This window comes from Amblyomma maculatum, chromosome 11 (genome assembly GCF_055883805.1).
Source record: "Amblyomma maculatum isolate TAMU_Amacu chromosome 11, ASM5588380v1, whole genome shotgun sequence".
Classification (NCBI taxonomy): Eukaryota; Metazoa; Arthropoda; class Arachnida; order Ixodida; family Ixodidae; genus Amblyomma; species Amblyomma maculatum.
In genome coordinates, this window is record NC_139354.1 from 48,683,226 (window position 1) to 48,755,314 (window position 72,089).

At 44.5% G+C, this 72,089-nt stretch overlaps 1 protein-coding gene and 1 long non-coding RNA gene across 2 annotated transcripts; both read right to left on the reverse strand.

The window, feature by feature from the left end:
* Positions 1-6,424: 6,424 nt before the first annotated feature.
* LOC146173771 (52 kDa repressor of the inhibitor of the protein kinase-like) lies at positions 6,425-9,853 on the reverse strand. The gene is made up of 3 exons (XM_084583468.1): positions 9,715-9,853; positions 7,573-8,658; positions 6,425-6,810 (listed from the first exon to the last, which is right to left on the reverse strand). The coding sequence occupies exons 2-3, from the start codon at positions 7,674-7,676 to the stop codon at positions 6,636-6,638; spliced, it is 279 nt and encodes a 92-aa protein (XP_084439594.1). The 5' UTR covers positions 7,677-8,658; positions 9,715-9,853; the 3' UTR covers positions 6,425-6,635.
* Positions 9,854-14,186: 4,333 nt separating this feature from the next.
* LOC146173772 (uncharacterized) lies at positions 14,187-28,204 on the reverse strand. The gene is made up of 4 exons (XR_014702327.1): positions 28,145-28,204; positions 27,874-27,949; positions 17,402-17,510; positions 14,187-14,356 (listed from the first exon to the last, which is right to left on the reverse strand). It is a non-coding gene; the product is annotated as an uncharacterized LOC146173772 (long non-coding RNA).
* Positions 28,205-72,089: the final 43,885 nt, after the last annotated feature.

The window sequence follows — 72,089 nt, forward strand, 5'->3', positions numbered from 1 at the left end:
AGCTACAAACATTGACTAAGCAGGTTTATGATGTAGAAAGACAACAAGCGAGAAAAATCGGTATGATGGCCAAAACATTCATTGACTCAGAAGTATAGCCGCCAATACAAAAAGTATCTTCTTGTTTGCGGGCTACATAAAACAATACCTAAGCGATTATTCTAGTTTAATTCATGTCTCCGAGCAGGTACCAGCCGAATTATGTGAAGAAATATGCGCAACGAAGTTTGAAATATGATTCCATATTATATCACTGTTTGCAAGCCAGAGACCACAAAGTTTAGTATGCAACAAAACACATTCTCGTTTTTTTTTCTATTGCAAATAAAAGAAAATAGGCATATATTATGGTTCAATAAAACAAAATAATTTAAGTCACTACAATTTAAAACCAAATCAGCTTGAAGATTGTATAAGAAACAGAGCGAGCACAAAATAGAAGTGGTATGTAACACAGCAAACATAAAATATAAGTGGTATAAACTAAGAAAATGAATTATTTTGAACATATAATTTATCACATTTTTGAAGAGGCATTTAAGTGAATAAAATACACCTTATGGAAGGGGAACTAATAAGCAGTAGAGAGAGAACACGGGTGCCTTCAAAGCATTCTGCAGTACACAACTAAAGGTAAAGGACCGTCATTCTAAGCATACTTTTAAACAGCATGGTTATAATGGATATATAGCAAGAAGCCTTCAGAGTGTGCAAACGCAAAAAAATTACAGTATAATTTCGGTTCAGTATATAACCAAATTACCCTCGCAAAAAGTCCATGGTAATAAGATGACACCTCGAAACGTTTCAACAAAGATACATAATGCGATGAAGAATAACTTGTCATTCCAACAGAATTGTAAAGTTGACTACATTTGCAGCTATACTTCAAGCAAACGGGCTGCGCATCAGCAAAAAAATGTTACTGAATTTAACTCAGCGAAATGTACATCAGCATCCTAGAAAGCGAACTATTTGAACAAAAGATTCATTTTTACTAAATCTCCATACATTTGTCTCTTTCAGGAGGATGACCAGGCTTTTCTATCGGCTGTAAGGAAATCTTCGAGGCAGCATTGTTCCCGACAGAGCAATCTTTTGCAGAATGTAGGAATATTGCCGGGGAAAATGCAGGTGGATACTTTATTTTCTTATGAAATATGCCAGCAGGCGCCATGTGAAGGCTCGCTCTAGACTGTCGCTGGTGAACCAGATCTTTCCGCATAAATAAAAGTACCTGCGACGGAGGTATATACATAGAGCGCCGCCCCTTGCATGAAAGCATTAAGCAACCTGTCATATACAATGCATAGCTGATATTCTTGATATTGTTACCAGAGTGACCTTTAATGGGAGAACAACGTAATTTTAATCTAAATTGAAAATAAACCTTCAGCCGTGAAAATCGCGGAAAGCTCGCCATATAGCGGGCCGACAATAGCTTTATACGTCGAAATGACGGGCACTCCAAAGACCTAAGGTTTGTTTGTTTTTTCTTTTCAACCTGAAAACTACGAGAATGCAACTGTTAAGCAAGCAACATAACAGTTATCCAAGTCTATGCACCGACAACTACTGCTGAAGAAGCTGACGTTGAGAGATTTTATGCGGACCTACAATGCCGGACCTACCCCATCATCAGACGTCGTTTTTCTAATAGGAGACTGGAATGCTAAGGTAGGGAGTGAAGAAATATCCGGAATTACAGGCAAGTTCGGTCTTGGCGAGCCAAATGAAGCTGGGCAGAGGCTAGTAGAGTTTTGTCAAGAAAACAACCTGACCATAGCGAATACTCATTTTCAACAGCACAAGAGGCGCCTGTGCACGTGGACTTCACCGGACGGTCTGTACAGGAATCAGATCGATTATATTCTTTGCCGGCAGAGATGGAGAAGCGCTATACAAGCAGTAAAAACAATGGCCTGGGACCGATTGTGGCACCGATCATCATCTTCATGTTGCCAAAATTAAGCTTCGATTGAGGAAAACGCAGAAACCTAGAAGGCCTTTCAGGTATGATCTGGATCAAATTCCATTAGAATATGCTTTGGAAGCGAGGAATCGATTTCAAGAATTAGATCTAGAACACAGAGAACCCGAAGAGATGTGGACTGATGTTCGTGATATAATACAAGTTGCTACTAAGGTAGTTCCAAAGCAAAATAAATGTAAGAAAGCAAACTGGTTATCTGAAGAGGCTTCGCAAATAGCTGAGGAAAGGAGGATGGCAAAATTTATGAGGGAAAGAGAAAGATACAAGGTTCTCAATGCGGATTTTCAGAAAATAGCAAGGAGAGATAAGGATGCCTTCCTGAACGTACAGTGCCAAGCAGTTGAGGACAACAGCCAATTAGGGACACAAGAGCTCTGTATAAGACAATCAAAGATATCAAAGGAAGCTTCTGTGCTAAGCTGGGCGTGATAAAGGACAAACGAGGCAAGGACCTCACTGAAGCCTCAGAGATAAAGAAAATGTGGCAGGAATACACAGAAGAGCTGTACAAGATGGACCCGAATGTGCAAACCCAACATAAGACGGTTGTGATTACTGATCTCGAGCCGGGCATCCTAAATAGTGAAGTTGAATAGGCCTTAGCCAGCCTTGCTAAGAACAAAGCTAGCGGAATTGATGGCATTCCAGCTGAGTTGTTCAAAACCTCAACCATGACGCCGTTAACATTCTGCATACATTATGTCAGAATATTTGGACAACCCTGCAGTGCCCACAGGATTGGAGGAGGTCAGTTTACATCCCCATTGCAAAGAAAGGGAGTGCCAAAGATTGTTCCAACTGCCGCACGATTGCGCTTATTTTGCATGCTAGCAAGGTGATGCTGAAAATCCTCCAAGATAGGCTGCAGTAGTATGTGGATCGCGAGCTTCCGGACGTGCAAGCTGGGTTTCGCAAGGGCAGAGGAACTAGAGAGCAAACTGCCAACCTTCGCTGGATCATAGAAAAAGCAAGAGTTCCAGAAACCCATCTACTTCTGCTTTATTGATTATGCAAAAGCGTTTGACTGTGTAGATCACTGCAGATTGTGGCAAGCTCTCCAAGAGATTGGAGTTCCAATTCACCTCGTCTGTCTCCTCAGGAACCTGCATGAAAGACAAGAGGGCAGAACTGGGCATGGTCTTACTGATTGGTTGCCGAATGAGAAAGGAGTGAGGCAAGACTGCATATTGTCGCCCTGCCTATTTAACCTATATGCAGAGTGCATAATGAGGAAGGCCGGTATGGACGAGTCTTCAGCTGGAGTGAAGGTTGCTGGAAAACGTATCAACAGCTTTAGATATGCGGATGATACCACTTTCATGGCAGAAAGTGAAGTGGAACTCAAGGGACTTCTGATGCGCGTACAAGAAGAAAGTGAGAAGTTTGGGCTTAAACTGAACATTAAAAGACAAGGATCATGGCGTCCTGCCCTATCAAATCCTGGAGCATCAAGGGACAAGAAGTGGAAGCTGTGACAGATTTTCTCTTCTTCGGCTGCAGCCATGAAATTAGGAGACGCCTTCTTCTGGGAAAGAGAGCAATGGTTAGCCTTGACCACCTAGTAAAGAGCAGAGACATTAGACTGCCAACCAAAATCCGTATAGCTCGTGCTACGGTCTTTCCAGTTGGGATGTATGGATGCGAGAGTTGGGATGTGAAGAGGGCTGACTGCCGAAGAATTGACGTGTTTGAATTGTGGTGCTGGCGGAGACTCTTGAGAGTTCCTTGGACTGCCAGAAGATCAAATCAGTCGATATTGTCGACCTTAAACCCTGACTGCTCATTGGAGGGTCAAATTCTAAAGTTAAAGCTCAACTACTTTGGTGATCTGACGAAAAGACAGGACTCGCTGGAGAAAGATTTGATGTTGAGAAAGGTTGAGGGTCGACGGAGAAGGAGTAGGCAGCGAACGCGATGGTTAGATGGCATCCTCGAGGCACAGCAGATGAAGTTATGGGATGTTAGGAAGATAGTGAGAGACCGGAAAGCATGGCGTGACATTTTCCATAGGGTCACGAAGAGTCGGACACGACTGCACGTCTGAACTGAACTGAAGCACAACAGCTTGTTGCACCATTTGAGGATGCTCGCCAAGATCGTGCATGAAGCTGTTCGGGCATCTGAAGCGTCAGATGTGAAAGACTCTGGTAGAAAGAGTAAGTCTCCAAGCAATAAAATGTTATAGCCACATCTCCCGAGGTTTTTACGAGGCTTCAAATTCCTGTTGTAGGCCGGTTACATGAAGCCGAACACCTGCGTAGCAACAAAGAACCAGCGAAGTGCTCTTGTATTTTATGCCACCTAATAAAGCCTGATCTTTCGACCACCTATAAGCATGCGCATCAGCCAAAAAAGACGACGATGTGCAGTGACGATTGTGTCTGTGTATTGCTTTTAGCTTTATAGCATTTGAATTGATGCTTTAGAAGTACAACAAACAGCGTTGAGTGAACGAAAGAGCATCTCCAGGCGCCTCAACGAGGCTTCAAATGTCTAGGGATGGCCGATAACGCGAAACCATACTGCAGAACAACTGCGGTAGAAATGAAAACAAAAATAATTTTAGGGGGAAATTGGATCACTAAACTGCGATAAGGCGAAAGCCTCTATCGCGCCGTAGTCTCAAGCCGTCCACTGCGACACCTTTCGCTCTGTTTTCACTCCCATCATCGCGATGACACGATAGCGTAAGCTACCAGCCGAAATCTGTATGAACCTGCCTGCTTAGCCCAGGGATAACGGGGAAGCAGAGATTTTGGAAGCTGATTGTAATATCACCCTCCCGTATGAAATCAGAGGGCCGAGGTGGCAGCTCCTGACAAACGTAATGTCAGGAAGCCCTACATCACGTTAGTGCTCGTCCATGTCAGCTGCCAGCTGCCACCAGCAGACTTTCTCTTCTTCTTTTAGCCTTGGGATGCTACGCACCGGCGGTCACCGCTGGTATGACGGTTAAAGGCTTGTGCTTTAAAAAATCAATAATCACTTCTGAGCATCAGTGATTGCGTGTGCTGATACCACTCAGCTTACAGAAAGCTTTCCATGCGTGGCGTCACTGTGATAATGACAGTGCAGGCACCCTGCATATACTGAGAACAACCAATGTTGAACAAGGAACAACGAAAAACTGGCATTGCCAGAGACCAGCATCAAGCTCAGAAGCATCAGAGAAAATCAAATTACCATACAAAATAGGCTAGGAAGAAACGACGGGCAGACATATAGAACAGCCTGTGGCTATGTTGCGTTAAGGCAGCCGCCCCTTTAATTATGATGCATTTTATGCTTTTATATGTTGTTTTTTTACGCCTTCTGAAGGGTTTAAAATATGTTTACATTTTCCACAAACAACATTTTCCTCCGCCTTATTTGCACACACTGTGATAACCTTTTATGAATTATTATTTTCGTATAAAGTTTTCTCCAACAGTTTCTTATAAACAGATGTTTGTGACGAACTTAGATAATTTAAGTATATTGAGTTGGTTCTATATACAAGTAATTTTTGAATAATACATGGTGATAAAGGATATTTTGTTGCTTCCTACAGCTTTTAAAATGTTACTTTCTGAATATTCAGTGAAATACATCCATCATAGTTCCTTGCACAGATCACTCATTGAGCCACATAAGTGTATAAGCAATCTTTAATTTATCATTCGACGAGTTATTTGTGATTGAGTTTCCCACTAGAAATTTTAAAGTATCGTTAAGAAAGCTAACTTCTAATATTCCGCCATAGTGTGGGCTACCATCCCTTATATTGTCACGTAGTAGTGACAAGGCAGTTGACACCAAAAGAAGCCACAAGCTCGATGGTACTGAAATTAACTCTTTATTGGGTTAACTTGCGTCGGCAAGAAAACTAAGCAACTCGGTGGCGGCGATAGCAACAACCGCGCTCGTCGATCGTCGAACAAAGAATGCCCAAAATACATATACAATGGTAGCGAATTAAGGCTCCATAGACGCCCATTGGTCCAAAAAATGGCGGCTCATGGGCACCGCCATATTGGGGGGCAATACGTATGAGTGACGTTGAATGACGTCACGAATACGTATGTTTTTAGCGCGAATTTTAAAGTGGTCTTTTTATAGAACCCGCATTTTCAAGCCGGTATCTCATGAAGGTTGCCTTTCAGTGCGCACCAACCTTTGCCAGTCAAATGTGCTCGAGTTCCTGCTAGCTATGGCCTTGTTAATGTGCAATTCGGCACCCAAGGAAAGTGACTGGCAAAGAAGGCAGCATAGAAAGGCAGCAACACTTTTGAGACGCTGGCTTAGCTTGGCTGGCTAAGCATGCAATCATGGATGATTGGTAGTGGAAACCTTGGTAGAAATGCTGGTGCTAGTACTGTTGAGTACAAGGTATGGTGCACAAAACACAGGTTCAAGTGCACAGTTTGCAATACAGTGTACGGCAAGTATGGTTTTCATATTCATGGTTTATTACAGCAACCAAACAAATACAGTGAAAAAGCACACCAACAAAAAATACGCGTCACAGGCAGCTCAAGCAGTAGTTTCTTTAAGCTGGCTATTCATCTCAATGGTCACAGTGCGGATAGAAAAAAGCCCTGCAGTTCCACGAACGTTGCCAGGTAGGAAATTGAAAAGCATAGAAGACAGTGCTAAGACAGATTCAATTGAGGCAAACATGATATGACATAAGTAGGCGCATCAACACGGGTCGCAGCCTTTGTGACGACAGATACGCAGACGGTTCGAAGTGCTTGGAACAAACCCGCAAGCCTCGCAGCTGCCATGGTGTCTTCTCCAGGCTGACGTTGTGGCAGAACTGCACCCACGCTCGGCACCTGGACGTGATGCAACGTGCACGTTATTCACAATTGCACCGTAAGGAATACTGCATACTCCAAACGCCAATGCGTCATCATTCCCGTCAATGCTAACTGCAGTACAATATACTTCCATTGTATATGAACTATGGTAGTAAATGCTCGCCCCAAGCTCTCAGCGCCCAAGACTGCGGTTACGTACGTTCGTCATCATGCCATGCGGGTAGCTATACGTTTCTATGGTTAAGATTGACGAGAATGAAGTGCGTTTCAAGTTACCCTAACGCGGTCATGCATATGCAGAATAGCAATAACAAGACAGGCAGTAACTCCTGCTGAGTGAATTCAGTTAAAGCACCCTCAAGGCCCCGCATATACACGTGGCTGAATTTCGATACCAGTTGCGAGGGTCAAATTGGATTCGCGGTGTTGGAAAACTAAACAGTGTTGTGCTCAGACTTGTCAGGCAGCACAATTGGTTTTAAATTGGCCTTCCGGTCAGTGGCATGCGCGTGGTTGCGCCTGAGAGCCCGGTATCAAGTTAACGCTGGTGATAGCCGGCGGCATGAAACACCATAAATCAGACAAATGGTGGGCCTCTTTCGCACAGCGCAGCACTAAAAATGTGTGCCCTGTAGTGTAGTACATAAATATCCCCGAAAAAATGAAGCCACGTGCGCACGAACTGGTTACAGAAACAGAAGCGAACAGCCCAACGAAAGCATTCGGAGCATACCTAGAACAGACGCCTTGTAGCAGACGACACTGACAAGAGCTCACCTGTGAAAGTCCAGTGGGAAGCGGTGTAGCTTGACACCGACGGTACTGTCCATGCTGTCGCAATGTGCCACGGAGCATTGTTTCTTCACACGCCGAAAGCTCATCTTGAAATAAAGCGCTAAGCGCTTCAAAAGAACAGCGCGAAGCGTGCAAAGATGGAAAAAGACTTTGCACTAGCCGCACGTCGAAGGAAACGACAAAACCGAGAAAACTGCCGCAGCGGTGCGGCGGGGTGCAAATTTTACAAAACGGTGACAGAGAAGCGACGCGCAAGGACGACGAAAACTTCGCAAAAGGGGCATTTCGAGACCGGTGAGCTAAATTTATAAGCTTTACCTGGCGCGCTATTGCAGACAACTGGAGATAAGAAACCGCTTCGTGAGCTCCCGCGACCACTGTGGCCGGGCAAAGAGAAAGATTGGTAAAGAGCGGACACTCCCATAGGGCCCAGCGGCCCATTTGACTGTAGTGGACCAAGCGGCCGGCGGCAACTACTTCCGGTCTTACTGAAAGGCGCGTGATTTGAATGCTAGCATGCGCTGCGCGCTTCCCTACCCTTTTGGCGCATTATTTTGGTTTTACACGGTTTTCTAGTGTTTCGATTTATGCTGAGCATGCATAACATGAAAAATAGATTTCCACTTCTCTAAACTGGCCATCAACACAGCTGCGCCACAGCCTTTGCAAAACAGTATTGCAGAAAAGACGCCAAGTGCTTTGTGAAATGAACATTTATTTTGCTGCATATAAAACACACAAGCGACGCAACAGATGTAGACGGATGCATTGACAAAACTTTGCACACATTAGGCGATGTGCAGAATACAAAAAATTAAAAATACACAAGGCGAGAAAGAGCACTTAGGTAGAGCAAAAATAGCATAACGTTGATTTCCGAATTATGGCAAACGATATGTAACAAAACAGGCATTATACATAAACTACACAGTCGAAGTCGCGGCTACCTCAGCAAGGGTAACTTGTATTGTTCAGGGCAGAGAGAAGTACTGACACTTGGGGGAAGGCCACACCGTTCACTCGTCGCATCTGCCGTGCTTCGGCTGCAGTCCGTGGGTCCATTCAGTGCTGTTGGAAAAGGAATGAACATGATGCAGAAGGTTGCAATGAAATGTATGGCCACTGCACCGCTGACACATCTGTGCACATGGGTGCGTACTGAAGACTGTGAGCAGCAAATATGGTCCAGAACAGAAAAGCTGTGATTCGTAAAATTGATGCGAAAGCTACTCTTGCAACGTAGAGGTCAGGAAATGCAGGCTAACCGAACCTATCTGAAAATGCATTTCTACACTGAGTGAAATAACAGCCACTAAACTAATATTATTCCTTAAGAGCACTGAACAACTGAAGCAATGAAACTTGCTGCATAATAAAAAATTTCTCACTTTAACGTTGTCCCATTAAATGCAACGCGACACCACGCAAAACTAGCCGTTCGCAAAACCGCGGCCGACGGGAACGCCATGTTGGCTTGCCCTTCATACGAGACTTTGTGAAGCGCAGAACACCGTGCTGAGCTAAACTGCCCGAAATGCCTCGCAGTTTGACAAAAATGAAACAGTTCACAACATGCGGTTGCCCTATTAAAAGCGACACCACGCAAAACTAGCCGTTCGCAAAATCGCCATGTCACGTCACCGCGGCGGTCAGCACGCCTTGTCATGCCTGTTAGCTTGCCGCAGTCGCCGTCGTACTGAGCTAAACTGCCTGAAAGACTGCACAGTTTGACAGGAAAGTCAAGAATGAAATGGTTCTCACTTTACCGTTGCTCTGCTAAACGCGACACTTAGCAAAACTAGCCGTTCGGCAAACTGCGTCAGCATGGCCGCACCGGCCGGCGAACACGCCATTTTGGCGAAACGGCGTGCCTTGGTGCCTTCACATGCCACTTTGTCAAGCGTGACAAGCTAAACTGTTCGAAATGAAGCTGCTTCCCGGGAACACAACATATTACACCTTGCCGTGGTTGGGAACCGCCAGAGTTACGGCGTAACGAAATGCGCCTGAACAGCCGGCGCGCCTGTTCACGAGCTGCGAAACTTATTGGCACCGGCCGGAATGGTCAGCGTAAACTGCTTTAAATGCAGCGTAGTTAAGCAAAAAAAAAAAAACGTTGCTCACCTTGCCGCTGTCGGTCCGCGCAGCAGCCCACGAGAGGTCTGTGCCGCACAAGCGCGGCGAGGCACGAGCACACAACCGCTCCTTTCGACAACTTCTTGTCTGCTCCGGCGGGCTACCGCTGCCTTGCCGCTGCAGCGAGTGCCGTCGCGCGCGCGTCCGCGCATGCGCACGTTACTGCCGCCATCCATCAATCGGCGGCAGCGCAAAAAGTGCGCGTCATTTCCTGGGGCCAGGTTTCGCCGAGTGACCGCTCTTTACCAATCTCTTTCTCTATGGGCCGGGTGCCGAAACAAGGCCTGCAAAGTCAAGCTATTGCCAAGCTGCAATGCACCGCACACTTATCAACAGGGGGCGTAACAAGAACGTTGCAAAAAATTAAAAATGCGGCGTAATGTTTTGCTAAAATAGTTTACCTATTTTATAAAACGTGGCATTAAATTATTTATTTCTTTACGTTGTTTTATAGCATTTTTATTTGTGCTTATGAATTTCATTATCTAAGTGTTTCGCCCCCCCCCCCCCCCCCAAAGTGGCTGTGCTGCTGTCGCGCTAGACCGTTTTTTGGCCCAGCCTTCACCACCATTGTACATCCGCCTCGGAAGGCCCGTCACACTCGTCAACGCTCAATTTAAAGCCTGCTCAGAACAATCTAGATAACGTCGCGAACTGCTACTAGCACAACCTGGAATATTAGAAAAACATACGCAAGTGATCGGAATCTTCGCGACAGATCTCGGCGCATCGTTCGTGACAAAGAAAATGATAACGCGTCGTATCGTGACAACGAGTATGAACAAACACGGGATGCAGAATTTATACGCTTGCCGGAATCACAGTGACAAGGCCGCATGCCGGCAGCTGTTAAAAAACAGCAAATAAAGTTTTGAAGGTTTCGCGGCAATATAAAGTATTCATGTAACCGAGGCGTACAAATGTGCCTTCTTGATGTAAGAGTAATATGATTGCAATAATCCTGGCAGGATAATTGTGACAATCCTCTCCCATATGAAAGAAGTGGCCTGAGTTGGCAGCTCCCGATACCAGCTATAGCGATCTACCGCCTGCAGTGCCATTCTTGTTATTGTTTGCTCACAAAGCCAACGCCGACGTATGCCCGACGACACCATATTTACTGTGAATGGCACATTTAACCTCTTCGCGTTGAAAAGTATATTGAGCCCAACTCCATAACCATATAGGTTGAATCAATATGCTTAATCGATAAGAGAGTGGTAGGCTCGGCTGCTGAAATAATTTTTCTGACGGTGGCCTCGAACCAAGCACAAAATCTGTGCGTACATGCCTGGCTAACTTGCCTGCATGGACTATGAGCAAGGCCTCTGACTCCAAATAAAGGCTGCTTATCAGTTCTGTTCACATAAAAAATGAGCAGATTACCCTATTGTGCAAGACTGATGACACAGCGATTCTGTCTGCGTTTGGTTCGACTAAGTTGTCTGTGATTATACTAAAGATTACAATTCATATCTATTGTCGCCAGCGGAAAAGTGTGACAGGTAGCGCGCTTTTAGGGCGAAAGACGTTGCATGCTCATGGAACGAAATTCCGTGTGCGAGAGTGGTATGCGAGGTGTGCATGGGCTCTGTGCACAGATGTATCACTTGCTAATCATCGTGGTGACGCCATTAGAGAATTAAAAATACTGAAAAGAAAACGTGTGGCCCTCAAATCAACAGACGAGCGCTACAACCAACTGAGCCACGTCCGGGATCATGAAAGGCATATTATAATTCTCAATGGCTACCATGAGGACGACAGTAGGTCTTACAATGACGCTACAATTACCAATGTAGCACAAACTTGTCTATGATGGGGTGGCCCGCGCTGGGATTATGGGGGCAGCCTATACGTGGCCCATGCGGGATTTTCAAATCGTGGCCAGAGGTGCCACGCGTGGTTGCCTCAATTGTGCATGATCGGTCCCAATTCGTACCGTGTGGGCAGGCCAACGAGGGCTGCCGGCATTCGACCCAGATATATGCAAATGTGGGAACCATACAAAATCACTACTCGGACCTACTTTTGCGCAGGCAGGTGCCACCCGATTGAACAACGACTTAATTAACATGTCGTTTGATCCCTCTAATGCCGGTACCAGCACGGGCATTACGGAGGCCAGCCTGTTTTTTTCTGACCCACCTGTTGCCCACACGGGTTGAGTCTGGCGTTTTCGGGCCTGCCCAAGTTTTTTTAACCATCAAGTGGGAAACATTGATCACTATTTTTGTACCTTGTATTCTTACTTAGCAACACAAGACAAAATTATTCCCAACGTTATAATAATATTTGCTGGCTCAGATTGCCCCCTCAGTGTTATACTAGAAATTCATTTCGGTGCTGTGTGTCAGATAATAATGACACAGAGAAGATTCATGGGTAGTTATTTAGGTACTCGTAAAGTGGAACTGCTACTGCTGCATATTGTGCTGCCAAAACTGCCTATTCAACATAGTGGCGGGAATAAAAAAGATAATCTTTAGTAATGACATGAATGTACTTACAAGAGGCATACGAAACCTCAAAAAGGCAGTTAGCGGCGCGATTAGAATGAGTTACATAAATAAAATGTCATTCTTAAAGTTAGGTTGCTGCAGTTTCAGAGTGGGAAGCCCACTAACAGCCAATTTGGGACTCACTGCGGCCTTCCATGGCCAAACCTAATTGGGCTCGTTTGATTTCTACCGCATAGAATACGAACATATGTTGCATTTGCCCACGAGCACCCCATAAAGGCTCGTCTGGGCATCCTAGGGGCATGCACACTTCTCAGTCCGGCCGCAACTCATGCGGGACCAATTCAGCTTTTTAGTGGTCAGTCCAACTGCCCTAAAGGGTCCCGAAGAGTACGATGAAGCAGACGTTGGTGTAAGCGCTTTCCGAAGTAGTCCCAGGCGATTCAGTAACTATCGAAATTCTTGATAGGCTGCCCACCAGAATCCTCGACAATTACCGCCAATTTGGGGCAGCCAAGGGGTTTCCTGCATGAATCCCACTGTTTTATCTGACCTTCCCTCGAGTACTCCTCAATTGTCCCACGTAGCCAACATGAAGGCAAGCCCGTTTTAGCCCCACTGCCGCCCAGCAACCTATCACGATTTTGAATGGGCAGCCCTATATAGGTTAGCACAGGCTTTTTCTACATAAAGCCCAGATTTCCTTTGCATCGTCCCTAAAATTCCTCAAGAGGAACCCTTAAGGGCCAATTGTGGGATTGTGTACTCAGTTAGACCTTGCCACGCCTAAATGATTGCGAAAGAAGAAAGCAAGGCCAAGACAATTTGGGATTGCCCTCTAGATAAAAAAAAAGAACCGTGTGCAGTAACAACGCTCCGGCTTTCGCATTTCCGCATTGTAGATTTTGCAGTGCTCTCGGAATTTCTTCTTTACTTTAAACCAAACCGAAATGCCGCTGATACCAGCATTACTGCGTGTGATTCTGCAAGCTTTGTGATGTCGCGTCCGAGGAAGCGCCAAATGAAGGCGTAGCACGGACACCTGGATCTGTCGCCCGGCGGGGTAAGCTTAGAATTAGCGTGAATCGTCAGGAGAAATTGTCGATCATCACCGGACGCGACGTCATGTCCGGATGTTACGTAATAATGACGCCTGTTCCGTTTATTTGCCATGCCACGATGTGACGTCATAATGTCACATCTGGTCATGACTTAATGTCCCCTCATGGTGTTGTCCTTAACACCAATGCATAAGGCTGCCTACGATAGAAGAAACATAAGTGATATGACTGTGACGTGATGTGATGTGACGTCTGTGATGAAATCGTACGGACTTCTCTCATCCCTCTTTTAACCACAACTTTTATGTCCACTCACCCCTTTCCTCCAGTGCAGGGCAGCAAACCGGTTTTTTTTTACAGGTTAACCTCTCTGCCTTTCCTCCTCATCTTTCTCCTCCTGCTCGGTCTCAAACAGCATAGCTTTTAAAAGTGCACATTTTGCAGCTAATGACATCTCTGCTGTAACACTGATCTTGTCAAAAAGCACAATAGGCTTGCAAATTATATCCAGACTATGTCTGACGCCAACTAGCAACTTCCAGAGGCATGTCTGTGAGGTAGACAGACAAAAATGAAATGCCAGCAAAGGCAAAAAAAAATGAGTAGATGTTCATATGCTAAGGAATCAAAACTATCCCCATCCACAAAGGGCCGTGTCAACCGTAAAAAGTGACCTTCAATGCCATGTACCAAGGGCTTCCAGCGACATAAAAGTGAATCAACTGGTGCGAAAGTGTTAAACACGGCACGGCAGTGGGGCACACGCATCTCTCAGAATAAAGCGTTATCTACGAAGAAGTGATTATAAAAACGCTCATCAAAAGCAACTATACCTAGCAGGAAGGAGTAGAAGTAATTTTAAAAAATTCTTTCGGCGTGCAGCTTGTATTTGCGAAATTAGGTGATGTGTTGGGCAAGTAGAGGAAAAGTTGACAGATTGTATTTAAATTTATTTTGCATACGACGGTCCAAGCACCTCAAAAGATCTTGTAAAATACATATTTCTTTTACCCGGTCGTGGAAGAGACAACCCAGCCTTGTGTCCCAGATGCAAATAATTAGCCAATTTGCCAGTATGTTTTATGAAGACACTGGCTATTCGCCATGCTGTGGAGAAAAATGTAAACAATGGGTTAAAAATTGGGGATGTACAATTGAAGTGATACCTTTTGATTCAGTATCTGAACGTCCCCTATGTGGAGTAAAATCTTATGCGTTCAAGCCACATAGTGCAGTGCAAACCTATAGGGTACCAGCTAAGAAGTTCCTTCTGATGAATTGCGTAATCAAGGTAATTTATACTACCTTCAGATCAGTATGATTGAGCCATGCAGTTACACGAGAAAAGGGGTGACGCAGCCGAGGGAGCTGCAGTTTCTCTTGCACTACATGTCTGACCGATATTTCTACGTTAAGATACCATTACTGCGAAATGTTTAGATGAGGGCTCGTCGACACAAATATTACTTGCAATAACAAGGTCAATGTAAGTTAGACGGTGGATGACTACTGCTCACTAATTCTGTTTGTTTACCTGCAGTAGAGTTCATTGATATGCTTTCGCGGCCACGTAACTAGTAAACTTTGAATTAACGACTCCTTAGGTTTGAAAATGTGGTTGTCGGTATGAGACATAATGCCACCCCAGCATTTGTGAAAAATGATTTTACGTGCCCTTTACGGAGTATCCTAAGATCATGAGAAATCAAGAATGAAGGAATAATGTGAGGGTACTTGTTAATTTAAAATCTTTATTCAGCTTGCGCTTTACGTGCAATTGTCTATACTCTACCGACGCCCACATTTTTTTTGACCCAGCGACGCAACCCTTATGCTGAATGAGCTACCTCAATTATCGTCTCTCTAAATTCTTCGAAATATATCGCCGAAGAGAAAACAGGCATATACTTCGGATTCTTAGGGACCTAGGTCATTGCGAAGTAAATATGCATGCCACAATGGCAAAAGAATGACCGCGACGAACAGAAGCGTCCTCTTTGGGAAATATGATGCAGAAATTTAGATCTTTGCTTGGCAACATTGGAAAAAGAATTGAGCACACAACAAGCATGTAGCACGTGACGTCATTATTAAGAGTTCTCAGCTGTGTAGTTTTCCATGGTACAGAATCCTATTCAGCTAATGACAAAGAAATATTTTAACGCATTCAGATAATTGGTTTGGGGAATCGTGGCATTGATTCATTGCGGCAACTGTCCTCTTTGAACATCTGAAAATAGTTCTATGACTGGGTCCAGGTTACAAAATTTACAATGAAAAGACTTTGCTGGTGTGAGGAATAAAGTCGCCGTATCGCAGCGTGCTACCATGCCTGCAACAAATAACAGGGAATATATTCTTTTATGCCTCACCATTTACTAAGCAGCAGTTCATCTGCAGAAAAACGCGCATACCTCTAGATGCGGTAATTTAACCATATTTGACTTCCACGCAACGCCAAGGGTTGAAAAATTATTGTGCGGAGAACAATTCTACTCATTACAAATATATAAACACCGAACGTGACTTTGCTTTCGCAGTCTTTCTTGGAGCTTCTCCAATCCAAACATTTCACGTTTCCTGTAAGGGAACATTACTTTCCCCTACAGAGATTAGCTTTTACTCTGTTTTAAACAATATATACTCAATAATCATATTCAACAATAGATTTGACACATTTGACCAATCATGTTTTTGGATTGCTTACATGACATTCAAAGCTTATCGGCTGAGCAGAATGTCGTGATCAAAATAAATATCTTTATGTCTGTGTATAGTTAAAAATCCAGGTGGCACTTGACGATTTAAAATGAGCAGAGGCGAAAACCCATTGCGCAATAGTGGCATCATTCCACCTGCGCAGTTGTGGTAGCTACTAGATGCCGATTGAGATTTGAGAATGAGGACACTGCGCATGCGCATTGCATGTGTTTAGGATGTGTTAATGCCTACTAATTAACCAATTACAAACCAATTATCTAATTGTCACTGACTACGCAAAATAATGCCTTCCATTTTTGTCTGAATTCTGTGAACTAGAAATCAAGCAGACTAATACACTTTCTTGTCATGTTCAACTTGAAGGTTTTTCTTCTCAACGTGCATTTTCTTTCTGCTGATCCTATGTACGATCCGTCAGTGTTTTGTTGCGGAAAAAACACTACGCTATTCTATGAGAGAATTTACGTAGCCACCAATGAGCCAAGCTACGAATGCGCGAGCAGCGAACGGCGTCACGCGCAGCACAGCTAGAAAGTCATGTCAGAGCCGCTGCCGGCTCCTCCGCTGCGCGGGTGACTACGAGGTGCCGCCGCACGCTGCGCATGCGCCAGGAGAGAGTGGTGCCACACGGTGCACAGCTGGCGCGCCGAGGCCACCGCCGACTCCTTAGCGGCTTCGGAGACTCAGAGGTGCCGCGGCCACCGCGTTCGCAACAAATATTGCTTCCGTAGTTCTACACGGGTGGCCATTGATCAAACCACAGCGAAGTTTTCATTTTACATTCTTCTGCATTATATTATCTGAATTTTAGTCTTTCTAAACCTCATAATGCACGATGTATCTAGCTATTCATTCATTGTGTTGGTTAATATTACATATTTTGTATATTCCTATTTAGTTGCTAATTGATATTTATTTACATAGGAGGTCCCGGAAACAGTCTTCTACCATGAGACCTCTTGCTGTATATGCTTGTAACTTTTTCGAATTCACTAATAAACGTTCAAGTTCAATTGCAACTAATTGTCCACTGGTAGCCAATTATTTATGAACACACAATTAACTAAGTAGTGTGAAATACTTATCCTATGATCGTGAACTAATGTTGATGCATCTACTACTTTGTTTATTTACTAAATATCAGTACTGATACTAGCGTAATACTTCTGAAGAAGGTTGACAACTGCCAAGGATGCACCGACGCACATACGGACACGATGGCGAATCATGAGCAATAAAAGGCTTTTGTCTTAAACGCTTAATTCAGGCCCCCTACGTTTATGCTATATTAGTGCCTTCTGTGCTTGCTGCATTCTTCGAAATCAAGCAGTTTTTCCTATAAACATTCATCGCGTATTATAGCATGTCTGCTTACGGTTTAATAAAGCGGCTATTCACGATGATATTCCTAAGATTATATAGCATACTTACAGTTTCGCCAAATTCATCGCAGCATGTTCGTCAATAGTAAGACTGAACCGATCTGCAGCCACCGCAGTCACAAAACCAGTGCTGCAACCACCTCCATTCTTTGTGGCGTCTGTAACAGAGAATAGGTTATGCTGTATATTGCAAAACAGAGGAATATAATTTAGAACTAATATGTATGTGACCATCATAAATAGTATGCAAATGTAGCAAAGACGTGCTTTAATATATATCTCTGCCCTAGAAAGCTATGCGAAAATTTTTCGCTCATGACAATTTCTGTTGTCTCTGTGCCAAAGGAAATACAAAGCATATTCCCAATATATGATGGAAGTGTGTCCATGAGCATTACTCTGATTACAGGTTATATTCCTGAGTATATGAGTATATTTCTTTGCTCCGAAACCACAGGCAATAAACAAAAATAACGCTCTATCTGAAGGTGGTTGGGAATGTCAATGCCTGCTCAATAAATTCAGTGCGTCCGTGTTCCAGTTAGATATTTAAGACGAAAGCATTTAATGGCTCACTCTCGCGCTTTCGTGCACTGGAATTGTGCAAGCTGTGGAATGTCCTCCGCGGAGCGCCGCAACCTCCTCCCCCCATTAGCAACCGGCAAGCTGGTGGGGGGCGCAGCTTAGCTGTGCATAGAAACCGTGACGTCACACAGTAGCGGTAAGGTATGGTAGCGGTAGAACGAGCGAGCGCACGTCGGCGGTGGCAGCTGCGCCGCCGCTCCTACGTCCTCATTGTAGTCGACTGAGTGAGACGCATGGCTCTGAAGCGACTCACACAGAGAAGTAACAGGTTAGTGCAATGAATGCATGCAAGTAATCGTGAATAAAGACGCAGAGAATGTATGAGAGTACCTCATTTCATACAAGCACCTTTGGTTAATTCAAAGGGATATTGGCGAATATGTGGCCCATTCATTGGGGCGTCATGTACACTATGGTATATGCAATTGGTTGACTACAAGCTATCGCCAAGCACAATTTAGAATTTCCAGTGTGTTCGGTAGTTGTCTAATTTTAAAAGGTATTGGATAAATAAACTTCTGTAGCGCATAATCTAGAGCAAGACAGAACGTAATTTACATAGAAGAACAGCTAACTGGTGCATTTGTGGTTCTAATATAACGCACGGCTATGGTCTGGCAGCAAAGCGCACTCTTTAATAAACTGGCTGCGTCTGCAGTACCGAAGAATTGTGGTCATTTGTCTCCACTGGTTGAAGATAACTAGCTGTGACATCTGCTACAATTTAATAATATAAAGCACGTCCACACTTCAATCGAAGTACTTTTGCACCGTAATGGGGAGGTTTTTAAAATTGCTATTTAAATCAATTTGTTTTACATGGAATATTTCCCCATGTTTGACATAGAAAATCATGAATAAGGACTGCATATATTAGTACATTTGGAACAGTGTGATCCCCCCCAGACCCCCGCTCTAAAATAATCTAAAAAATAATCCATGAACGCTATGAAAGACAATCTTTTCCGGCAACTGATAAAAAACGAATAAGTCAAAGGTAGACATATCATGGTTTAAATCAATGACCTGTAAAGCGGAGGTAGGCTTAACGAAAATCGCCAAATCCAAACTTAAACTACTAAAGGTACCCCAACGTGAGCAATTAGAGAGGCAGCCATGTCTACCTCCGACCCCGCTTCACAAGGGAGATGATCGCGCTCACCAAGGTCTCAACAATTAGGTTAGTTTTTTTTAAATAAATGTTTTAAAGAGGCATTCATACCTGCTGTACATTTTCATTCGTTTCATCTGGGCAGCGACTTTTTCAAAATTTTGCTTCTCGCAAATTCCTACCTTTTTTTCCTTCGCAAATGGCACTTGCGGTCCTATTAGCCTATACCACATCACATTCTCACACGGTTGCCCGTGTTACTGCCGCCTCGTAGCCCGCTTTGTATTAAATTAGAAGGGGTTGTAATAGACAGCCGGTTGCCTGCATTTTGTTGTTAATAAATGTTTAATAACGATATGTACGTACATGTCTGCAGTGTGAGCCCAAAAACCCCCAGGCGTAGTTGTATTGTAATAACTGGCTGGTGCCGCAATATATGCAAAACTACGTATACTAAAGCCTCGCCACGTATTCTTATATGAAATTGCTATACATTGACAGGTGATCACGAATTCGACTTCGGTTCAGATAATTTCTAAACGGCTTAGGGCAGCACGTTGTTGTTGCGTCTGCAAGATGAACAGTACTTCATCTCCAAATAGCTGAACAGAAGTGCAAGAGGGTTTTATCTTGTATCTTTCCTTAATTATTAGGTATCATTTGAACGCACATTATGATATATACAAATTCTTCATCAACTAATTTCAATATCTCTTTATTTTTTTGCTATCACCTTTCCTCACGCTGTGTAAGTCTGTTAGGCTTATGACATTTCTTAATACATCTGCGATGCTAATTTAATTTTTTTGTTTTTATTTGAAAACGGTAGTGAGAATCCAGTAATGTGCGTTTTTTTTTTATGGCAATTTTATTTTCAGCTGCCCCATACGTCCAAAGTGTTTTAAATGTGCGAAACGTCGGACGAGCCAGTGAATTTCTGCAGGTTTGGTCCTGTTTGTTAATTCCTTGAAGATTCATTTATTTAGATTTTCCTTTTGAGTTGAGTTAAAAGGGGAGGATGTACCGCTGATGTAGTCACGTTGTAACATTTTCTCACTGTGGGAAATAAATTTTTGGTATTATTTAGTGCACCTGCTTTTGATTTTTATCTGGGTGCATTTTCAATTATGCTTGTTTAGTTGTGCTTCTCCTGTTTCATATTTCTTTTGAAACACATCTTTTGTCTCAATAAATATGTACAGACATATGAAATCATGAACCTACTTCAACCATTATTAACTCTAATCCAAAAAGGGACGAAAGCTTTTTCAGGCTGCGTACACGAATATGGCTAGTATGCGAGAAGTGCAGCTAGCGGACGAGGCAACAGCGTTGCAAAAGGCGACTGGAGGCTTATGGCCGGAAGGACCAAACATGTTCCCAGGTTTTGTTCTTTGCAATAGATGAAGGAAATTCTTTAAGAGAATGCTTTATCAGGAAAAAAAAATACCTTCACACTAAAGAGAAGCTTGATATATATGGTACGTTTTGGCCGAGGACATTCTACGAGTGCAGGATGAACGTGAAATGCTGAATTTCATTCTGATTAGGGCAACATCCATCTGTCTGTATAGCGGCAAAAACTTTCGCTAATGACTGACAGAGTGGCCCCGGTACGACGAGTGCAAGGGCACGAATACTGTCGACAAAAACTTCGAGAATGTTCAGCGGAGACAGACGAGGACTTGTGGTATGCGAAATGTGCGCAGTTCGTGCCCCAGGAACTGCGGCGGCTAGTTTTCCGAGTCATGTGTCGCGCTGCGACGCCGCATTGGAGACACGGACCGAGGGCGAGGGGACGGCGAGCGGTGCAATGGAATGTTCTGGCGGCCCGATAAGCTGTGCGGCTGCCCTGGAGATGTCCCCGAAGGTGGGCGTAAAGTGCCGTACTGATAATTGCTGTCAGCCATAGTGCGTGCAGGGGCAAAACGCAGAGTACGACGGCATAGGCGGGCGACGTGGACTAGAATACCGCAGGCATAGCAAATAGGCCGGTTGTTATTCGTGCGCCAAGGGTTGTAGGTAGGCGTCGTTGATAGGTACCGTGGAGCGACAGTCGGTGGAGCCATAGTCGGCACGTACGCAAAAGACTGCGGCGGCGGAGGGCGGGCGGTCAGTTCTGCATATGTGGGAGGCATTTGTACTGGTACAGGTAGAGGCGGCACGACCACAGGGGGGTTGTAACTTAATGGTGCAGCAAGAGGTGTGGGCTGAAGTGGAACAGGGTCGACATGTGGTGTGACAGGCGCTGGCTGGCCAAAACTGGGAACAGTTTTGAAAATCGTTTCGCCTTTCAACTTATTGAGGGCATATGGCGCAGTCATCACTGATTCCTGCGAACTATTCGACCCGCCGCGATTGCTTAGTTGTTACGGCACTTGTCAAGCAAGCACTTTTGGCTGGCGGCAGTTACAAAACCAAGCTAGTCTGCTTGATGTCAATCATATTAAAGAGCCCCAGGTGTTCGAATTTTCGGAGTCCTCGATTATGGAATTCTTTAGAGCCGGAATAGCTCTGAGTTTGCGTTCAATATGTGCAAAACATCGGAGGAGCTAGTGCTTTCCCTGAGGTTCGAGTGTTTAAGCACAGTAAGGAAATAAACCCCTTTTCGAATTAATTCCCAGTTCCCAATGTGAGGAGGTCAGTATATTGCATTGAGCAATGCGTATCGTCACCTGAAACTGTCCGTGCATTGTGCACCATTTGTTTACTTACGCATGATGCATATCAAAGGAAATGACATTAGAAATTGAGTTCACATGTCACTTTATTCAGTCACATTGCCTTATCACTATTTATTGCGTTGTCATTAGCTACCTGCATCATTGTATATCTGTTACTGGATGTTTCTCCTATAATGGTAATGCCGTTTATTTCAGGTGTAAACAGAATGGGCCACAGTCCAAAGGTGGAATTTCTTCAAACTACTCTCGACCACTTAAATGTGGAATATATGCTGCCCACCCACATATTCCACGACTGCTAAACTGCTCATGAGAATTCTTGGTGCTTTTACAAGCCCTCAATAACGCCTCATTTCTCACCGGTCTAGCCGGAAAGCAATCCTAAACATAACGCAAGTTTGGGAGAGTTGGTGACGGGTTCACTTGCTACATAGCGCTAAACAGACACGGACATCGCGAGACAAACAGGACGGATCAGGACAAATAGGATCATCTCTAACAGCCTAGCTTCACGATATTAAAATAGCTCTTTCCTTTATATTGCGCAGCATGTCTAGTCGATAGGTTAATTTTACCGGTTCTAAAGGGTCTTTACAAATCCTGTGCAAGCTGCTCAAGAAACGCAATCTACGCGCTTCCCGTGATATTGTTTATGTGCGTCATTCGAGTATTGCCTAGGCCACAGCACATTATCTCAGTGAATACCAGTTTTCTGTGCCATTCTTTCGAACGAAAAAAGCAGATGAAACGTCTCGTAATTGACACAGTATTAGAGACATATTTGTACCTTCGTCACGAAATTTCATGCATTCTAACTGGCTGTTTAGATATGCTTATTAAGAAGAGTATCGGCTGTGGAGCGTGTCAATGTATTCACTACCAATTCCTTCATTTAGTCGGTCAGCATCAAAGATCAAGACTGCCTACCAGATTTTATCGAAATCTGTAAATTCTATATAACCAACTTCGCTTGAAATCGGCAGTTATAAATTGCTTGTAATACCGTTCCGTTGCGACAAACCGTCCATATTGTGATAAATGCGGTGCAATCGAAACTGTAGAAGATATCTTGCTTTACTGACGTGTGTATACTGACGAGCGGATTTACTATGAATTGATGGAGCAGCTTTTCGTAGTACCTCTAACATTTGGCAACATATTACGTTCTTTAGTAGGCCCTAGGCAGCAAATATGTACAATTAACTTCGCCTTTGCTCACGGGGTGCGTAGGAGCACGAATATTTGCAGTAGCACGCATCATTCTGACTCGGCAGAGGCACCCCTCCTGCTCGTAGTGCTACAAACAGCTTGTGAGATTGAGTATAGTTGATTGTTAGGAATAGGGGTGTGGAGAGTGGAAGTTGAAAACGGGAGACTGTAAGCCTTAGGCGCGCGGAAAAAAAGCACCTTTTCTTTTCGGTCCGCTGAGACCGCTTGGTGGCCCCGGATCATCATTTTTCAGTGACGAGTGCACACGCAATACGTAGTCCACCGCAGTGTGAATCGGCCTTTACGGTTTAAAAGGTACTGAAAACGGGCATCTCAAAGAGCTCCCACGGGATCGGTGACGTTGAAATACGCAAGGGAAGCAAAAACAGCTGGACTTTAAAAATGTATGGTCATTGTACAGTGACGACGACTGTACTGTTGGGTGTGGTAAATGTGTTAGACCCGGGGCACAGGTGGGTCAAGAAATCTTCGAAACCGTGTGAACAGGTCGCCCTGTCCGCAGGATTGTATCTTCTGTCTCTGGTAGGTGAGAGAGAGAGAGAGAAACGCTTGTGCAGCACCAGGATGGCTGTCGGGTGTGACCTACGACGTGGTGGGCCAGTTGAGTGATATCGCCGCTTTGTAAATTTGTATATTTCAAGTAAAGTTTCTTTTAATTTGTGTTTTGCAGTTTCAATAGAGGATTGCGTACCGTCTAAGTAACACAGAGGCATGTGAGGTGTGAAAAAATAAGGTTGCATGATTGCAGTGTTTGGGTGTTGCAAGATGTGGGCAGAGCATATACGTAAGTAAAACCCTACCTTGGATTTCGAGAAACCTGTCTGAGCCAGGTTTATATGCTCTGTATCTTCGGCTGTGCAGGGGAAGGAATATTCCCCTTTTAGTCGTATCCACCTTGCATCCCTCATATTAATAATATAAATTTTTCGTGTATAATGTCTCCAGTTCCTTCTCATACCCCCGTTTTCAAGTGGTCGCCGTATCTTGTCTGTTCGGGGGCAGCTGGCGCAAGCATATACCGCGGCCCGTTTCCGATCCCTAACGATGCAACTCAGGTGAAAATGTTTCAACAGCCCACGCAATGCACGTGTTCACTCCGAACATAGTTGAGCCGCAAAAAGATTAGTTTCTATCTAATACCATTTTAAGAAAAACGAAACCGTGACCTTGCTGTAGGTCAACAGCCTCCATTCGGAAGGGACCAAGTTTCATCCCTAGAGCCGCCGGGTACCGACCGTTTTTGTATGGGTACGAAATTTCGCCCGCGCTAGTGTTCCGCTATGTCTTGGTAAAATGCTTGGGAAGAAATTGTTGCTCAGATTGGACAATGAATCCTTCCGCGATCAACCTTAATGCCACCCTTTGCGACAAAATCCTACATGCGGCAATGTTTTTATAGCACGTCCTTCTTGGCACTGTGTTGAAACAAACTGACATTAGGATATTCAATACTGACTCCCTCCTATGTGCTATGTGCTCAGTGCAGTCAAAGCCGTGGATTATGCAAAATAATATTGGCTTTTTGTATTTCATAGGCCAATTAAAACTGTGGCATAGTGCTAGAAAATGCCCACTTTATAATATTCCCATCTGTAGACCAGGGAAGAAAATGGTATTGTTAGTCGTTCGCGCGGTCAGGCGTAAATAATCGCAAGTTATCTGTTGGCTTAGCTAGGCTGTAGTCATACCACCGTAGAGCTTTAAACAAATTCGTTTCGGATAAATCATGACCAAGAACAGAAGAATTCCATAATGATAATTAAACTGTAGGCATCTGAGAGTAAAAAGTGTAGACTACGTCGCGTTAAGTGATTATATTGATAACTGAATGATTTAGAAGCTTTTAAAGTTTGGTATATTTCATACCTTGTAGCCAAACATTTATCGTAGTAATATATGTCCAAATATATTCATTCCTTGCGCAAGGCACATAACCTTGAACGCAGTTGCTTAGAAGGTATGATTATAGAGCAGGTTAGAATATAAGTTCACGGGAAACAATAAGGAGTTCGTTTCACTGCAACCACGGCATCAATGTCATTCGTTCGGCCGTCATTGGCGTGGTCCTGCTTAAAACAGAGAATGTTCCACCTCAGTAAGCCCAAAACTGTATCCATGAATATTTCGAAGGTGGCTGGAGCGTTACATAATCCAAACGGCATAACATTAAATTCATACAGTCGTCTGGGCAGATGAACGCCGCCTCTAAAACCCGCCTTCGAGTTTTCTTGAATAGGGAGCAGACAGTGATATAATGGTAATTACTCATTATCAGACACTCAAGCTCAGCATTACAACTGCAAATGCCTAGAAAGTTCAACAAAAGCTTTCGTGATATGAAGCATATATGCTCCCGACAACACAAAAATTGAGCTTAAAGTTTAAAAATAACAATCCATAACATAATCCATTGTTACAAAATAGTCGGACAAGATGTCTGAACAGAAGCCCTATGGGAACCAAGTGGGCAAACAACACGTAGGATATGAAGGCTATTATTAAGGTGAAATCAGTTCTAGGCGCAGTAAACGAAATCCCGTGCGCACGTGTTGTGCGCGAGATCTGTCAGATTTCGCGAGATTTTTCGAGATGTAATCTTGCTTGTTTTGGTTTGTGAGGTTTAACGTCCCAAACCAACTCAGGCTATGAGAGACACCGTAGTGGAAGACTTCGTAAATTTTGACCACATGAGGTTCTTTAACGTCTAACATTCCTGCCATCTGCAAACGCAGCTCGTGCTAAGGAACGGCACACGTCTGGAACGATGATGGAAGGCGTTGGATGATGTACCGTCCAAACTCGACCTTGTCGGAGAAAGTGTGAAAGAAAATGCGCCTTTCCTTTCCAATAAAGCAACTATAATTATACTGAGTACTGCAACGAACGCCGATAAAAGGCAAACAATGATAGGCAAATGATCAAGAGAGGAAGGTTGTCTTTCGCCATTTCTTCTTAAGAGGCGTCTAAGAGACCCTCTAACGTTTTTTATTAAAACATTAACGAGGGTATCAAAGGTGCGTGAATCGACATTTATGGTCCGCCTAACTACTCAGCGTGTGTTTAGAATGTATAATCAGGTTACACAAATGTTATTTCAAAGTATTTAATAAAATGAGGAATAAATTCATGATATGCCTCTAAAGACGCTCTCGCATTTGCTTTTAAAGTGAAGCCTAAGTGGTGTATTGATTCGTTATGTAACTGACTCAGGCCGGTTGTGGAAATGCGGATGAAACGACGTTGCTGAAGTCTGTCGATAAAAGGACATCGTGAATCAATGTGCTAGCAAGTGCAAGTTTCCCTACCGAGAAGTGGTTTGAATTTTTTCTTGAAATGCTGTTTCATGCAGAATCCCTCGCGGTCCCATCCCGGTCCGTCGCGGTCCCTCGCGGTCCCATCCCGCGAAGCCGCTTTCGCGGCTTCGCGGGATGGGACCGCCTGAGTTTATGCGCTGCGCTGGTAACCCAAGCACTTTTTGTCCCACTGTCATTAGACACCCTCGAAGGCCTGTGCAGACACTTTCGGCGTATAGGCATTCGTAGTGGTGAAGTCCGGAGAGGCAGTAAAGTTGAAAAGTGAGGGATGGTGGCGGTGGGGAGTGGAGAAGGGGAGTCTTGGTCGCCAAATCTGTGGATAAATAAATAAGCAACATACAGTGATGTTTGCGAGCTACGCATTGGAAGGGCATCCGCAGTATCGTGCGACTTTCCCCTCAATCGTCAGGTCGTAAAAGAAATTCTGGACGGATTTTATGCCGCAGCGGCATTGCTCGCTTCGTTTGATACAGTCACTGAGCGTTTACATCGTGAGGCGACAAGCTTTGCATTGTGTCGAGGAAGCAGTTCGCTTCAGGCTCTATCTTATGCGTACGATCTCTGACCGACTTATTGCAGCGCACAGCTAGACGATGTTCGCAAATTTATTATGATCGGAAGCTAAATCATGAAAGTTTACAAAGCCAATGTGTTGTTGGTGCACTTTACCCTCGGGTGGCTTCACTACGTAAGGTGGCACCCTCGCTTTAATTGTTCTTGCTTAAATATGTACATTGAGCACCTCCTACCGCACACTGGAATTCTTGTAACTGTTTGTGAAAACTAAATTTTAAGCACGCCGAAATGCGCAGCATACAGAGAAGAGAGCACATGCTATCAGCATCGTGATAGAATTTGTACTGCTTTCACAACTAGTTGAATAGGCTGCGCCATATGTCGCATGGTGCCTTAATATTCATTTCGCTGACCACAAGTAAAACGTGGTAAAGTGCAAAACGTGCCCTTCACTATTTAACGTACGTACGTAATGTTTTCAGAGGCCCCATGTAGCATAATTGATTTCATTATACACATGAGCTAGGGCTTTCGTTTCCCGACATGTCGTTTCCGAGTTTGGCAGGCGTACACTGAAGTGAAGCGAGCTTTACAACTTTGAAGAAGACACCCTTGCACCTTTAGGATACTAATGATAAAAAGACCCACGCCGACCCGACCACGAAATGAGTGTTTTCATAACAGGTGCAAGCGTGATAGAAGCTCCTATTTTTGTCAAGTGCAAGCTTGTGCCATTCAGTATCTTCCCTTTAAAGACCTAAAACTTTTTTGTGCTGCGCATACACTCGCCACAGAACAGCATGCTTCTCTCCGAATTAAGATGGACCTAATGTACGAATTGCCTTATGACTGTCAGCTGGTGCGCATTATTACAAAGAAAGTACGAAGAGTAACAAGGAATAATTCAGCTTCGTTTACTTCTGATACTGCGCTCACTGCAAAATTATTTCGATTGTACTGCGCTACCGCACCATATAGCCCGAGCCGCCGCCCGCTTATACATAATAAAGTACGTGCCAGGCGGCCAGGTGGCTGAGCCGCCATACATATATTGTATATGAACAAGCGAAGAAATACGCACCTGCTTCTGGACAACTCTGGAACGCCTGTGTAATGAATGCAGTATCGGTCGTGCCCTCTGCTAGTGCAAGGCGTTCCTAATAGCCGTCATCATCTGCGATCTCCGATGACTGATCAACGTCTTTTCCTACTCATCGAATAGCATGAGAACGCGATGGAAATGGGGTCCGATAACGCTTTCGCGTTGAAGTCTTAAAGGCGATAGTGTTCTTGAATACTTTTGTTCGTTTAGTTCAGGTTCCACCTCAGCAGCGCCACCGAATTTGGCTCACTTCAGGAATCAGACAGACGCCCATGACATCAGTAAATGAGGCAGTTTCAATACTCGTCATTGCACGGATCATGATGAAATCTGTAATCTTTTAAACTAAGCTTTACAAAGCTTAATCACCGACACGCATTAAGAAAATATGCCTGAACTGCCTAAGAATGAATTTGTAAGTGAAAAATTGTGTTATGCGTATATACTGATCATTAGAGGTCATATCTTAAATTATTGGAAAGTCTGAAAACTGTACTTAAATAATACTATTTGTTTACTTTGCAAGTATGCATACTCTCAATTTGGCCACCCTGTGAGCATCAACTCCGATATGAATGTATCAATACACAACCGTGCCCTAACTAGCGGGAGGCTAGTGAGCAACTGACTATGTGGGCGATGAGTTTCCGACATGGAGTGGAGGATCCTGCAAATCTCAGGCTCTGGACATACCGCCATTAGTAACTTAAGCTCGAAGCGTTTATGATAAAGCTGTGTTCACTGAAGCAACAAAGGCGTGCTGTTGGAGAAAGTAGCGGGTACTAAATGGGAATGCACAGGGTGTAGACAGGCCGGGAGCACAAATGAAGCTTGTAGTGCACGTAGACTACTGTAGGTGTTTTTAGGGAGAATAAAGGGAGGATTCTGTTACAATAAAGATAGTGCTGACTACCCCGAGCAGCTCTGTAACATGACATGTGGAGTAATGTATCATTACCTGCTTAAGAAGATGTTTAGAATAAAGGTTTTGCAGGTGGACATGCAAAACGTGTATTCTTATGACGGCATTTTCATTTCTTCGTTTTTTTCCTATGACAACAAAGCAGTGGAAACGTTCTGTATGACCGCGGAAGGGGCAACAAACTTTGTACGGTATGTTGGATTGAAAATGGAATTTTTCGCAGGCCGTGGCTACTGAAGCCTAGATTTATACGTTCAGTTAAACAACTGCGCAAAGTTAAAGAACTGCAGTTGTGGCCGAGTGGTTTGGGAGCCCGTCTCGGCTGCGGGTGGTGGTCAGTTCAAAACCCGCCGCCGGACACCCACCGGTAAAATGGGTACAAGCGCTCCCCGGCCCGGCTCCCGGCTCTCTCAGGGGTGTGCGTTTGGAAGAGGCTCTGCTAACCCTGCTGTGCTCCTTCGAGGGCTTAAAGTCTCAAACAACTAATGACCTGCAATTGTTGGGTTGACAGAAAAAAATTATATATATATATATATATATATATATATATATATATATATATATATATATATATATATATATATATATATATATATATATATATATATATATATATGTATATATACTAGTTAGAGTTTATAGGACTGCAAGAAGCAAAGCATGTCGTAGCTTCATCTTTTCACTGCTGGTTGCATGAACATCACGAACTCCTTTTGCAGGCGGTACATTCTACCAAATATGCATGTTTCCAGTATTCATTAACATAGCCATGACAGATAACCCCTTCACTTTAGAGGAAAGGGTAGAAAGACCTTTAGAGCAAGTTTGCTTTGTTTGTGTTGCCACGATTCATATTTTATATGTTGCCCTCTCGAGGCACACGACCCAGGGCTGCGATTACTCAGGGATAGAAATATTGCCTCCAAATGTTCCATGGATGTCACAATAATTTCTTAAACCAGACTTATAAGAACGTTTAATAAATCAGTTTTAATGTCATGATTTCTGTTTGAATGTTCTCGTGCGTCAGAGCTACAAACAGAATATTGGAGGCTCTCTATACCGTTAAAACATTTTGTAACGATATTCTGCTTTATCACTGCTATCACATTTGGTAACGAAATCTTATAAAATAAACGACATTGGTGAAAGGTTAAGTGCCTTAAATATCCACAACTGATAACTGTGTATGAAATTTAGCGCGAAAGTTTCTGAATCGCTGCAAGCCTCGATTTAGCGTCACTCTTTGGAAGGTGGCAAATCATGCGGAATTAACTGAAAGCAGCACCCTTCAGGCAACCGGGATTCATGAAAACCCATTCACAAGAGTGGCGTACTCTCTCCTAAAGTACGCTCAGAGCCTATACTAAAAATTACTAATAAAGTAAGAATTTGATCGGCGAGACAACGCTAACTGAAGACGTTTATTGTCTTCTTCTAGACAGACAAAAAAGGCAGATGCAGTTGTTTTGGTATCCTCTGCACCGCACAATGCGGCTGCGTTGGGCAAAATTTGAACCACTATAAAGAGTCAATATCGATTCTTTAGGGATGCGTTGGGCAAAATTTGAAGAAGTATAAAGAGTCAATGTCTATCCTTTGTTCTTTAGGGACGCTTTTTTCTGTCACCACTCCTGGCTTTTCTTCGCCGGCTGGAATGCACATCAAACTTTATTTCTACTGATGTTTTTTTAACACTCTATGGTGAACATGTGAAAAAAAGATCAACACGAAACGCTACAGGAGGGTATCTATTTGTCCAAACAAAGGATTATCAGCCCCAATGACACTTTTCTAAAAATTTTGCTACTTGCTATGTGGACTCTAGTATGGGAGGACATTATGTGGTTGGTTATGCTTGCTGTGTCGAAATTTTAAGATTATCGCTTTTTAACCGTGCTGTCTTCAGAACGTTGTAAATATTGATATCAGAATATGTTTGGCGACATCTGAGATCAGAGTTTATGTGCATGAAGCATGAGAAATAAAGCCTACAAATCTAGTTTGTTTGAGAACTTGTTGAGTGGCCATGCGCTTTGAAACATGACTAAATATAGTTTCCTGTTTTACCTCTAACATCTTGGACATACTCATTCGCAAACTGTTTTATGCTACCCTATTATATTCAAGAGCACTCCTCGGCATAGACACAACTTTCGATTAAAATTTATCTGCCTTCTAAGACTAGCAACTGAAAATAGAGATCCAAGGCTGTGGTGTTTCAAATATTTTGATCTGTGACTTGTTTCATTAAGTCCCAGTGTGTTCATGGCATATGGTCCAGAAGACTTAAGGCGGAGCCACACTACGGAGACAGTTGGAGAACTTGATTCGTCAAGAGGGTGTTCGCGGAGTGTTGGCGACCCTGGCACAACGCCCCAACAGGAACTAATCAGAAACTTGCCGTCGCCTCCCGTCAACAGCGCTCGCAAACTCTTTCTTCGACAGTTGGGCAACGCCGTGTCAGGCCACAGAAACTTGCTGTTCGTACCAGCTCCGATGTCAGGAGCCGCCCATTTCGCTACAATTTCACCCACATTCATCCACATTAATGCGCTATATGAGATCCTATGAAAGATTAAACAGCCAAAGAGGCTGTGCCTTAGTCTGAACATGCTTTAACAATGAGGGAGGGCACGTAAATGTTTGTGGGCTTTAGTTTGCATTGCACTGAGGCACCGCCTTCGTGTACCTTAATCAGCTCTGCTTTTTCGGGTATGAAAATGGTCATTGAGTATATAATTACTAAAGTGAACTAAAATCGAGGATTACTTACATCGCATGACGCGCGTTCACTCATCACGAAGCGCCGGTGCGACCCGGTCAGCCGAGCAATACTACTAGCGGCCGGCAACAGTGCGGAGAACAAAGTAAGTACGGCCGCCAAACGCGCGTCTTATCCGATGTATTTTACTGAAATGGGCTTCCCTTTAAAGCGATGACAAAACCAAATCTTTATTAGAATTTTGAGGTTGTTAACCTGTTCAGGAGTCAGGAGTGCCTTGCGACGAGTACTGCAGGCAGGAAGCAGCACATATCATCACCTGGCGCACCCGCAGGAGGCGCCGTTGACGACACTTCGCGCTTTGTGCAGGCATGCTGCTGTTGCACAAGTCTAGCAGGCAGTCCTTCTAATAGAATTTTTTTTTCTGATACGAACGTGCACTGTATCAAACCAAGAAGCTCTACACGGCCGGCTCACTACTCCATGGGTTTGGCTTCGGCGACGAACAACGCGGAGCATCCGCTCTCTCTGCGGCAGTCTTCACAATTTTTAGTGAATGAAAAAGTCTATTAAATATAGTTTTGGCTATAGTGAGGTGTACTCGACAATTGTTTATATCGCAGCACGTACCAACAATCCCCACGACACGAAGCGCCGGTGTGCGGCCGGAGCAATCTCGCTCGGCTGCTTATGCCCTCGGCAACGTGACGAGCGATCGCCGCCGCGTGAGCGCACGCCTACATGCGCTGCCTGCAAAGCGCCACAGTGTGGAAAACGGTTTGCAAAAAACTTGCGGCAAAAAAGAAGAAAAAACGTATCTGCAAGTAGAAAATCCGCAGAAATGATTCAATCCGCTCAAATATGAGTACTTTTGTTGGTGGGTTGTCGCCCGGAAATACGCTCGGCCGGAGAACAGGCCAAACAGCGTTGACGGACACTGTTTCCTGCTTGTTTTGGTTGCCGAGCACGGTCACACCGAGGCAGCACTGAAGCTACCTGTTCGGCTTCCCGGCTGCTCGTGCAGTGTGACATGCTGTTGGGGAACAAGTTTGTTCGTAAACTTGTAATTAGTTTATATCGACCGCGTTTTCGTGTTCTCTAAAAATCTTCGGCGAACACTTTGAACCCCTACGCGCATATTAGATGCCCTCCGGCCAGTTGAACTGAATCGCAAGCCCGAGAAGTGCCACTTTGGCTACACAGAGCTGAAATTTCTCGGTCATTTTGTGAGCGCCAGGGACGTTAGGCCAGACCCCGACAAAACTGCTGCTGTTGCCAATTTTCCAGTTCCTGCCACGAAGAGGAGTTCGAAACGCTTCCTGGGTCTGTGTGCGTACCATCGCCGCTTCATCACCAACATTTATAAGGTAGCCACACCCCTGACCTGCCTCAAGTGGGATGATACACAGTTCGTTTGGGCCTATGAGCAACAGGAGGCTTTTGCGGAGCTAAGCAGACGACTGCAAACTACCCCTGTTTTTGCGCATTTTGATGAAGATGCTGCCACCGAAGTCCACACCAGCGCAACATCGACCTGTGTGCTGTACTCGTTCAATACCAGGCTGGTGTGGAAAGGGCCATTGCGTATTCAAGCCGCATGCTCTCCCGCGCTGAAACAAACTATTCCCCTAGGTAAAAGGAATGCCTGACAGTTGTTTGGGTAACCAGTAAAGTTAGACCTTAACTCCATGGCCATCGGTTTAAAGCGGTTACTGACCACCATTCTTTGTGCTGCCTGGCCAATCTCCATGACCGATCGAGGCGCCTAGCACGATGGAGCGTTTGCATTGAAGAATTTGATTACACCATCCTGTACAAATCTGGTCAGAAGCACGAAGATGCTGGCGCGCTCTCACGGGCGCCCGTGGGATTAGCCGATAACGTCATTGATGACGACAGAGGTTTTCTTGGACCAGTGAATGCCCTAGACATAGTGACCCAACAGCTAGCTGACCCAAACCTTCGACCTTGCATTGAGCACTTGGAGGGTCGCGCTGCTGAAGTCATTCGTTATTTTGGTAGGAACCTGTTTACATTCTGTCACCGGAATGGCGTTCTATTCAAGACCGAGCGTACCTCCTCGTCCGCCGACCAACCTCCACTGCGATAACCTTTCTTTTTGGCACTATGAGCCCACCTCCGGCCACTTGGGCTTTGCACGCACACTCATTCGTGTTCGTAAAGCCTCAAGTGCGATGGATGGCGTCAAAAAGTTTAGGCCAATAATAATTGGCCTAAACTTTTTGACGCCATCCATCGCAACGTCAGAGGCTTCCTTGAGTGTCAAGGTAGAAAAGCGCCCCCTCTCAAGCCTACGGGTTTTCTCCCACCTATTACGTCACCAGGGAAGCCGTTTAATCAGGTCGGCATCGACCTTCTTGGCCCATTTCCGCCCTCATCGGCCAGCAACAAATGGATTGTAGTAGCGACCGACTATCGCACATGGTATGCGGAAACCAAGGCGGTGCAGCTTGGCACATCATTTCAGACGTACTGTTCTTTATGCAGCAAATCGTGTTGCATCGTTGCGCAGCGTCCCTAATCATCACCGACAGAGGCACCGCGTTTAACGGCACCGCAATTGCACGACGTGTTTGAGCTTAGTCATATGAGCCACCGCAAAGCCACTGCCTACCACCCACAGACTAGTGGCCTCACGGAGAGACTCAGCAAAATCATCGCCGACATGATCGCAATGTACATAGACTCGCACGTGAAAACCTGGGATGAAATTTTCCCCTACATCACATTAGCCTACAACACGACCGTTCAAAAGACGACGCGCTTTACACCATGCCGCCTCGTCTACGGCCGTGTCGTTCAGACGATCTTAGATGTCATGCTTCCGTGCTGCACTGATGATCCTCAACTCACACCAGAAGCCCAACAGTTTACTCAGCGCGCCGAGGAAGCACGAGAACTTGCCCACATTTACATTCCGCAACACCATGGCATGGATGCACGCCGCTACAACCTCCGTCATCGACACGTCACATGCCATCCTGGAGAGAAAGTTCGGCTGTGTACCCCGGTGAGCCGGCCTGGCATGTGTGACAAACAGATCTCACGTTACTTTGGATCTTACGAAGGTTTGGGCCGTGTCATGCAAGTGACATACGTAGTCCTTCCACCTAGCACTGTGCAGCTCATCACGTGGGCAACCACGCTCCGAGATCATGCACGTTGTCCGCATGAAGCCGTATTTCACGCAGTAATGTGCAATGTGAGTTGGTACCGGCCTATGATCGTGCTCTGTCTTAGTTTTTCTTTTTTTAGGACGTGGAGTAATGCCACCTGGTGTTCTCAGGTGGCCCCTGAGAAAAAAGTCGTTGAAATAAGTGGGTTGGCGCGCTATCGGCGATACATTGCTTGTTTAAAAATCCTCGCCTGCCTATTGCATGAAGTGTAGACCTGCTCTCCGTGACAATAGAAGCAGGATATATGAACATCTGCTCAGTTTTCTTGGCAATAAACCAAGCATCAAACAATGTAATCACCTAGAGATCCAACGGTGAAAGCAGCGAAGATAGATTTCAAAAAGAAACCTATTTTTACTTTGCTACTTTTCCTGTTCTTCGTAATATCTGAGTGGCTGCAAATATTTAATAGCGTGTGTATTATAGGACGGAACGTTATTTAAGTTAGCAATTAGTGCTATGCTGATTTGACGGAGTAAAGGACATGAATTTTTTATTTGTGCATGCAGTTGTGCAAGCCTCACTAAATCACTTTTTCTTGAAACCTGCATTATAAATTACGGAATAATTACTCGTGTGTCATAAATTGAAAAAAAAATAAACAAGTGCATTCACTGGGGGTAATTATGTACGCGAGGAAGCCAACCGTTATTAGAAAACATGGACGGTCGAAATATTAGATTTTTCCACAATGATGAACGCACTCACTGCGGAATTTACACTTGCAAAACTGCGCTAATATAGAGCTTAAGTACTGACGCTCGTTTACAAATGTAACCCAAGCAGCCGCGTAAAGGCATATGTTAGATATATGTTGCAAAACAAACTCTTGTGATGTTTTAAAACCATGTAGAAAGTAGCCATGCTCCCCATTATCATTCTCAATATGTCATGAGGGGCGTTGTGCCAAACCCCAAAGCTGTCAAATTAACAAACATTTTATAGAATATTAGTTCATCAGTTTGTCTTCATGAACTCATTTTACTGATATTTCACCTCTTCCTTTTGCCTCGTTCTCAGAAGAAAATAATTGATTTTTCCCAGTGTACATATACGAGGACAGTACAGCCTTTTTCCTTTTATTGATCTTCTCATATTTCACAGAAATGTAAAACAACGAGAGAGGGAGCCTGGACGATATTTTCTGGGGCAATATTAATATAAAACGTCTGACTGCGTTGCTTGTTCCACTGACAAATTCAAGTTAGCTAATTCTGCATTTGAAATAAACATTCTATAACGAATGCTTTCTTAAGTGGAGGAGAAGGGCAGCAGAATTATTTGATGCTCTCTCCCACATGATTGGCTGTGTAAACTCAAACCAGAATTCTGAGCAGCGCCAAGGTGGTGTTTTGCAGTGCAATGGCATTATGAGGCAACCATGGCTCATGGTGCGGCACGGGCTAAAAAGATTTCTTCGCTTAAAAGAAAGCAGGCTCTAATAAAAATTGTTGAGTAAAATATCAGTAAAGCTAGCCGTGAAGCGAGCTATAATTTACATACTTTTACTGGAAACGTCACGGAACAAAATTGGTGCCTGTAACCGAGCATAACACACTTTTTTTTTTGTTTGATATTTTTGTTTTCGACCTATATCCATTTGTAATTTTTCATAAACCAATAGATAATTTAAAAGCCGCGAAACGGATGATTTTGTTCGACAATGTCTACAGCGTGTACAAAAAAAGTTTACAAAAACGGTGTATCTTGAGGACACATATAAATTTTCAAAAGCAAATGTAAAATACACGTTTTTCTAAAGTTTTAATCAGACCAAGGTTTGCATTCCTGTGAGAAATTCTAATGGGGGTCACATGACCGGTTTATCTCTCCCAAACATTTCTAAGGTCAATGTCTTGAGGCGGTTCAATAAAGGGCCAACATTTTATCGACTAAATATTGTAGTGATTGAACGCAGTGTGGTACGTTGGATAGAATGACCCCTAAGCAACACTGCGATGACATTTGCAGCAAGACCTGATCTGTGATCGCTGTTGATCCCATGAGTTCTCTAATCAAATCCGCAAAGAATTTAATTATGTAAACCTCTGAATTCTGTCTAGAACGTCCTGGATCAATCTTTCATGAAACATATGGGTGCATTTGTGGGGAAGAAAAAGCCCCACCTAGAGACACTGAAAACCACCAAACAGAACCAACATTCGTGGCGATTTCTTGGTAAGCACGCCCGACACATCTAGCAGGCATTTCAGGAGGAGCACAACATAGTTCTTAACAAACAGATTTTGTGACAAAATATTTATGACTATTTTATTTCTTTGTTTACATTTCTTGATGGCGGAAAACACATCTTTTTCTCCGCATGTTTTTCAATGGCTTGATGAGTGCTGACGTGGTAGGCACGCACTTCCAACCACACTGTGAAATAGGAATGTGGGAAATGCATACATATTGATTGTTAGAAATTAATAGTACGCTGTCAGAAAATAGATGAAAAAGCAAAATTTAACTATAAAAACAATGTAGGAATAAACAGCTTTTGGATTTAGTCAACACTAGGAATGCATGACGTTGTGGCATCAATACGGCTATTTTCTGTTGCGAAACTTTCCGATTAATATTTTGTTTTAGAGCCAGATACAAAAATATAATGCAGCAACAGCTCCAGTGCCACACAGCGATGCTAGAGCCTGCTGCCGAGACGAGGCCTCAAGGAGCAGCCGAGGATTCTCGTGGCTCGTAAGCTGCCTCGCTATCGTATGCTCTGTTTGCTTAAGTTAAGCGCCCATGGGTCAATAAATCCATCCGCCTGCCCATGTGTCAATAAATCACTCATCGCCTTCTTCGTATTACTCATGTAGTGGTTGACGCGACAAAGTAGTGACATTGACATCGGCAAGGCACGACCGCACCTCCTGGCCAACGCCGATTCAACGCCATTCACACTTCTTAGTGATATGACATCACGCGGTCCCATGATTCATATCGCGATATTCATCCCATTCATCCCTTTCGAACAAATCTTAATGCCAGTTACCCTGCTATATTTGCACAAACACTTGAATTCTTTTCAACCTAGTGTGTCATAACTTACATCGACACCATCCTCGTTTGCAGCAGCAATGCATAGCCACTCTCACAGTACCTCCGGCAGCCTTTCCGACGTCACTGTAATCTCTTCAAAATCATTCGAGCCAATTGGGACATACGTATTCTAGGCTCCCCTGCTTTGATCACCGTGTTAATGTCAATATCCGGTAACCATAACACAGTCAGGTACCCATCCTTATTATTTTTCTTCGTCGAATTGCAATTAGACCTGCTGTTTTCCGCATTCTTCTCCTTCAATTCGCATTTCTCTCTGTTCATTATCGCATATTTCTCACGAATACAGTATTTCTCGACTCGGTCAAAAAAACTGCAGGACCCTAGAAGGTTCTGACGGGCATGTTTCTAAAACTGCAGGACCCTAGAAGGTTCTGACGGGCATGTTTCTAAAACCGAAAAGAAATATACACACCCTAAATTTACAAACAGGATTGTTCCGACTTGCCTCTCCAGGCCCCTACAAGTCCTGATTAACCCTTACGCCTTATGTCCGACGCTTAACATATTAGTGCTGGAGCAGTACACCACAACCTCTGGGTTACTGCATTGTGCAAATGCCGAATCGGCTGACCGCCCTTATGCCTTCTCGGAAAGAGTCAACAATAAGCCTGGACACCTCCAAAATATATGCAAGGGGCTCTAGCCATTTGACGTTCGACTCACAATACCCAAAACCTGTAAGTGCTGTATCATTTCTAACTTCCACAGGACAACTTGGGATGAAATGTAGACGCTGGCCGTGTTAATACACAAGCCTGCGTTGTCATCAGCATGGATCTCTGCAATTATAGTCGGAGGCTGTGCTGGCCCGAATGCGGGCCGAATTTACCGCCATTGGGGTTGGCACCGCCTTTTGTCAGTAGTGTACTTCGAGGGGTAGTATAGAAGCTGGCTGCCCTTTACTTTCCCAGAGGAAACGGTTCGAAATCTCAGAATAGCACTGAGGCGGTTCCTGAAACCGCCTGCCCGGTGGCAGGTGGTTTCAGGAATCACGCAAGGTTGAGATCTGTAATGGCTGCTGTGCACATAGAGCGAGCTAGTCAGTCCACATGATTACCACTCACAGAATAACCAGAGGTGCAACTAAGATCATACCAAATCCTCCCCGTAGCACAGGCATCAAGGTAAACGAATTGCTTGATGGATTTGCTCGGATAGAGTCACCATTTTTATAGGTACAGTCACATACACTCTGTGCAGCTAACATCTTTTTTCTCTGGCTCTCTTTTCTCAGTCTCAATTCTTCATCTACAGATAAATACCGGACAAGGAGGAAAGAAGGTGATGGAGCGATATTGATTCGACGCCCCAGCGGCCTTGCATTCCCCTTCTCTAAGGCGGTACTAGGGAGGAGAGTGCAAGCTAGAGTGAGATGGAAGTGGCAAAAATGTTAATAATTGCTCCTTCCTGTGCCTGCCAGCAATCATCGAGCAAAAAGAAGGTCATATTTTAATGCCAAATCATTACTTCGCTATGTTCACAAATTTCGGTCCCCAGACCTCGTCAGCAGAACGTGTAAGTAATTAAGTAGTGATAGAGGTTAATGAGTGATGGAAATCGATGGGGAGGAACGTAATGTTGTGTCCGAAAAACTAATTAGGCCAATAAGTTAAATAGGTAATAATTAGAGGAAAAATGCAAAAGAAATGGCGGAAATTGTCTCATTAACCAGTGGCTCGAACTGTATGCCGCTAATATAAATCTATGTGTTCATAGGGAAGCAAGGCAAAACTGCTCTTTACATTCCCCACAAACCAACATAAAGCAACATTTAGGAACCACGGGAGGAAAAAGCGGTGTCCAGTTTGCCATTCCGTCTATGTTTGATTCGAAGTTTATGTGTCCTTTTACTTTTGATTGTTCTGCGATAAGCCCAAAATGGTTGCCCTTTCACGCCATGGCATATTTTCGCCGATTATTGCATCAAAAATTTTATATCCTGTGAAAAAACAATACCTTTCTCATTATCGCATATTTCTCACGAATACAGTATTTCTCGACTCGGTCAAAAAAACTGCAGGACCCTAGACAAATATTGCCGGAAGAAATCGTTTTGCAGAGGCCTTTAGGAGTGATAGAAAGGCTTTAGGACTTGTACTCTAATTCATGCGAGGTATTAGTGGCTATACACATTGCGGGAAAAACAATTCAGGGCCAGATACTTATACAGTTGCTTCAGAGGTGTTGCAGTAGAGCGTCCGATCCAAATCTACAGATGGAAAAAACTGCATTCAGCCTGTGTGTGAAAATATCCTTCGGGCGATACCCGACAAGGGCGGCGATTACTTCTTTCAGGCTTGCGTAGGTGAAACAGATGTGAAGACTCGGTTCGTAGGTCACAGTTCCAGCAGGAAAGCTTGCAGCCGATTAAAAGGCAAGGCCTTTCATTTGCATGTTTTAAGCCTTTGGACAGAATCAACAGTGCAACTATAGATTTTTTTTAACCAGTAATTTGAAGTTCACTGCGTAAATGACGCGGAAAGTTTTCTTTTTTTACATGGATACAGCAACCTCTATAAAACAAAATGTAGTTCCGCTTAAAAGGGCTTTTCCGAAGATGATCCGTGCCATCTGCCCTACTTTGCCGCATGTGGGCACAACTCAAAAAACATTCGCAGGGTGATGACGAATTTACTGTTTTACTCAATGGTATGTTATGAAAGCGCATTCTCGGGTGTGCGCGTTCAAAACGCTGCCGTGATGTTGCTATGGCTAAGGCGCTCGCCTACTCTTCCCAAGAATGCGGGATCGAATCCAAGCCGCGGCTGCCGCTTCTTGTGGAGGAGAAAGCAAGGCGCCGATGTGCTGTGCGATGTCAGTGCATGAGGTGGCCGAATTTTCTTGAGCCCTCCACTACAGCATCTGTGACGCGTCTCTCATATCCTGAGTCCCTTTGGGATGTTAAACCCTATAAACCAAACTATACATTTGAAAGTGCAGTTTCCGGATGTGCTGCTCCTGACTGGAGGCTACCATTCCACGTTTGCTAGCGCATCAACAAGCCTTTGAATGCTACACTTGCCGCTTTTTTTGCCGAACGCCGTCACTGACAGTTCTTTAGGCGGCGAGAAAGCTTTATACAGAATTAAAGATTTAAGCTGCTTCTCTCTAGACAATCTCATAGAAGACCTGGCGTATTTGTGTGACAACTTTCCTTCTTTCAAGATCATTATATGAAATGGAATGCGAGGGGTGTAACCTTCATAACAACATTGGGCAAATTGAGGATTAAAAAATAGTTGCACATATTTCTATGGATGTTTTGAAACATTTTGCACCAAATTGCAATACGCCTTGGACTAAAAACGAAGGGTTTCCAGAGATGAAGCAGGCTCCAAGAAAAATGGCTGGCGAAGTTTGTATAATACCGAAAAAACCGCTTGAACACAGCGCGGCTCCATACGCTTGAAGCCCCTAACTACACAAAATATTTACCCGAATGGGAACATATGTAGTAAAGTTGAAGCACAGTTAATATATTCCTTATGAATGTTTAATTGGTGTATGAGTGAAGCTTTGAGCTCATATGGGAGTTATTTTTATGACCTTATTAACAGATTTCTCAATACAAGACCTTATGCTAGGTTGTTAATTACTTGCTTTTTTATTTCGGTAGCAAGACAGGCGATTTGGCGCCACTCAAAGAAACTCTGGCCTTTTAGTATGCGCTTTAACAATATCCAACGTTTATTTCGTATTTCAATCTTTGGTTCCCGGAGCTTCAAGTATATTTTGAAATTTCTAACACAATTCCCAAACATATCTCATGATGGAGAGTGACCACCTCCTTTGGTTTGCAAAAGCATATATGGTATGTTGCGGACCAGATTTGGGAAAACTGCTTCTGAGGTTCGTGCTGTTCGTAAAGTCTAAAATTGATGCACTTGCTTTCGTAGAGACATATTAATATTGTGAAGAGGAAGAAGTGCACGAGGAACATTCCAGGCAGTGACATCGTGATCGTTGCGCGTGTTGGACCTGACGGTGTTCGTTGTCGCTGTGCTCGCCGTTGATCTGCCCAGTCCTGCTGATCGAGTCCTGCTGATCTGCTTAATAAACCCCCATCTTACAATATTATTAATAATAATAATATTATTTAATAAAAGATATTATACGCACCCATTCAAGTATTATAACATGTCAGCTCTTGATAAAGTTTCTGTTGCCTATTTTTCTCTGTTCGCTGCCTAAAGTAGAATTTTACTTATTTACCTTTGCATTTATTTATATTTAATAACATTTTCCCACCTAAGACTTATATTGTAGTGCCTATATATCCGGCTCTAGCAATGAATAACAGTTGAAGGTTAACATTGAAGATAGAAAAAAATTGGAGGACGCTTAAGCTTCGCCTTCAAGAGTGGAACGCGATAGAGTTATTGCACCTCGTTCGCACCGAGCATACCGAGCGATTGAGTGGGCGGTGCGAACGAGGTGCAATAATGCTATCGCGTTCCACTCTTGAAGGCGAATCTTAAGCGTCAGGGGCGAGTGGCGCGCCACGTGTCGGGGAAGCGCCGCATATTGCGAGGAGGGGTTCTTCTGTGTTTGCCGCAAGATGGCTCTGCATGTGCGCAGAACGCAGAAGGAATGTAGCGGAAACGTACTTCGCTACTCGTGTAACTGCGACTTTTGTAAGTAACATGCTCATAATTACCGATATACACCGCAGTATAACGTTCTACGGCACGTTTCTAAGGCAACACCGCATTCACTAGAAGCGCTTTTGTACCGCTTTCAAGCATTGAACTCGTGGCTGAGTGGTCGCGTCTCCGTCTCACACTCCGAAGACCCTGGTTCGATTCCCACCCAGCCCATCTTGGAAGTTGCTTGTTGTTTATGACGTGCATGCCGGGATTTATCACTCACGGCCAACGCCGCCGACGACACCGGCTTTTCTGCGACACGAGCTACTTAACGCTGCCGCGTTAAAATGCCATTCGGAACAACAATAATTGGTGAAAGCGATCGCAGGTCGATTTCGCAAGTGTGGAAAGCGGTATAGGTGAGCGCTTCCCTGTTTGCTCACGGTAGGCGGTCGTGCATGCCTTGCAACTCGCTAACATCGAATTGGCTTTTTTAGGCGACGAGCAGAATTTTGGCCAGGAAATGTGGGCTAAGCCTAATGTTTGTTTCTAGAATAACGGAGGTTTAGGCTAGTTGGTGATCATTGATGTTTAAGCAACAGCTCAAAAGGACAGAGATGAGTGCTGTTGTTGTGTACCTCCTTCCACTCGTCTCTGTCCTTTTTCGCTGTTGCTTAAACACTGATGTTTTCTTCCGCGCCGGTACCAGTTTATCTCCTCTGGATGTTTTTATTACCGTGTTAGAAAGAACCTTACGTTGGACGCTATATTTGTCATCTTGTCTCATTTTCCAACTTCGGAAGACCTGAGGCGATGTTCACTCGCACTAGTCTGCGTGAAGCATCTAAAAAGCGCTATCCGCTGCGTGAAAGATGACCTCACATTTTTAGAAGTGCGTAGGTTGCTAGACAGTGAATCTAAACATTGTAAGAATTCCTATACCAATAAATTCCAGTTATGATTCTGAATAAATATCCATTCAATTTCTTTACCTAGATGGGGCAGCTTGCCCATTAAATAAATCAAATGATTTCAAACAGACTCAGGTAAGCTGCCCGCCAACGTTTCCCCAACCAATACGCCTTCACATATTGCATAATTCACTTACAGTTTGGCCAAACGCTCTGCAGCTACGCCTTGAACTGAAAGGTTGAACCGGTCTGCTGAGAGCGCTGTGACGAAGTCTTTACTGCAGCCGCCTCCTTTTTTGGTGACATCTGTAGCAGACGACAATAATTAGTGTAAGCATTGCAAAAAGCTTTCCCTAGTAATAGAACATGTTAGCCTTATTCTCTTCGGCATAATGTGCATGAAAAAAACTCTTCATGCCTTCATAATTGTATTTTTCTGACTATCTTCACATCCAGTATGAAAAGCTCAGTTTTGTGGTCAAGCATCATAACTTTTTAAATAGCCATGGAAGGTATCTTTACTTTAGTAACGGAGTGCATAAAGATTATGAGCTTATAAATCTATTGCTTGCTTTTAATGCAAAAACTTATTTGTGCCGTGCCTATACTGCCATTTCAAGATTAAGCCAAAAATTTTATTTTAGCAAACAAATTTTGTCACCAACGACAACATTGGTTAAGCGAAAAACTCACTTTGATTTGATATGCACCTCACAAAACATAGCTTCTGTCTTTTCTCAAATATCAACTTATTACAAGAAAAAATATTACGACAATCAGCACTTGACAATTTTGTTTGGGGAGTAGTAAAAAATGTCGAAACAGTCAAATTGTTTTCAACGAAAAAAGCCTGAACAGTGCCTTAACAAAATTGCCTTTCCGAATGTTTATTTGGACGATTATGAATCTCTTGGTTTTTGAACGACAGAAACATTATAATAGATAATATCTCTGAACGAAAATAAGCATAGGAATAAAACATTTTACATTTTTTTAGCGGGAATTAAATTTTCAAGTGAAAACCTAACGCCTGAATTCAACTATTTGCCGCTCGCCTTCATTATTCTATTGCACACGGCGCCAGAGCTCCGGCCCGGAAGCAGCAGCAGGGTGATGTTAAAAGCTTCAGAGATTGGGTCCTGAAAGAGTGATTAGGAAGAGTGATCTCATCTTCACCCTCTGCAGCTGTTTGTAAGGGTAAAGCTAACATGGGGGAACTGGGAACACGGCTGAATTCATATGTAAAACATCGTATTTCTCTCAAATGAGTCAATTTTATTTCCACACTGGTTGTATCTTTATTGCGAGACTTTTTTCGCCGAATAAAGAGGTAGTTCGTTTTAGATATTTGCTTTCTTTAATTAGGCAGATGAACGAGAAGGCGGTTTTAACGTGTCGTTTCAATAAAAGCTCATTTATGGGAGGAAGCACTGGCTCACCTTGATGGGTTTCGCATGTTTTGACTACCTATTGACATATGCGCCGCTTCATACTCGCTCACCGAAAACATGATATCTCGGAATGGTTCTGAATTTGTTTGCCGTATGACCGAAGAGTGCGCTTCTTCTAATCTTATATTCGGATTTAATTAAAGCTCGCTGTTGTTTACTTGAAGGTACACTGGCCTCAGTGACAATTCTTCGATTGAGACAGATAACTGTATTTGATAAATGTAAAGCTGCTGTCGCATTTTCCCCCAAAATTAATTAGTTGATTATTGAGCAATCTCCCATTTTTGTGCTTACAACTTTCATTGTACAACTACGAACATTTTTCAAACACAATAACTCCAAGCAGGGGCACACTCAAGCCTATACTGGCTTAATGAGTTGCACTGACAACCTAAAAAATTCACTCCCACCAATAGCTGAAAACGGCTTGCAGCCAACGGCTCTTAGTCGTAGCCGTTTCGTCAAACGTGGTTGTGCAGCTATCGAAGGTGGTTTTAGATTCGTGAAGATGACAAATTCATAACAAATATCCAAATCACAGAAAAAAAAGGATACCGCGATATTTCACTAGCGTGATTGCACCAGCGCTTCTCAATAAAAATATTGAGAAGCGACCTCCTTTTATACTAAGATCAACTTTTGCTGAAACATATCTACTGGATGATCTGAAAAGAATGCTCAGTAAAATTGAATATCGTGTAGACCGTTATTATAGGAGGCTAAAAAATTGCCATAGTTGCGCTCTTTAATATTACCATTCATTCACGAACAATCAGCTGCTACAGATTCTATGTCTTTGTTGTGTTTATTTTCAATTAAAATAAAGATTTAGAACAAAAACTAAAAAGATTTATTTGAGGTTGTCGAACTCCTCTATGTTATCGTTATGTTTTGTGAGAAAACATAGCAGGCGCCGTATTTTTTATTTTTGAAACATTGTTGCATCTTCAGCTGGTTTATGAGTACTCGAGAGCCCACATAGATCATGTGTTTTATTGTTCTTCAAATATGATGCTATGCTCGCATTCATATTGTAGCTCAATCTAGCTCCTTGTCGCCCGGCGCAACTTAAGAGGTGGCAGAGCAAGACATTGGCTATCCCGCTGTGAATTCTTTACTACTAGCATTCTTCAGCGTAAAGTATCGATTTATCCATGACGGTATTAGTAAGCTTGAAGAATTGCACTAAAACACTTCTTTACCAGCTCTGCATTGTGCGTGGAGTAGCAGACCAAGCGGCCTTACCGCCATCGGATCTAGGCATCTTTCTGGTAAACACGTAACTTTTTTATCTCCATGCAGTTTTAATTTTTCGCTATTGGGGGTCGCAGACTAGCAGAAACTATAAAGAAATTAGGTGGATATTTGTATTAGAAACAGTGGTAGTATTGGAGAAGCTCGAGAGCAGGAACACCTTCAGATATTACGAATAGTTAAACAATAATCGCCAATGGCTTTTGCGTCCCGTTTCATATACCTACAGCGCAATGAGGGGCGCGTTTTCTCGAACGGTTTCTGACCACGATTATGTGAAAATCATTCTAGTTGCCGCGAACGGTGCTTGCGAGTATAAGCTCTGTTATGTTGTTTATATATTGCATATTATATTGCTTAGCAAGGAGGAAGGTTGGGCTCAGTTATCGTGAACCGGTAAAACATATGGAACTTGAAGTGTTTCATTTTACTAATATGGTTTTTTGAAGGAGATATCAAATGAAATCATGAATTTTGTCTTGCAAATTTCAATAGAAGTGCGGTCAGCTTGGGGCGTTTTTAAAAAGTGAAAACGCACTGGTTGTATTGTGAGAAATTTTTATACCGTGTCTATCAGCTATATTTACCCAAAGGTTAAAAGATTAAACCACTTGCGTACAAGAGTCAGCAGTCTGAGGCACTACCGGACCGTTTTATAATACAATTTCAATTTATCTTCTAATCTATATGAAAACATTTGAATTAAGGTAAACGTTTTACTTTAAAAAATGTTGCTTTTAGACACCAATTGTGATCTGCAAATTGACGACTCTTTCTGAAATAGCCATTCCAAATATTTCTGGTAATGAAACCATCCCGTGTGTCTTTTTCCCGTGCTCCAAAGAAAGCCCGCGAAATACAAAACGTGATCACGTGACGCGCCTTAGGGTACACGATTATTGTGTTCCCAATTGTGCTTTGAGGGAACGAATGTGGCGGTGGCCGTGATTTAATAGCCCCGTTTCATAGTAGGCAAGCTCGCTGCAACTTGCACTGTCACTTGCACCGCTTAGCTGAAGCGGACGAAGAAACCATCGCAGACACATCGGCCTGCCGCTAAACGGGGCTGTGAAGTCAGGACTGCAACTGGTTTCTTTAACTCTAGTCACGAAATAGAGCAGCACAATCGTGAAGCTTGAATGAGCACATTCGTATCATTGTTTTCTTTTTTAATTTTGTGGACAATCTTTGAAGATCAGAAAAAGGATACCCGTGCGACTTCACCGCAAATAAATTTAATGGGGGTTTCAGAAGGTTATTTCAATTTTGCAATTTATATCGCGAAACCTTTTGCAAATCCCTGTGTGAGCAAGGTGACAGGCAGATCTCTGAATTTGGTTTCTCTGGCCTACTTCAAGCGATTTATTATTTAAACCTTGGCTAAACTCAGCTAGAACACCCTGTATACATGTATATATATATATATATCACTCGCCGCACCTACTCTTTTGTTGTTGATAATTGTTGTTGAACAGGGACACAGCTTACGTTTCGTATGAGGTGCTCATCTACCACTTATGCAAATTTGTTTGATTAGACTATACATATGTCCTGTGAACCATTTCAATACTTACTTTCAAAAATATAATTGTGTTTTGCGTGCTGTACATCCGGTCTAAAATAAAAGAATGTAAAGTTATAAACCTCTGTAAAGATAAAACAAGAGACGGATTTATTTTGGGTTATTTAGAATATACATACATGAGGAGGAATATTAGGGCGGCCGATTTATCTGTGGGCCATTGTAGTCCTGCTTTTGCAAATGCGTCTGTCGCGCTTTTAAGGGTGATATTTTTTTTGCCCTGATCCTCAAGCAATGTGTAGATTAGTACCTGCAGCATGGAATAAGAAAGTAGTTTAATAATAAACCTGTGCTTGCTTCTAAAAATGAAACGGGGAAAACAAAATTTGCTTTTGTCTGCAACTTTTACATCATTTTGTTTGTTTTCAAACAGGATTTCATAGAAGCAAATGTGGGTATGTAAATCTGCCTAAATCCTTTAGTAATGTATATACGTGAAGGTGATGGGGAGCTTGTCTTTTTCATAACGATAGTCAATAAAAGTTTCAATTTCTTGCATTGCGATAATAATTATTGTGACCTTTGTCGCCTCTATGTAGTCATCTGCTTCACCACCTGTTCTTGAAACACCTTTCTCTTAGTAGTTCAGTGTCTGGGGCCTTCACCTTTACTTTTATCCTTGTTAATTACAATCCATAGGAATGCAGGCAAAATAATATAGATGAAAACATGAAGCAAGTTCACCCTTTTAGAAACATTGGTAAACGTTTTGGAGGTGTAAATCACCAGGCACTGTATTTTTATAAATCTTTTATTACTGATTTATTGTCCGCATCCCGGGTAACTATAGTGCGCTTGTTAAGTAAAGCAAAAACTAAGCAGAGAAAGAACGAAAAAGATACTATACATTTCTGTGCACAAGGCAGTTTACGCTGAACAAAATGGAGTCCTTTAACTTCTGTGTTGCTTTGAATTTAGCGTCTTGAAATATTGCGTTCACCTGTAAGATGAAAACGGTATGTCAAAGCCAACTTACTAACGTAGTACAATAGTGACTCAGCACAACGGCCTGTTTTTTGACAATATTCTGAAGCTGTTAATAACAATATGATATAGATTTGTGGCCGTAAGGCTAACTGCACCAACTACCAAACTTAGGCTCCCGCAAGACTGCTCCATTGAAGTCTGTTTTCTGTAATCTTCGTCCAACGTATGCTAAATGCATTGTAAGATTATACTGCTGTAGATTTTCTGCAGCTCTCTGTAGGCGTGTCTTCACTGTGGAATCTACCAGATTATCTTAAGGATCATCCATTAAATTCTATTCGCAGCATATTAGGTGTCCAGGGTAATCTTTTGTCTTTATTTCAGTTCAAGTTTATTTGCATCTATACATATACAGATGTGGGAGTACCGAAAAATATGCCAAATGAATTCGGCTTGACGGGGTGTGTACCCCCTACAGAAATGCCACTATACACAATAAAAAGAACACAGCGATACAATAATGAAAAAGCTTAGTGAACATTCTATCACAGAAATACATACGGGTAAAAAAATCAACGATATAATGCTGCAACGAGTATAATTTAAAGAACGCCTATAGTATAAAATGTTACAAATAAAACAGCTTTTGAAATTCATTTGTATAAATTAGAAGTTATCCAAAAGCGAAGAAACTTAGTTAAGAATTAGTGGCGTTAGTGTATACTAAAGCAGATCCAAAAAAAGGGAACCCAGAATGAGCCCGTTTACAAGGAAAGCTAGATGTCTATTGAGTTTCTAATGAGTTTAATAAATATGGCAGTGTGTGGCGTAACATATGTCTACAGTAGTTAGTGCGCGCTTGAACAAAGTATCATGTTTCTCGTGACATGTGCCGTAAATGTTAGAATTCATTGTAAATAGAAATAAATGGTCAAAAATTTCGGTGTTCTGGTATTTCGCAGTAGTGAAACGCCTGAGTAATATACTACAATATAAGTAAGTGAGCGGTTTCAAATTAAAGGCGCTGAAAAGAGGCTGGGTATGAGCGTCATATGAACAATCAGCGATAGCGCGCATTGCCTTCTCGTGAAATAGAAAAAGTTTTGTTATACAGAGATTTGGTGTTTCCCCATACAAAATGGCAGCAGTTCAGGTCGGTAAGGAAGAGAGAGTTATGCAACAGTTTTTCGCTCTTAAGAGAAGAAACAATGTAAGTTTTGTTAGTATTCCCACAGCATGAGCGATTTTGTTAGTAATTGAGTCTGTATAAATATTCCAAACCAAGTTCTCTTGAAATACGACGCCGGGCATTTAGTGGATGGCACAAAGATGATAATCGCAGAGCCCGAATGCAAATGGCTGTCAATGTGGACGTTATTGGTTTTAGGTTATAAGGTACAGCCTTACAGCCTTTGTCTAGTTTTTTTTATAGACAGTGAATTCAATAAACTCCGTCGAATAATTTCACTTAAGGCTGCATTCGCAAGACCCAAAAGGTCGCTTCTATAACTAGATTTAAAAATCAGACTAGTGTGATCAGCGTATATGAGGAATTGGGGAGTGGTGTCAATATTTATTATGTTGCTAATGTAAATAAAAAATAACAAATGTCCGTGAATGTTTCTCTGATGTACACCATAATGAATGGGAAAGCTATATGAAAGCGATATTTATTGAACCTCAAAAGCTTCAACTGCAGGTAGCTTTTCAATTACCTAACGAATGGGCTCCCGAATTTACTGAAATTGAATATGATTAAAATATTGGCCCACGTATCTTACATAACAATTTATTAAAATTGAACCTGATTAAAATATTGGCCCACGTATCTTACACTACAAGCCCTGCTGACTTCACTCTTTTTAATGTTGCATTTACCATAGGTATTTTTATAATTCACTGCGGTGTCTACATTTCCGGTTCTTATATTGTCTAAAAACATACAAATGGTTATTTGGTAATTTTCGGCAGCCGCCGTCCTGTGGAGTTATCACTGTGATTTCAGTGTGCAGATCGTTTCTGTATTCTTTCTTTGTTCATGCGCATTGTCCCGAGGCGATGCTTTATCATTTTCGCAGTCGCGCAAGTTGCGTCGACATGTACCTCGAAGATTCTAGGTACTCGCATGTGTTTCGACAACGCTCCATGTTATGCTAGTCCCCATTTGTGGCTTTATCTAGATGTTTCTTCCTTACAATAAATTGAGCGTTGACCGTTTCGACAGGTATTCGTACTTAGACGTCCGACGAATGCATTTGCAGTTATCGCTACCACCGATTTGCCTAGTTTGGTCGCTAGACAGCCTGATAATAATTTTCAGTCACGTGCAACCTGAGTGTCTTGATTTGTCACTACTGGGTATGTCACCACTGCATGACATCTGGTGAAGGTGCAGTTTTTCGATCCCAGTACCTCTCGCACCAGATGTCTACGTAGTGAAAACCTGCAAAGGGTTCGGACCGTACTCGAAGCAATCAAGTCATCGTGGTTAAGGTTGAAAAAATAGAAATGCCACTTCGCCAACGAGGAACTGCTGTTATATAGGTGACACTGTTAGCAAGAATGGCGTTCGCACATACCAGGAGTAAACAGCTGCGATAAAACCGTTTCCACTGCCAGCCGACAAGAAAGCTGCAAGCAGGATCTATAGGTCTGTGCGCTTCCTATCGGCGATTTGTCAAACCATTTTCGCGCATCGCCGAAACGTAGACGCAAATTACGAAGGGTAATGGGTATTTTAAATGGGAAGCGCCTCAAGCAAGCGCCACTTACAGACTCCTCCCGTCATCGGCCACTTCGACGAAAACGCCAAGACAGAAATACATGCTCACGCAATCAGCGTTGGCCTAGTCGCTGTTCTTGTTCAGAGAACAGACGGAAAAGGCAAAGATAGCTTACGCAAGCAGTTCGCTGTTGAAAAGTAAAGCGAATTACTCGACGACTGAAAAAGAGTACCTCGAAATGATCAGGGCAACATCAAAATTATGTCAGTACTTATACGGCCGACCATTAAAAGTGATAAGCGATCGCCACGCGATGTTTTTGCTGGTAAATATGGAGCCCCCCTCTGACCACCTTACTGGATGCAGCCTACGTCTTCAAGAAGTTGATGTGACTGTAGTGTACAAGTCTGATCGGAAGAATTCTGACGCAGACTGCTTATCCTGAGCTGCCATCGACGCTCCCTCAAAAGAACACAACGACGACGCGTATGTGCGACTGGTAAACGCCAGAAATTTAGCAGAAAAGCTGCAATCGGGCCCTGAGCTGAAAGGCCTAGCCGATTATCTATAAGCCCAGATCGCTTCCTTACCCGCTGCGTTGAGGCGTTAGCTATCGTCCTTCGGGTTACGAAATTACGTCCTTTTGAAGAACTTTGCATCCGACAGGACGGAACAACTTCTTGCTGTGTCAACAAAACTGAGAGAGAAAATTGTACTGGCGTTGCACAATCAGCTAATGGCAGGACATCTTGGCCTTGCACGCAAGTTACACCGAGGTCTGGAGAAAAGTAATATTGGCCACGGTTATCTGCCGACGTCACCCATTTCGTCAAAACTTGCCCTGAGTACCAGTGACGCAAGACACCCCAGACGAGACCTGCTGGGCTACTGAACCCAATACCCTTTAAGCATATAGGAATGGACCTCTTCGGACCCTTCCCATCTTCATCGACGGGAAACAAGTGATCATTGTGGCCCCTGACTACATGACCTGCTACGCTGATGCAAGCGCCCTGCCTAACTGTTCCGCAGCGGACGTCGTTAAGTCTTTTGTGCAACAAATTCTCCTCCGACACGGTGCACCAGAAGTGCTTATCGTGCACAGGGTAACAGCTTTTAAGGTGGAGCTGAAACAGGCCATCTCGAACTACCGTCAAACAAGCCACCGCATGTCAACTGCCAAGCATCCACAGACAAATGCTTACGAACGCCTCAACCAAACGATCGCAGACGTGATCGCCGTGTACGTCGACGGCGAACCGAAACCCAGAGACGTCATCCTGCCGTACGTGGTTTCCGCATATAAAACGGCCACCAGGAGGACAATAAAAGCGACCACTTTTATGCTTGTGTTCGGCAAGGAGCCCAAGACGACGCTTGACGCGATGCTGTCGCACGTGACAGAAGACAACCCCGACGTCCCCGCCTACCTGCAGCTTTCACGGGAAGCCAGACTACTCGACCGGCTGCGCATCATGGACCAGAAATGCACCGACGCCCAACGATATATCTTGCGACGACGCGACACAGAGTACAAGCGGGGAGACCAAGCGTAGGTTTGGACACCGATACTCCGCCGTGGAGTAGATGAGAAGCTCTTGCGGCGGTACTTCGGTCGATACAATGTCCTTCGGCAGATCGGACAGCTTAATATCAAGTGGGCCGCGACGGCTCGACCACATTCCAGTGGAGGAAAGTGGGCACAGAAATCATCCACGTTTTCGCCTAAAGCCTCATTACGCGCGATAGAGGCTCTAATTAATTTAATTTCTCGTATTGTTCTTACCTTCATGTTGTTATTTTGTAAGCATTGAGGCAATGCTTTTTTAAAGGGGGTTTAATGCTGCCAAGTATTCAAAATTTAGTTTTATGGCTTTTTGGCAGCCGCCAGCGTGCAGCCTTATCACTGTGAATTCAGCGCGCGGATCGTTCCTGTATACCTTGCTTGTTCGTGCTCGTTGCCACAAGACGATGCTTTATCATTTTCTTACTCGCGCAAGATGCGTCGAGATGCATTTCAAATATTCCAGACACTCACGCGTGTTTCAACAATGTTCCAGGTTACGCTAGTCACCGTCGGCGGCTTTATCTCGATGTTTCTTCGCCGCCTCTACTTAAGCATTGAGCGTTGCGACAGTTATTCTTAGTACAACGACCAAAGAATTCGTTTGATGTTGTCGCCATCGACGATTTGGTCCGTTGTTTTTCGGGTTCTAGTCACCTCAACAAGCAGTTTCATTCAAGTAGAACGCCAAAGTCTTGATCTGTGACTACTGAACTTGCCACCACTCAGTTCAGTTCAGTCGTTCAGTAGTGTCCGACTCTTTCTGACCCTATGGACCATATCACGCCACACTTTCCGGTCTCTCACTATCTTCTTAAAATCACATAACTTCATCTGCAGCGCCTCGAGGATGCCATCTAACCATCGCGTTCGCTGCCTACACCTTCTCCGGTGACCCTCAACCTTTCCCAACATCACATCTTTCTCTACCGACTCCTCTCTTCTCATCAGATGACCAAAGAGGCTGAGTGTTGACTTTACAATTTGACCCTCCAAGGAGCAGTCAGGGTTTATGATCGACAATATCGACTGGTTTGATCTTCAGGTAGTTCAAGAAACTCTCAAGAGTCTCCGCCAGCACCACAATTCAAACGCGTCAATTCTTCGGCGGTCAGCCTTCTTCACAGTCCAACTCTCGCATCTATACATAACAACTGGAAAGACCATAGCACGAGTTATACGGATCTTGTTTGGTAGACTAATGTATCTGCTCTTTACTAGGCGGTCAAGGCTAACCATGGCTTCTTTCGCAGTAGCAAGCGTCTCCTAATTTCATGTCTGCAGTCTCCTTCTGGGGTAATCTTGGAGCCCAAGAGAAAATCTGTCGCAGCTTCCAGTTCTTGTCCCTTTATGCTCCAGGACTTGATAGGGCAAGACGCCGTGATCTTTGTCTTTTTATTGTTCAGTTTAAACCCAAAGTTCTCACTCCCTTGTCACCATAAAATATTGTCACCACTATGGGACAATATCATGACCAGATTCACGCTAGAGCAAGCTGCTTGAACCCACTCTTTCGCTCTCGTTTACACGGATAGATCAGTGTCAGCATAAGCATCGGTTGCAGACCTGGTATTACCCGCTCACAAGGCAACTTTCCGCTTTCTTGAAGACATAGGTCAGCATCAACCAAATCTGGTCCTTTTCAAATTGATTTGCTACATTTTGCGACACATACATCAAGTGGCCCATATTCACTTACACGAACCTGTATTATAAACTTTGGAGATATTTGTGCGCACCTCATACCTATCTCGCTATACATTTCACAGAGCTCGCTACTCTGCTCGTGCCCAAGACCACAGGAAAATATTAACATGATAGCATTAAACGCACGGTCCTGCATGAAATCGGGTGTCGGATTTCAGTGCGGAACATCTCGAGCATGCCGCTGGCAGGAGGCGGCTGGTAGCTGACATGACCACGCGCTCAGTGAACGTTATGTTAGACATCTGTCGCGTGTTAGCTGTCAATCTGGTCTCACAATTTCATATAGGAGGGTAATATCAGAATCAGTCCGCCAGGGCCAATGCATCACGGTATCCTTAGGCCATGGATGCAATTTCATGTGGTTTGCATAAAACTGGGCATAATGAATTGGGAAGTAGCCTATCGCGTAGCATAGCTTTACAGGCGAAACTTAAGTGTTCCCCATAACTTTTCATAAGATCCATGACCACTGTGGTTTCGATGGAAACGAGCATGCACATTTAGAGGTAACGAATATCGTGACCTTAACCCAACCATGTCTTCTTCAGGAGCAGGATCCAGAGTAAACGATAGAAATAAGATGGCTATATAGTATGGAGCAGAGGAACAAGGTTAGAAGATGAGCTTTAGTTAGCAAATTGAGACGATGTTTCCAAAAGTGGATTTATCTTTTCAGGAAAGCACTCATGCTATTGCGGAGTGGTGACGAGTGTACACGTATTGTGAATAAATGGCACAAGTAACTCTACATGGTATTGTTTTCCCGACTAGTTACGGCGCGGGGGGAACACACTTAAGGGACTCTAACGTTCTCTTCGAGATGTTTGTTCCTACAGGTAAAAATATTCGTAATTTACGGATTAAAGATGCCTCTATATTTTGCCACCGTCCTCTAGTGTTTCAGGACCACGTGGCTAGCTGGGCCCAGCCGGACACGCGAAAGCTTTGGTTAAAAGAAATAGTTAAGGCACGCGCATTTTCTGTTCAGCGTGCAATTCCGCGCCATCACGCAGCCTTGCTTCATAGAATGCTTCTTATAAATGTAGCTTTTACGCACAGATATTTGTACTCGATTGCACTCACGAACTTTAAGAACCGTTCCATTTGTGAAATTACGGAGATGGTGGGGTCTGTATAAGTGGTGTCCAAGTATATGCGAGCATAAGAATAATGGTCGCCACTTCTCATAAGCATTTAGACAGCATGCCTGTCTCATAGAAGTTACAACTACAAACGTGACCGAACAAATGGAAAGCTCATTAAACAACTTGGCGTCTTTGCCATTTTTTGCGCGACACTGGTCTAGGCTCGCCTTTGAGAGACAAGTTACATTGCTTTCTTGTTTCTTTCATGCCTCTTCTAATTGCATCATCAATAATCCCTTTCCTCTCTTCGTTTTCCCTTCTCCAGTGCGCAGTAGATGGTAAAGTATTTACCTGTGCGCTCGAGTTGTGTGTGCATTGAAAAATATTTTTCCAACCTACGTTTCACACACTCTTTATACCTACGACTAGGCTCACAAATAGACGCAGCAAGTCTACCAGTTGATAACCACAAGTAGATGCAAAGTTGTAGATAGTTTTACTTTCTCTTCGAAGGACAAGAGTTTGCGTCCTGATCTCAATAACAGCCTGTTGAGACCTGTCCTGGCATAGCTGTTTTTCAAATTTGGTTGACAATACAAGGCCTTTCTAAATCGGTTATGCGTTTCACGCAATATGTACATGTCGAAATTTGAGAAGTTCGGAAATTGCATCTCACAATAATTTGATCCAGACATTTCGCACGATGACGGTGTTGTCATCCAGGATCTAATTTCTTACTATTAAAGATAAGAATGCTTGATAACAGTGCAGCCACGGAGAATTTCGGTAAATTTTAAAAGTCGCGGCAGTGAAATGTTTTGATTTTTTAAGAGGCCTATTCAAACTTGTTTTCTCTAAACCGCATCGGCTGCTGTGACAGTAATCATGCTGGATTTCTTTCCATAAAATGTTTTCCATGAAAGGCTGAATCCAAACTCAACGCTAATTGGTAGCGCTGACGACGCTTTGTCAATGTTAAAAAATGCTGGTTTTCTTATGAATATAGAAGTAAACTATTTAGTTTACCATTGATAATGCCTGTTTAGAACCTCCTAGAATGTCCTTCCAGCCGCAATGACCAAGCTAATAACCAAATAAAATTGCTGGAAAGTTTAAAAGATAAATTTGACCAGAACCTTTCACCTCTACTTGAGAGCGCTTAACTAGAACCACCGACAGTGTTACTGTGTAAAGCTATATCGAATTAATTGGTCTGTATTTTGATTTTACATCGAGAAGACTTTCTCCGTAAACATGGCAGATTACGGGAAGTAGTATATGGGTTACAAACGTCTATCATACAAAGTGCATAGGGATACGTGGTTGTGAGTGCTAATCTCCAAACTTTTTCAATACAACTTTATAAATCAGCATCATCTTTCAAAACTATGAATAAAAGCCAGATGTCAAGATTAATCTTCGAGATGTATGACCCATATAAATGCCAATAAAATTTCGTCTGCTTAAAATTTTTGGATGTGGTCAAACATGACCTTGCGGTATATTTATTTATACTTAGTTTGCACGCTGCAGACCTATTGGACTATAGCAGGGGTAGATATGAAAAGAAAAATCGAAATAAGAAAGGAACAAAACAATCGCAAAAAGCAGGAAAATAGTATGAAAAAAGAAAGAAGCGCACGTTAAAAATAGAAGGAATCGGAAAATCAAAACTAGCAGAAAAAATGCGAGCAAAACAAACAAAAATAGGAAAAATGCAGTAAAAAGGAGAATCTGAATTAGCAGAAACACTTTGTGCAAAGCGAAAAAGGCGCAAGGAAAAGACTAAAAGGAAAATAACAATAGGAAATAGCTGAAACAATATCAGCAAAAGAACTAATGTAAGGTAACGCGAAGGTCGGACTTGGGGAATCAGGCTTTATTGCAGACCTGAAGCCTTGGTCGCACACTGCAGCCAAACACACTCCGCGATGACGATGGGTATCTACAAGAGGGAGCAAGATGAAGATGAAGCAGCACTACGGTGGCTGCAGCACGTTCAGCCGTGTGGAAGAAGAAGCGCCACACAGTGCTCACACTATTTCGCCCGCGCAGTTGAAGCGGCCAGCCTGGCCGCAGTTAGTCCGCAGGATTGCGCCGAATAAAAGGTTTCATACGTGAAACGTGGACAACTTCAGTGCCACGGTAACGACTGTCCGGAGGAGGGTGAAGAGGAGAGACGCGATAGTTGACCGGGGAGGTTTTTGCAATAACTGTGTAAGGACCAATGTAACGGTGCTGTAACTTGTCAGAAAGACCAGGAGTGCGTAATGGGGTCCAAAGTAACACCTCGTCGCCGGGACGGAACGAAACTTGGCGATGGGTTGCATCATAGCGGCATTTGCGGTCTTCCTGGCTGGCTTCCGTGTTGACGCGAGCAAGCCGGCGAGATTTGGCCACTCGGGAAAGGAACTGGTCAGGAAGAGAGGGCGAGGAACTGGCATGTGTAGAAAGGAAAGAGGCGTCAAGAAAGGTAGCAGGAGAACGGCCGTAAACGAGGAAAAACGGGGTGTAACCTGTGGTCCGCTGTACAGCCGTATTGTAGGCGAACGTAACAAAAGGAAGTATTACGTCCCAGTTTCGGTGGTCCTGGTCGACGTACATAGACAACATGTCAGAAAGCGTGCGGTGGAACCGCTCAGTCAACCCATTGGTCTGCGGGTGATAGCTGGAGGTCAATTTGTGATGTGTGGTTGAGGCCTCAATAACTTCGGCTACAATCGTCGACAGAAATGTCCGACCACGATCGCTGAGAAGCACTTGAGGGGCCCCATGACGCAGTACGAGCGATTCCAAAAAGAAGGTCGCGACCTCATGTGCTGAGCCATTAGGCAGGGCAGCGGTCTCAGCGTAGCGTGTTAGGTGGTCGACGGCGGTGACGATCCAGCGATTACCTCGTGCGGACAATGGAAGTGGCCCGTATAAGTCTATGCCAACAACGGCAAAAGGAGTAGCTGGGCAAGGTAGCGGCTGTAGTAGGCCAGCAGGAGGAGAAGTTGGCCGTTTGCGGCTCTGACATGGCAGACAAGAGGCGACGTATTTTGCCACACTTGAGGCGAGGCCTGGCCAGAAGAAACGGGTTTTCACGCGGTGGTAAGTTTTATGAAAGCCTAAGTGACCGGCTGTAGCATCATCGTGGAAAGCCGCCAGGATACGGGTGCGAAGCGCTTTCGGAATAACGGGGACCCAACGGGTGCCTTCAGAGCAATAAATATAACGGGACAGCACGCCGTTGTCAAGTTTGAAATTTTGGAGTTGTCTGCGCATCCTAGCGGTAGGAGGGTGAGAAGCACCGGTGAGAAGGTTGATTAGGGAAAGACAGTAGGGATCGGCTTGCTGGTGTGAAATAATGGCGTACCGATCTGGAGCAGCGGCAGGAGTAGCACAGGGGATGTTTGGAGCTCTGGACGACATTGCGACGCCGAGGGTGCACGCAGGAAGGCGCGAAGAAGCACTAGGTGGTGATTCTGGGAGCGGGCAGCGGGAAAGAGAATCGGCATCTCGATGTTTGCGACCTGATTTGAATATGACATCGAAGTGGTATTCCTGCAAACGCAGAATCCAACGGCCAAGGCGTCCAGTCAAATTTTTGAGGGTTGATAACCAGCACAGAGCGTGGTGATCGGTAACGATCGTGAAATGGCGGCCGTAGAGGTAGGGGCGGAATTTCTGAACTGCCCAAACGACGGCGAGGCACTCTTGCTCTGTGATAGTGTAGTTGCGTTCCGCTGGTGTTAGAGTTCGACTGGCAAACGCAATTACTTTTTCCCGAGAAGCGGTGTCACGTTGCAGAAGTACGGCGCCGATACCGAGGCCGCTGGCATCGGTGTGGAGAATGGTAGCAGCAGTGTCGTCGAAGTGAGCGAGAACAGGGTCCGAAGTGAGGGCATTCTTTAGGGTTTGGAAAGCTTTTTCGCATTCTTCGGACCAATTGAAAGTAGTACTGTCGGTAAGGAGGCGGTGGAGCGGTGCAGCAATGGTAGCGAAATTGCGAATGAAACGGCGAAAGTACGAAGACAGGCCAAGGAAACTGCGTAGTTCCTTAGTCCGTTGAGGGCGTGCAAAGTTCAAAACTGCAGCAAGCTTGTCAGGGTCGGGTCGAATGCCATCGCGGCTGACGAGGTGGCCCAGGATCTTGATTTCTTTCTTGGCGAAATTACACTTTTTTGTGTTCAGCTGGAGACCGGCGGATGCTAGGCACGTTAATACTTGATCAAGGCGGCATAAATGATCAGAAAAAGTCGCAGAGAAGATAACTATGTCGTCCAGGTAGCACAAGCATGTTTTCCACTTAAGTCCTCTAAGAACAGTGTCAATCATGCGCTCAAACGTAGCGGGGGCATTACAAAGTCCAAAAGGCATGACATTGAATTCGTAAAGCCCATCGGGAGTAGCGAATGCGGTTTTTTCTTTGTCGGCTTCGTGCATCGGTATCTGCCAGTAACCGGAACGCAAATCCAAAGTGGAGAAATATTCGGCGCCCTGAAGACAGTCGAGGGAGTCGTCAATTCGTGGCATAGGGTAAACGTCTTTGCGAGTGACTTTGTTAAGTGCGCGGTAATCAACGCAAAAACGCACGGAGCCATCCTTTTTTTTGACCAAGACGACCGGAGATGACCAGGGGCTAGCTGATGGCCGAATAATGTCTCGTCGGAGCATATCATTCACATTATCTTCTATGATTTTACGTTCTGATAAGGAAACACGATAAGGGCGGCGGCTAACAATAGAAGTACCTTCTGTAATAATGCGGTGCTGTGCAGAAGACGTTCGGCCCAAGGTCGGAGAAGTGACATCAAAGGAGGCTTGGTGTTTTCGAAGTAATTCCTGCAAAGCTTGGCGGTGAGTCGCAGGAAGGTCGGGATTGATGGTGCCAAAGAGAACACAGAGAGAAGCATCAGAAGAAGCTGCTGGTGAGGAAGAGGGGGCGGTAAGGGTGGTGAGGGACACCGGGTGAATGTCCAGGGCACAAGGAAAACATGTCCCTTTAGTCAGCACAATGGGCTCTGGCGAAGTATTCGAAGCAGCGACAAGCGCTGTGCCATGCTCAAACCGAACAAGACTTGGTGGTAGCGCGATTCCACGGGTCAGATGGCGATCAGAAGGCACGATTAGCACATCTCCGTTATCAATGTCAGTAGCAGTAAGCGCAACAAGTTGTTCGCATCCAGGGGGCAACACTGAGTCAGTAGCGGCAAGTAGGCGATAACGGGGCTCGGGAGGTTCAGAAGACGGATCGCTCTCGGTCATGTAAATGACCCTGTCGCGACACGAAATGCTGGCTGATGCGGCAGACAGAAAATCCCAGCCTAAAATAATTGGGTGAGCGCAGGGTGACATCACGGCAAATTGTACATGGTGGCGGACACCATCAACAAAAACTCGCACAGTACACTTAGCAGAAGGCCGAATTATTGCACCATTAGCTCCACGGAGTTCAGGTCCATCATAAGGCGTTTTCACTTTTCGCAAGCGGGAGCACAAGTCAGTGTGTATCACAGAAACAGCGGCGCCCGTGTCAACCAAAGCCTCAACAGACAAACCTTCAACCCGCACTAAAATAATATTCCAGGGACGTTCCGGAGGATTTTTGGGATGGTCGAAGAGTGCAGTTGTCCCTCCTAAAACTGCAGTGGTCAGTTTTCCGACAAGCGGGGGGTCGTCAGAGAAGCTTGACGGAGAGGCGAGGTTGAGCGGCGAAAAGGCGAAGTAGAACGGCGTCTTGAAGGCCTGTAACCAGCAGGCGGAGCGGGGCTTTCTGGCGGGGGTGATGAACGTCGGGGATAATCAGGGAATGAACGGTGGTTAGAGCCGGAAAAGCGAGGAGGGTAGTCTGCTTCAAATGATTCGTAGCCGCGGCGTTCATTCTGGAGCCTGTGACGACAGAAGCGGGAAATATGGCCTCGGTACCCGCAGTAATAACAAACAGGGCGGGCTGGGCGCCAGTTAGGGTAGTATGTCGGCGCCGCGGCAGGTGGTGCCAATGCAGCGACATGAGCAGTGGTAGGCGCCGGTGGCGTAGGCGCTCCAACTGCAGGCGGCAAGGATGTGACCTGGGCGTACGTTGGCGCCTGACAGATGGTAGGAGCGACCGATGTTGGCGGGCAATTGGTCATTGAGGCCAGCTCTTCTTTGACAATGCTACGCAGGCCGGCACTTGAAGGATGTGGCTCAGATGCAGGGCGGCACAAATTACCTTGAGCCGAGAGCTCTTCACGAATTAATCCGCGAATAAGAGCACGGAGGTCAGCTTCGGCAGTGAAACCAAATGAAGTGGGATCAGGCTGCAGGCGTATTGACTGTAGTTCGTCAAGGCGTTGACAGGTCGATATGATGGCGTCAATTGTGGTAGGGTTCTGCACGGCCAGGGCGTTATAGGCGAGTGGCCCAATACCTTTAAGGACGTGCCGAACCCGCTCGGCCTCTGGCATGGTGTCATTTATGCGCCGACAAAGTGCTAGAACATCTTCGATATAAGAGGTATAGGTCTCATTGGACCGCTGAAGTCGGGCTGCTAGCTTCTTCTTGGCGGACTCCGTGCGAACAGTAGGAGCGCAGAAAATCTGGCGTAACTTTTGTTTAAAGGTAGCCCAGTCAGGAATCGTCGATTCATGATTTAGGAACCACGTTTTGGCCACATCCGTCAAATAAAAGGACACATTAATTAGTTTAAGCGAATCGTCCCACCGGTTGAAAGCACTGACCCGGTCGTAGCTGTCGAGCCAGTCATCAGCGTCGTCGCCTCGGAGACCGGCGAACATTTGCGGGTCGCGCTGACGGCTGCTGACAGTCCAAGTGGCAAGGGGAGCTGGAGTCGAGCTGGTAGAAGCCGAAGTAGCGGAGTGGCCCTCTTGAGTCATGACGATGGTGGTCGGGGTCAAACGGCGGCCAGAACGAAGCTCCAGGTGGATGCAGGTGACGAAGCAGCGGGGAAATCAAGGCGCACCTCCACCACGTGTAAGGTAACGCGAAGGTCGGACTTGGGGAATCAGGCTTTATTGCAGACCTGAAGCCTTGGTCGCACACTGCAGCCAAACACACTCCGCGATGACGATGGGTATCTACAAGAGGGAGCAGGATGAAGATGAAGCAGCACTACGGTGGCTGCAGCACGTTCAGCCGTGTGGAAGAAGAAGCGCCACACAGTGCTCACACTATATACAAGCAAAAATACAAAATCACTCACGGACTGCTAAAGACTAAAGGCAAGGAACAAGTATGGCCAGACAGAGAATTTCAGCGTTCGTTTTCGCGAGGCTACAAGCTTTACTTAAATGGTGCGGTGCGGTCGTGAAATAAGGAGTCCGGCTTAAACAATAGGGATTGCTTGTTTCAGATCGCATCCCGGAAATGAGATGATTATTTCAAGATGCCCCGCGAATGCAGTTAATGATAGGAGCGTAAAGTGTATAGAATAGGGCTTTCGTCGAGCCGATACCCTTTGCAACCTATTGATGAAAGCACTGTGGGAGAACAAAAATTCTTGTCGAATCGGTGGTATATGCAACCAAGGTGGTTATCTAACTGCCTCGATTTGATTAATTTCACGTTGTTCATGCCGATTTCAGACAAGAGAGCGTATTCAAAGGGTGGCCGGAATATTTATTTATAGAATAATAAATTCATGTCTTTAAAAGCTGAGATAATAATGCGAAGGAGGCATCCTACATTTGTACCTAATTTACTTTGAGGTTAGTATACCTAGACGTCTGTAGAATGACTTGCTGGATGGGTACGAAACCAAGGTACTTGTACTCACGGTCTGAATGAGAGCAGTGTTAATTTTGCAAGCAAGGACGAAAGCTAGCGTTGTGTTCATCAAGGTCGTAACAATGGGTATATTAACACAGTCGTTTGCCCTATTCCACAACAAAATCTATATTCAGATAATAAGTTTGGAGCTTTAAATGTTCTTCAAGGCAGAATGTTTGTTATAATATGGAGTCACCAGCACAGGAAGTAGGTTAGAGGTGATGTTGCAAGCCAAGTCATTTATAAAAATACATTCCAGTGACACAATCGCATCATTCTTAGCAAATGGTAAATTTCGTGCGGCATCTTAAAGTAAAATTACCTAATTTCTTCCGACTACATGAGGCGCGCTTCGCACAATGAGGAGTGATTCGCATGACAAAAACTGCCAGCGCATATTGCAAGCACTTGAAACGATATTATTTCTGCGTAAGCGCCTCATTGCGGAAAACTGCTTCATAGCTTCAAAGGCCTAGTTTTTGGCGCGCCTGGAGAGGGGGCGCTCACTACCATCCCTTTAAACTAATAATAAAATTGGCTGTGGTTTAGCTCTGCTTAAACCGTGTTGAATTGCGTGAGCAAAGTGTACCTCATTGTGTAGCGTGAGATGTTAAAGCGGGGCTTTATATGTGGGCTGGCAAGAGCTGCCAACTTGGGTCTGTTGTTTCACGTGGAACAGTTTTGTCCATCATCCTGCAAGCACCCCGGAATTAATGTTACCCCTCTAGGCCACTAAGAAACGTTCATGCGGCTTGGTTAAAGCCGTATTCGGCTCGGCTGCGGCTCAAGGTCAAACTTAGCTTTTCCCGGAACTACGCGACGGGATGAAACCTGGCGAAGTATTGCTAACGCAATATAATCAAATGGCTTTGCCCCGGTGATTGACCGGGTGATAAAAACATAGGAGGGCATGGCTCAATTGATTCGGTAGATCAAAATTAATTCTCTACCTCGAAAATATTTAAAGAGTTGAATTCTGCGTATTGTATTTTCTGAGTGCACATACCATGTGTGCAGTCAATCCTTAGAGTGAAATCACAGCCTCTGTAAAAGTGCACCGGTGTAGAATATTCTTGTTTTTCTTTATTAGAAACAGTGGAGGTGACGAAAAAATTGTGCAGACTCAATAGGTGTTGGCGAAGTTTTTTCCATGTGTTTTAATAACAATTTTCTGATAGTTGTTAATAAAGCCGCAACTCACCTTTCGTAGCAATTCAATGATAAATGTCTTCACATTCTTCGGCTCTAAGAACAACTTCAATTTATCGTCATAATCAAACCGCAGCCTCAGCTCCACTAATCGCGAGTTGTCCACTCCTGCAGTGTGAATATACAACAGAACACGTATTAAACAATGTATATCATTCCTCGCGAAGAGCAACAAAGTATGATCTGCGTTTTAATGCTTTCATGCGGAATTTATCGTTGCTTAACAATTATAGCGAGAAAGTATGATCGAAGATGCCAGAGTTGGTACGGCGGCCAGATTACGAGCGAACCTCTGTAAAGTGCTGCGTCTTGTATCAGCTCGCCTAACAGTCGCTTCTTGTGATTCTCATGACATCCTTTTGAGAAATCTGATGGCGCGTAGTTCAGGAGCCATTACGCTACCTTGCATATTTATTTAAAACCTTATTTGATCCATAAAACAATATTCATATGCTAAAAAAATTGAATATTGTTCCGAAATATCTCTCTCTGGTATGCTCGCAATGAAATGGACTGTAGACAGGCATAAAATCTGCGCTTGCCAAATATCCGCATATCTTTACGACTGTGCTTTGTGCTTTGTTTATTTCTGGACGGATATAACAAATTAATTTAGCATCAAACGCACGGACTGAAGACATTTTTGCTTTTACGTTTGTGGAAGTCGCCTTCGATTATCTTCCCTTACGTTCGAGTCATGCACGCTTCCTGGCATTGTTATTAATTTTATTTATTTGTACGTACTGCTGCTCCACGGGGTATTATGCAGGATTGGACATAAATGATACATTGAAGGCAGTCGCGTATACAATTTATTTCAGTGAAACATATATAAAGTTCTGTAAAATAGGATACTATATAAAACGAAGAAATGATCCATGCTGGTGACTTCAGTGGGAGTGAAAAATGGCGTAAACGGAAGTGAAATATTTTTTCTTGCCAGTGAGTTGCTACATTGTAAGTTACGTAAGAAGAAGATTTCTTTATAGTTTTTTATGCAGGCCAAATATGCACACATGTTTAAATTGTGATTTTACCTGATTGATCATTGCGTCTTGCACTTAACTTGTGCCATTTCCAATATGCGAGGGGAGTTAAGGAGCATGTAGAAATATTACAGGCACTCGGCCCTCCTGCCTGTTTAACGAAGGGGGAAACAATGCGCTTGAAATTTTTGAGGGCGAAATTTTTTATCGTAGCGACAGCAGATAAAACGAACTGCTTTGTTCTGGACCGATTCAATGTTAGTGCAGAAATATTGTTATTATGACATGGAAATAACTGAGGCGTACTAGATCAGTGGGAGTTTTGTGGTTGAAAGCTTTGCATTACATGCCGCTGCATCAATGTGGCCAGTAAATTCACAAATCGCTGAAATTTTTTACTGAACCTTAAATGGTTCCGTTTCGACCAATGCGCTTTTGAAGTGAAAAGTGCTCCCGAGGTGTTAGTTTTTAGGTACTTTGTTCAGGAACAAGCAATGATACAACTATATGAAAATGGAAGACAAGAGTTAAACTGCAGAATTTTCTTCCCTCCATTTCTTCAGATTTCACTCCTATCCCAATTAATGTGGACCATTAACTCTATTTACAGAATGCAGCACTTATTTAAAACTATGCAGAAATGGAAGCAAAATTTCTCTATCTTGACGCGGTCTGTCGTCTCCGCACCCGAAACGGGGCTCTTCCTCCCACGTGAGTGGGATTTCTCGAAGCTTCTGTCCCCCTCTCTGGGTCCTCCTCTCCCTCCGTCTTTCAGGTGTTGCCATAATAGTAGTTAGCCGCAAGCGCCCTTCAAAGGCCCAGCTGGGCATGGTTGAGGGAGGATCGATTGTCCTTTCGGGAGCGATGCTTTTCTAATGCCGACATTTTCCCTCTGGGGGTGTCCGTGTAGCGCAAGCCCGCATACGTCCTCACAACTTCGGCAGATGACAGGAGGCCTCTGCCATGACCGCTTCGTTTCCTTGCTCACACACACACACACACACACACACACACACACACACACACACACACACACACACACACACACACACACACACACACACACACACACACACACACACACACACACACACACACACACAGCAGACTTTTAAAATGTTTATTCTGAAAGCGACCAGGGCGACGCACCTGCGCACTTGACATCTCCGTCTCAACTCTGATGCGTTACTTCTCGGAACGAGTCACATATCACACAGCACCAGTACGCAGCAGATGTCCGTGATCCCACTTCGGTACGCCATAATAGCACAACGAATGAAAAATAAAAGGGCCCTCGCTCATCCTCCTAGATCTACAAGGCTCGGCTGCGCGTCAGACCAGATGCGTGGGTTCTCCGTTCCCCTGCGGCGGAGGGTGGTCTGTCGGTTCAGTGTTGTCCATTTTGTTACGAAGCAGCAAGCCATTGAAAACAGAACAGAGGACAGAGAGACGATGTTCGATGACTGTGACATGACATTTAATGAATATGTTAGCGGGCCTAGCACGAGCGTTTCTGCCCAAGCCACTGCCCGTTTCTTCCTCCTTGCTCGTCCGTAACATGACCCGGGGCCACCAAGCGATCGTCCGGATCGCCGACGAGTAAGTTTACCGATGTTGATGATTCCATGACATGATGATGGGCGTGTCTGGATGCTTGAAGAAGAATAGAAAGAAGGAAGAATAGAACGGCTTGCCGACGTGATGATTCTCGATGAACCTTGCCCAGGACGCTCTCGGGCCACAAGTTGCCACGACTCGATGGCAGAGGCCAAGTCACGCACGGCATGGCATAGGAAGAGGAGGATGTCTTCAAGAGTAGCGGTGTCTTGGGTCGTGGGGTCTTTGGTCGGCACCTCTGGTTGGTGGAGTCACGTATGGTCGTTCGAGTCTCTCTTTGTGTTTGTGGTCATGTGTGGTTTCTCGGGTCAGTCTCGCCTTCGTCGTGCCTTGTGGTCGGGACGGGGGGACGGAGGGGCGGGGCAGAGGAACCGCAAGATCTTTCTAGGTCCGCCAGGCTGGGGAACAGCCATGCGATGCCTCCTAATCTTCAGCCGACGGCGGAAGAAGTCGCAGGGCGCTGAAGCTCCAGACAAGGATGAGGGGGGATGATAAAGTACCCACAACCTCCAACCAAATATTACCAAGTGGCAAGCCGATGAAAATAGAAGAATAGAGAACAGAGAGACGATGTTCGATGACCATCAGATGACGTTTATTGAATATGTTAGCGGGCCAAGCGCGAGCGCTGCTGCCCGCACCCCTGCCCGCGTCTTCTTCCTTGCTCATTCGTGACAATATTAACCACTTCCACAGTTGCGTCCCGCAAGAAATTTTTATTGCTTTGCGCTCTGCCCTTTGTTCGCACGCCGGACGTCATCCACCTGTCGTAAAGATTTTGATCGAAGTACCATTTTGTCTTCATTGCTTTCTGTCGAACGGGATGTGCGCTTCAATCCTTGACTATAATTTCTTTCAGTTTGGTGATCGAACACAAAGTCATTCTGACCCCCCCCCCCCCCCTCCCCTCCCAGTTTTCCCAGTGCGCCTGCCGCGGTCCCGCGACTGACGAGGTAGACTTGCAATTTTCTCTCTTTGGCGAAGCAAATTTTCTGCTGCAGCCCAATTGAGAAAGCACGCTCTCGCACGGTCGTCTTCTCCTTCGACGTACCGCTACCGGTTAAGCTCATGCATGAGCTCCTTGCATTCTATAACCCTTTCATGCAAGCTGTGCTATCTTTCTGGGCTGTCGTTACCATCCTGGTCTGCTGCGATGATCGTTACAGCCACACCTGCCTCAGCACACTTCTCACCGTTGTCACAATCGTCATTATATGCCGCAATCTCTAAGCGCACTACGAATGCAGCTTCTATCTAATCAGGATGAGTGGCATTCTCAACAATTCCATCTTGCGTGAATGCCAGCCTGCTTAGAAACATAGTGTGAAACGTGTCTACGTCTGTTTTCTTTGCGTCGTTAGAACCCAACTGAAACGCATTAACAACTACCATCTCCTTTTGAACCTCGGCCTTATTGCCCCATTCCAAATGGGCCAGTCAGCGGTCTAAATTTTCCGCTTTCTGACCTTCTCTGTATTTCTCCACGACGCCTCTTCGTTTGTCTAGACTCGCTGCTTGTTTCTTTCCGGCAACCACTGCTCTGGAAGCTTCCTTGTATTGCTTATTCGTTGCTGTCAGTTCCATTTCCTGAGATTTCTGTATCAATTTCAACCGCCCCATTTTGTCAGCAAATGACAACACCGAGCCTTCAATGACGCCCCCATACTTTGCTTTCGCCACTATCTCCCATTTGCACATCTCCTGCACCCCTGCCACCTCCTTCTCCGCTGCTTTCCTGACGACTATGCCTCAGAGTTATCATAGTGCGCGGCGGAAGAGGGACCTACAGTACACTAACCTGTGCCATGCTCCGAAGATGGCTTGGCCTGCTCGTCAGCGCTCAATGTTCATGGCTCAGCCCTGGCTCCTTTATTGTCCTGCCTCCATCGCTTCCGATGCCCGGTCCGGTTCAAATCGGAAGATTCATGCTGATTGCACAAGTTAAAGTGCGAAACTTTTGTTTCTTTTTGCTCTTCAAATTTCAGTCCAATCCCGTTAATTCTGCACCATGCACTCTAATTACCTAACAAAGAATTTATTCGACAAATTTAACACAAATCGCGGCACAACTTCTTTGTCATGGTGCGGCCTCCCGTCTCGGAATCCGAAATCAGTCTTTTACCGCGTCAGACAGCTATCCCCTTCGACAACTTTCTGTCATCTGCTCCAGCGGGCTGCCGCTGCAGCGGGTGCCGGCGCGCACGTCCGCGCTGGTGGCACCATCCATAAATCGGTGGCAGCGTAACAAGTCGCGCGTCATTTCCTGGGCTCAGTTTTCGCGGAGTGTCCGCTGTTTACCAATATCTTTCTCTATCGCAGCCCGCCGGAGCAGACGACAGAAAGTTGTCGAAGGGGCTGGCTGTCTGCGCGTGCCACGCCTGTGCGGCATAGGCCTTATATTTCATCTCTCTTAGGCTTCTACGTAAAACGACGGCAAGGTAAGCAACGTTTTTTTGCGGAACTGCACTGCATTTCAAGAAGTTTAGGCTGATCGCGTCCCCCGGTGCCAATTAAAGTCGTAGCTCGTGAAGAAGTGCGGCGCGCACGCCTTGTGGCCAGCCGGCTGGCTGTTCAAGAGCAGTTTGCGACCCTCAGGCCGTTTACAATCACGGCGAGGTGTAATACGTGGTGTTACTGCTAAGCTGGCTTGAATTTCGAACGGTTTAGCTCAGCACGGTGGATAAAATGGCATGTGAAAGCACCAAGGCACGTCGTTGCGCCAACATGGAGTGTTCGCAGGCCGGTGCGCCAAGGCCTGACGCGATTGGCCAGGGCTGATGCGGTTTGCCGAACGGCTAGTTTTGCTTAGTGTCGCGTTTAACAAGGCAACCGCCAGGTGAGAAATGTTTCCTTCTTGTCAAAGTGCGTAGCATTTCAGGCAGTTTAGCTCATCACGGCGGTCTGCGCTTCACGAAGTCACATATGAATTGCAAGCCAGCATAGCGTGCTCGCCGTCCGCGGTGAGACCAGGCCGCGTTGGCCACGCATGATGCGGCTTTGTGAACGGCTAGTTTTGCGTGGTGTCTCGCTGCATTCAGCGGGAGAACGTTAAAGTGAGAAATGTTTTATTGCGTTGAAAGATTGATTGCTTAAGCTGTTCAGTGCTTTTGAGGAACATTGTTCGTTTAGTGGCTTTTATTTCACTCACTGTAGAAATGCATTTGCAGGTAGGTTTCGCTTAGACTGAATTTCCTGACCTGGACGTCGTAAGACTATCTTTTGTACTAATTTTGCGAATGACAGCTTTCCTGTTCTTGACCATACCTGCTGCTGACCAAGCTTCAGTACGCACCCACATGTACAGATGTGTGCGCGGTGCAGTTTTCTTACAGTTAATTGCAACCTTCTCCGTCATGTTCATTTCCTTTCCAACAGCACTGCATGAAACCATGGATTACAGCCCAAGCACTGCAGATGCGATGAGTGAACGGTTTGGCCTTCCCCCAAGCATCAGTATTCCTCTCTGCCCTGAACAACACAAAGTACTCTTGCTAAGGTAGCCGCGACAGTGATTGTGTACTTTATGTATTATGCCTGTTTTTTTACATCAGTTCAGTTCAGTCGTTCAGTCGTGTCTGACTCTTCGTGACCCTATGGACCTTGTCACGCCATGCTTTCCGGTCTCTCACTGTCTTCCTAACATTACATAACTTCATCTCTAGTGCCCTCGAGGATGCCATCTAACCATCGCGTTCGCTGCCTACCCCTTCTCCGGCGACCCTCGACCTTTCCCAATATCAAATCTTTCTCCAGCGACTCCTCTCTTCTCATCAGATGACCAAAGTAGCCGAGCTTTAACTTTAGAATTTGACCATCCAATGAGCAGTCAGGGTTTATGATCGACAATATCGACTGATTTGATCTTCTGGCAGTCCAAGGAACTCTCAAGAGTCTTCACCAGCACCACAATTCAAACGCGTCAATTCTTCGGCGGTCAGCCTTTTTGAAAGTCCAACTCTCGTATCCATACATCACAACATAGCATTTGCCATAATTCGGAAATCAACGTGATGCTAATTTTTGTCTCTACGTAACTGTTGTTTCTCGAATTGGGTATTTTTTTGTGTAAGGTGGACTTTGCCTAATGTGTGCGGTTTTGTCAATGTATTCGCCTACATCTGTTGCATCTGCTATATGTTTTAAAATGAGCAAAATAAATGCTCATTTTACAAAGCACATGGCATCTTTTCTGCAATACTGTTTAGCAAAAGCTGTGGCGCAGCGGCGTCGATGGCCAGTTTAGAGCACTGGGAATCTATTTTTTAGTTTTACTATGGATGCCGAAATTAAACACAAACACTAGCAGACTATTAAATCAACATAATGCGCCAAAAGAGCTCAGCAGGGCGCAGCGCATGCTAGCATTCAAGTTGTGCGCCTTTCACGAAGACTGGAAGTAGTTGCCGCTAACCGCTTGGTGCGCGCCAGTCAAATGGGCCGATGGGCCCCATAGGAATGTCCGCTCTTTACCGATTTCTTTGTCTATGGGCGGCCTATATCAGGTCTCCGGAAGCGCGCTTTCGGGGAGGTGCAGAAGCGACAACCGGATGCCACTTGCTAGACTCCCCAACGCCCGCTAGCAACATGGCCATCTGTGTGTTTTCGCTGCATTCCTTCTCTTGGTTTTACGTAAACTTGCTTGGAGACCGGACCGTGTGGTGCCCTTCATCCCATAAACATCACAATGGCGTTTTAAACTGTCGCGGCACCGCTTTTTCCACAGAAAACGGCGACCCCCGGAAAAGAAAAGAAGAAGAAACATGAGGCTAGAAAGGGTTGCGCTAGCACAACAAATGAAAACGGAAGATGATAGAGAAGGACGAAGATCTGTGACTTAAGAAAACATGGCGCGCGAGCGAATTGAATGCTACAATAATGGAAAAGGCTTTACTTAAGAATATTGCCTTGAGACAGCCATGGTGTCATTA

Bases quoted from the DNA above. Each gene is read 5' to 3' on its own strand.
- LOC146173771 (XM_084583468.1), bottom strand. From the start codon at position 7,676: ATGAGCTTTCGGCGTGTGAAGAAACAATGCTCCGTGGCACATTGCGAC. The intron at 6,811-7,572 runs GTGAGCTCTTGT...CATCACGTCCAG, and splicing joins TTCCCACTGGACTTTCACAG to GTGCCGAGCGTGGGTGCAGT.